General features: G+C 34.2%; 10 protein-coding genes and 3 long non-coding RNA genes across 14 annotated transcripts; 7 read left to right on the top strand and 6 right to left on the bottom strand.

The window, feature by feature from the left end:
• Positions 1 to 6,762: 6,762 nt before the first annotated feature.
• On the bottom strand, positions 6,763 to 7,261 carry LOC130511601 (uncharacterized). Its single transcript, XR_008945097.1, has 3 exons — positions 7,125 to 7,261; positions 6,995 to 7,037; positions 6,763 to 6,893 (listed from the first exon to the last, which is right to left on the bottom strand). It is a non-coding gene; the product is annotated as an uncharacterized LOC130511601 (long non-coding RNA).
• An 8,239-nt stretch (positions 7,262 to 15,500) lies between these two features.
• On the bottom strand, positions 15,501 to 17,915 carry LOC108829812 (protein gamma response 1). Its single transcript, XM_018603400.2, has 3 exons — positions 17,730 to 17,915; positions 16,478 to 17,560; positions 15,501 to 16,377 (listed from the first exon to the last, which is right to left on the bottom strand). Exons 2-3 carry the CDS (start codon positions 17,550 to 17,552, stop codon positions 15,713 to 15,715), a joined length of 1,740 nt encoding a protein of 579 aa, XP_018458902.2. The 5' UTR covers positions 17,553 to 17,560; positions 17,730 to 17,915; the 3' UTR covers positions 15,501 to 15,712.
• A 13,177-nt stretch (positions 17,916 to 31,092) lies between these two features.
• On the top strand, positions 31,093 to 32,973 carry LOC108832720 (uncharacterized). Its single transcript, XM_018606172.2, has 7 exons — positions 31,093 to 31,425; positions 31,513 to 31,568; positions 31,646 to 31,677; positions 31,749 to 32,183; positions 32,255 to 32,332; positions 32,409 to 32,586; positions 32,686 to 32,973. Exons 1-7 carry the CDS (start codon positions 31,263 to 31,265, stop codon positions 32,800 to 32,802), a joined length of 1,059 nt encoding a protein of 352 aa, XP_018461674.1. The 5' UTR covers positions 31,093 to 31,262; the 3' UTR covers positions 32,803 to 32,973.
• Positions 32,974 to 33,007: 34 nt separating this feature from the next.
• On the bottom strand, positions 33,008 to 33,611 carry LOC108832719 (uncharacterized). Its single transcript, XM_018606171.2, has one exon. It carries the CDS (start codon positions 33,389 to 33,391, stop codon positions 33,176 to 33,178), a length of 216 nt encoding a protein of 71 aa, XP_018461673.1. The 5' UTR covers positions 33,392 to 33,611; the 3' UTR covers positions 33,008 to 33,175.
• Positions 33,612 to 35,120: 1,509 nt separating this feature from the next.
• Positions 35,121 to 36,436, top strand: LOC108854160 (DNA-directed RNA polymerases II, IV and V subunit 11). The gene is made up of 5 exons (XM_018627672.2): positions 35,121 to 35,270; positions 35,355 to 35,444; positions 35,530 to 35,608; positions 35,861 to 35,956; positions 36,143 to 36,436. Exons 1-5 carry the CDS (start codon positions 35,218 to 35,220, stop codon positions 36,173 to 36,175), a joined length of 351 nt encoding a protein of 116 aa, XP_018483174.1. The 5' UTR covers positions 35,121 to 35,217; the 3' UTR covers positions 36,176 to 36,436.
• On the bottom strand, positions 36,423 to 39,256 carry LOC130511709 (cation/H(+) antiporter 28). Its single transcript, XM_057009132.1, is given in 4 exon segments — positions 36,423 to 37,110; positions 37,202 to 37,810; positions 37,892 to 38,905; positions 38,907 to 39,256. Coding segments are annotated over 4 exon segments (2,490 nt in total). The 5' UTR covers positions 39,150 to 39,256; the 3' UTR covers positions 36,423 to 36,486.
• A 9-nt stretch (positions 39,257 to 39,265) lies between these two features.
• Positions 39,266 to 40,376, top strand: LOC130511710 (uncharacterized). Its single transcript, XR_008945219.1, has 2 exons — positions 39,266 to 39,398; positions 40,076 to 40,376. It is a non-coding gene; the product is annotated as an uncharacterized LOC130511710 (long non-coding RNA).
• Positions 40,377 to 40,534: 158 nt separating this feature from the next.
• On the bottom strand, positions 40,535 to 41,136 carry LOC108854158 (uncharacterized). The gene has a single exon (XM_018627671.2). The coding sequence runs from the start codon at positions 40,959 to 40,961 to the stop codon at positions 40,632 to 40,634; it is 330 nt and encodes a 109-aa protein (XP_018483173.2). The 5' UTR covers positions 40,962 to 41,136; the 3' UTR covers positions 40,535 to 40,631.
• Positions 41,137 to 41,425: 289 nt separating this feature from the next.
• On the top strand, positions 41,426 to 42,958 carry LOC108854157 (glycosyltransferase BC10). Its single transcript, XM_018627670.2, has 2 exons — positions 41,426 to 42,533; positions 42,651 to 42,958. Exon 1 carries the CDS (start codon positions 41,477 to 41,479, stop codon positions 42,509 to 42,511), a length of 1,035 nt encoding a protein of 344 aa, XP_018483172.2. The 5' UTR covers positions 41,426 to 41,476; the 3' UTR covers positions 42,512 to 42,533; positions 42,651 to 42,958.
• Positions 42,959 to 43,060: 102 nt separating this feature from the next.
• On the bottom strand, positions 43,061 to 46,858 carry LOC108854164 (uncharacterized). Its single transcript, XR_001949842.2, has 4 exons — positions 46,507 to 46,858; positions 46,291 to 46,391; positions 45,534 to 46,051; positions 43,061 to 44,017 (listed from the first exon to the last, which is right to left on the bottom strand). It is a non-coding gene; the product is annotated as an uncharacterized LOC108854164 (long non-coding RNA).
• Positions 46,859 to 52,844: 5,986 nt separating this feature from the next.
• Positions 52,845 to 53,631, top strand: LOC130511034 (putative defensin-like protein 148). Its single transcript, XM_057007812.1, has 2 exons — positions 52,845 to 52,905; positions 53,200 to 53,631. The coding sequence occupies exons 1-2, from the start codon at positions 52,845 to 52,847 to the stop codon at positions 53,376 to 53,378; spliced, it is 240 nt and encodes a 79-aa protein (XP_056863792.1). The 3' UTR covers positions 53,379 to 53,631.
• Positions 53,632 to 56,242: 2,611 nt separating this feature from the next.
• On the top strand, positions 56,243 to 58,181 carry LOC108851400 (basic leucine zipper 24). 2 transcript variants are annotated; one of them, XM_018624827.2, is made up of 4 exons: positions 56,243 to 56,523; positions 56,704 to 56,868; positions 56,978 to 57,281; positions 57,766 to 58,181. In XM_018624827.2, exons 2-4 carry the CDS (start codon positions 56,731 to 56,733, stop codon positions 57,888 to 57,890), a joined length of 567 nt encoding a protein of 188 aa, XP_018480329.1. In that variant the 5' UTR covers positions 56,243 to 56,523; positions 56,704 to 56,730; the 3' UTR covers positions 57,891 to 58,181. The 2 variants fall into 2 exon arrangements, with proteins under 2 accessions (XP_018480329.1, XP_018480328.1); XM_018624826.2 differs by having other exon boundaries at positions 56,682 to 56,868.
• A 1,190-nt stretch (positions 58,182 to 59,371) lies between these two features.
• On the top strand, positions 59,372 to 62,748 carry LOC108855428 (zinc finger CCCH domain-containing protein 46). Its single transcript, XM_018629245.2, has 9 exons — positions 59,372 to 59,514; positions 60,055 to 60,935; positions 61,010 to 61,177; positions 61,270 to 61,455; positions 61,555 to 61,622; positions 61,701 to 61,989; positions 62,076 to 62,252; positions 62,331 to 62,395; positions 62,475 to 62,748. Exons 2-8 carry the CDS (start codon positions 60,268 to 60,270, stop codon positions 62,389 to 62,391), a joined length of 1,617 nt encoding a protein of 538 aa, XP_018484747.1. The 5' UTR covers positions 59,372 to 59,514; positions 60,055 to 60,267; the 3' UTR covers positions 62,392 to 62,395; positions 62,475 to 62,748.
• Positions 62,749 to 69,951: the final 7,203 nt, after the last annotated feature.

Below are 69,951 nucleotides of genomic sequence, written 5' to 3'. Positions count from 1 at the left end.
ATGTATCTGTTTAAAAAAATATTAATGTAAATTTTGAACTTTATAGTCAACTTTAAATACCAATATTTATAGTTTAATTTCATAAAACCTACAACTATACTTAAAACTTTTATATTTTACATTTTAATATCTACTTTACCAAGTAAATAAATAAAATTACAATAAAATAAAAACTCAATCTCATAATTTATAAATAAACAAGACACAAATATGTCAAAACTCAAAAAATTATGTTAATATAAATCAATTAAAGTTAAATAATTATGTAGAACAAATCCCGTGTGGATGCGCGGATCAAGGGCTAGTATCCTTTAAAACCTATGTTCTAATCGGGTGATGTTCAGTGCTCACAAATTTTTTTTTGAAAAAATTCTTTATTTATTTTGGTCTTTGAGATAGTAGTTGAACAACATAAGCTAACATGTTTTGCTCAAACTATATGATAATAAACCTAATCATTTTCTTGTAATAGAGGCACGTGTCATACCAATCTTAAATGATATTGAGAAGACATGTAACTGTTGTTCTTATATTCATATGATTTGTCGGGTAACATTCAAGCCTAGTTACTTTCACTCTATGGAGTAATTTATTGAAGTGCTTGCAGCAGTTGTCAGCTCTTGTTTTGTTTAGTTGCCATTCAAAGTTTATCAAACTTTTTTTTGTTCGACATTGGTGTCTCTCATGCATAACATCAATATTATGTATAGACAGATAGAATTTTCAAACTGAACTTTGGCTGCTATAGGGAAATGTATTATGCCAATTGCTTTTGTTGAAATACATGTCAATTTTTTGGATGTAATGAGAAATTGTCGCAAGCGAGATATTGTTTCAAAGTCGTTGAACATGTGTAAGATGGTCTGTGAGTGGGATTAGGTTAATGTTCTTGTAGACTATCAGCTATGGCATTTGCTAGAATGGTGCTTGATTTCATAAGGTTATACACTGGATTTAGAAAGAAAGCACAATGTCACCATGAATTTTATTGGGATGTCTTCCAGCTTTGATAAGAAGTGTCGTTGGACCATATTTTTCTTTTTTAAACTTATCGGTGGACCATTTTGATCCTTGTTTTTCTTTTGCCAAAGCTATAACAGTAGGTTGTAGTCGGTATTTATATATGGGTTTCCAGATGCTAAGACATGTCATGATTTAGAGAATGACTGTCATGTATTGTAAAGATTTTTTTCAAAATGCATTAAGGATGTGAACTGATTTGCATGTTTAAACAGCAACTGATGGCTTATATTTTAAGTATGTGATTATGAGTGTTCCATATTTCATATATTATGTATAGAATATCGTAAAATTTTCATAAATTTGATGTAAAAATAACGGATGAACGTTTAGTAATAACAAATGCTTGTAGAATCTATCTATATAAAGTTGCATTATCTGCCCTCTCAAGCTACCACATCAGCAAGGAGGGTGGGGCTTAAAAGCTTAAAGAGTGAAGATTCAGAAAGCGTTGTTTTATATTTCTTGATTCTTAAGTCCTACAATAGATGGGTTACATTGCTTATATAGATAGATGTGAAAGCCCTAGAACTAAACAGATGTCATCATCCTTCATCTTGAAGAGATCCAAGGGCTGAGAAGGAGTTGCTCAATGCAGGACCACAAGGTTTCGTACATGATGTCATGACCTGCTTTCCCTTCTCTTTTGCTCTGTCTTCACGCAAAGTGACCATTGAAGATGTTTTCTGAATCGCGATAGGCTTGGTTTGTTGGGCCTCGAGTGACTTGGGCTTATCTGAGCTGATCTCTCTTATACCCCCTCTCAAACTAGGCGTGGGAGGAACGTTAACTCCTAGTTTGAAACGCAGACTGCAAAATGAAGCGGCCGGAAGGGATTTTGTGAAAATATCGGCTAACTGAAGCTGCGCCGGAATGTGTTTAACCACCAGCGCCCATAGTGCCACTCTTTCTCTGACGTAGTGATAGTCGGTTTCAAAGTGCTTAGTTTTTTTGTGAAAAGCGGGGTTAGCTGTGAGGTAGATAGAAGACAGGTTGTCACCAAACAGCTGAGGTGTTACCGAAAGAGAGATTCCAAGTTCTCGTAGCAACATACTGAGCCAAGCTAACTCCGAAGCTGTTTCTGAAAGTGATCTGTACTCAGCCTCAGTAGAACTCTTTGAAACTGTCGGCTGCTTCTTAGATGACCAGGAGATGAGGTTTTGACCAAGGAAAGTGCAAAATCCACCTGTAGATCTTCGAGTATCTCGACACCCAGCCCAATCACTGTCGCTGTAGGCGCAGAGAGTACAATCTGTATCAGGAACCAGCATAAGCCCCATAGAAATCGTCCCTTTGATGTAACGCAGGATCCGTTTTAGATTGGTGAAATCAGAGACAGACGGGGCATGCATCTTTTGACACACATAGTTGACTGCAAATTGGATATCTGGTCTTGTTAGAGTCAGATATTGCAATTTGCCTGCTAGTTTCCTGAAGAACTGAGCGTTGTAGAACAGTTCATCCTGATGTGGAACATTGTTGAGTTGCAGAGGCAGCGGAGTAGCGATTGGAGAGCAATTTTCCATTCCTGCAACCCTGAGAAGATCCACTGCGTACTGTTCTTGAGAGAGAAACATTCCAGTATCATGTGAGGTGACTTGAATGCCCAGAAAGTAGTGGAGCTTCCCAAGATCTTTCATCCTGAACTTTGTGTTTAACGCAGCTAAGAACTTGGCCATAGTCTCAGTGCTGGTACCAGTAATTGCCATATCGTCCACGTAAAGCAGTAACATGATTATAGTGCCTTCTTTGTTGTAGATAAAGAGAGAAGGGTCCTTCACACTGCACACGAACCCAAACTCGATGAGGAAATCACTGAACTTATTGAACCAGGCGCGAGGGGATTGTTTCAAACCGTAGAGTGACTTGTGAAGAAGACAGACATGATCAGGCCTTTCTTTATCAACAAACCCTGCTGGTTGTTTCATATACACAGTCTCGAGTAGATCGCCATGTAAAAACGCGTTCTTGACATCCATTTGTTTCACATCCCAACGCATGATTGTAGCAAGGCGCAGTACTGTTCTTACTGTTGCAGTCCGGACCACTGGACTATATGTCTCGAGGTAATCCACACTTTCTTCTTGATTGTTTCCTTGCACAACTAAACGAGCTCTCGGATTCTTTACAGTTCCGTCTGCGTTGAGTTTGTTTCTGTAAATCCACTTGTTGCCAAGAACGTGCATCTCACGAGTTCGTGGAACGAGAGACCAAGTTTTTGTGATAGCACAGTTATCAATCTCTTCTCCCATGGCGTTGTTCCAACGTGGGTCTTTCAGAGCTTCAGCAACTGTAGTTGGAACTGAATCATATGATATGTTCGCCACCAAAGCATACTTAGGATTCGGTTTGCGTATGCCAGCTTTAGACCTTGTCACCATTGAGTGTTGAGAAGTTGAGATAGGAGCAATGTTGCTAACAGCCACATGTTGTTGTGTATTGTCATTTCCTCCACTCTGACTTTGAGCTGCACTGTTGCTTCCGGCTTCACTTACTGAGACACTAAACAGAGGTTGTGTGTTCTGTTGAGGCAGCGGAGGTGTCATGATGTGTAGTTTTGTAGTTAAAACCGGAGCTGATGAGGCAGTGGATGGCTTCATTACCACTGAGTCTTTAGACAAAAAACTTCTTTGCCAAGCATTCAGTGATGGTGTTATTGCTTGAACGTGAGCATCTTTGTATTTTGAAGCAAACGGAAAACTCTGTTCATCAAACAGAACGTGTCTTGATATATACACACGTCCGGTAGGTGGGTAAAGGCAACGATATCCTTTGTATTTGTCGTTGTATCCAAGGAATACACAGTGGAGGGAACGAGGATCGAACTTGTTCACTGCATATTCCCTGAGCATTGGATAACAAGAGCATCCAAAGGACCTTAATGCGCTGTATTCTGGAGCTTTTCTGTATAATAACTCATAAGGACTTCTCTGATCTTTCAGAGCTGATGAAGGCAACAGATTACTCAGAAAGCTCGCTGTGTAGAAGGCTTCTACCCAGTACTTCTGTGGCGTCTTGCTTTCAAACATCATAGTCAAACCCAACTCAGTGATGTGTCGATGTTTTCTTTCGGCCAAACCGTTCTGTTGAGGCGTGTGTGGGCATGAGATGAACTGTTGGATGCCGCAGTCCTTCAGGTGAGACAAGAACTTGTTGCTGATGAACTCACCACCTCCATCACACTGGAAAATTCCGATCTTCTCAGACAACTGATTCTCCACGAGCTTTTGACAGCCAATGAAGACATCAAAGAAATCTGATTTGGCTTTTAGACGATATAACCAACAGAAACGAGAGAAGTTGTCTATGAATATAACATAAAACCGGAATCCTTGATTAGATGTAACAGGAGATGGACCCCAGAGATCACAATGAACTCTCTCTAGAGGTCGAGATGCAACAAAAGAAGACTCAACAAATGGTAACCTACAACTCTTCCCTAGTTGACATGACTCGCACATCCGCAAGGTACTCTTATTGACTGAATGAACTTGTTATGAATAAGATACTTGAGGGTTTGATCTTGTGGATGTCCCAACCTCCGGTGCCACACTTCATCACTTGCTGCCTTCTGTCGAGTGGAGTAATGAACCTGAGGCCTCGAAGACTTGAGACTGTAGAGACCCTCACGGGTGTTTCCTTGTTTCAACAGACTTTGAGTTTGCTTGTCCTTAACACACACGCGATCAGAGTCAAATTCAAAGGAGCAAGGATAGTCTTTAGTAAGTTTTGAAACCGAAAGTAAAGACTTTGTAATCCCTGGACACACAAGCACATCTTTCAAAGGAAGTGAAGTACCTGAAGAAGAAGCAATGTCTGCTGAACCAACGTGAGTTATCGGTAAGAAATTTCCATCTCCAAGAAGAACTGCGTCGTTTCCTCTGTAGGGCTGCGTGTAAGCGAGGTTTTGAGGAGAGTTTGTGATATGGGATGTTGCTCCTGAATCAGCAAACCATTCAGCACCAGCACTGTCTGAGACGTCAGTAATACGCATAGCAGCTAGCGCAACATGCAGATCTTCTTCTTCTTGGTACGTGTTGTTAAACCTGTGCAAACAACACAGAGCAGAGTGTCCGTATCTCCCACAGATCTGACAAGAAGGTCTCTCTTCAGAAGATACTGATGATACAGAGGAACCGGAGCGAGACCCTATAGAAGACAGTTGTTGATGAAATCCTCTCCCTCTTGTAGAGAAAGACCCTCGGCCTCTGTTAGATCCAAACCTTCTGTTAGACTGACCTCTTCCTCTGTTGTTGTAGTAAGCAGCTTGGTTGGATCTCTCAGCGTTGAAGGCTAGATGAGGAGACACGTCTGAAGGAGTGTTGTATCTTTGAATATGTGCATCATAGCTTTGAATCCTTGGAACAAGGTCCTCCAAAGTGGGATCTTGCAGCATATCTATAGAACCCTCTACGCTTGTGATGAGGGGTTCATAGTCTTTGCCCAGACCTTGGAGAGCAGCAAAAATTTTCATCCTTTCTGAGACAGGACTCTCTATGGAAGTGAGCTGGTCACAAATATGCTTAATCTCCGTGAGATACTCCGTCATGGGCCTCTGTTGCTTTGTCACTGTCTGAAGCTTACGTTGGAGTTCAAAGAGTCTTGACGAGGTAGGACGGTTGTAGTGCTGACCCAACGTGTACCAGATCTCGTGAGAGGTGTTGCAAGAGACCACCAAACTCTGTATATCTTCAGAGAAGGAACCTAACAGCCAAGATTTGATGACTTGGTCTGTTTGGAACCAAGTGTAGTAGTTGGGGTTTGTGACTGGAGTGCTCGTGCCGTTGATGCCTGGAACATCTAGGGTAGGTGGTGGTCTTGGCTTTTGTCCGGTGACAAATCCTAGCAGCCTCTGTCCGTTGAGAAAGGCTTCAAATTGGTTCTTCCACAACAGGTAATTTCTTTCGGTGAGTTTGACTGTAACTGAGTTCACTATTTTAAGTGAAGGAGGAGTGTAAATCTCAAGAGCTTCCATAGCTCTGATACCATAAAAGCTTAAAGAGTGAAGATTCAGAAAGCGTTGTTTTATATTTCTTGATTCTTAAGTCTTACAATAAATGGGTTACATTACTTATATAGATAGATGTGAAAGCCCTAGAACTAAACAGATGTCATCATCCTTCATCTTGAAGAGATCCAAGGGCTGGAAAGGAGTTGCTCAATGCAGGACCACAAGGTTTCGTACATGATGTCATGACCTGTTTTCCCTTCTCTTTTGCTCTGTCTTCACGCAATGTGACCGTTGAAGATGTTTTCTGAATCGCGATGGGCTTGGTTTCACTACAGGAAATATGGGTAGTCTTAGCGGACGGAAAACGCTATGTAAAGAAAAGCATAGCGCTTCCTTCACCGCTCTGACATCGCCCGTTATAAAAAGTCTGGTACTTTTAATAGCGGTTTTCGTTTATGCTATAGTTAAGTAAACAAAGATAGCGATAATTTCTATGCTATTGTAAATATAATATATAATTCGCTTTTATATACGGGAATAACAATTAATTAATATTTAAAATTTAAAACCACCAAATATAATTAAACAAAAAAATAGTTAATGATTATATTTAAATAAGCCAATTAATTCATAACTAAAAATCAAAATTTATTTAGTAATTTAATTCTAGTTTACAAATAAATTCTGGTTTACAAAACCCAGTTTACAAAACCCGGTTTACAACGGTTTACAAAACCCGGTTTACAAATGTAAACCTAAAGCCTAACCTAAAAAAACAAAATCAACCTAACAGCCTCCTTCGGTTTCTTTATCTTTGAGGCCGACCACCACCCAACAGCCTCCTCCACCGCACTAACTACCATTGATGATGTCGAGACCACCATTGTTGACGCCGATGCTACCACCATCAAGCTTCTTCAGCCTTTTTAAACAAAGAATACAAAAACAAAACCGGAATTAGAACACAGAGATAGAGAGAGAAAGACGAAGCCAGAGATGAAAACAAAACAAAAATCAATTAACTATGTTAACACGACTTCTTCTCATTCCGTACTTCGTCTTAGATCTGTAAACAAAACAAAAATCAATTAGAAGTATATAGGAAGATGAAAAGAAAGAGAGAACAGATAAGAGAAAGGGGAAGTGAGTTTACCTGTCGTGATGGTTGCCAAGACTTCGTCTGTGCTTAACACTTTGAATCAGAAAACCCCCTTGGGACTGAGAGGAGAGGAGAGGAGAGGAGATCGAAACTTAACACTTCTAATCAGTAAAAACCCTTGGGACTCAGAGAGGAGAGGAGATAGAAACAGAGACATCTAGAAAGATGCAAGATTACTATTTTTTTGAGATCTGTAGAGAGAAGAGATCGACAGAGAGACACAGTAGAGAAGAAAAGAAGTTAGACCATTAGATCTCTTTTAGTCCATTCTAATCCGACGGTGGAGATTGTGATCCGTGTAAAATCATCTTATTGGTCAATGACAATTTTCCTTTTTCTTTTTCTTTTTCTTTTAACTTGTTTGTTTATAATTCTTAAGCTAAAACTAATTAGTAATGACCATATTTTTACTTTGTAAGAAAAAGATATTTAGTTTTAAATAATCTGTATGTATTTAGTTAATTTTATATTTATATTTTATGGTTTAAATTAAAATTGTAAGATCACATGTTTAAAATGAAAGGATTAGTGTTTATGATATACGGTTTGATGTTCAAAGTATGTGGTTTATGGCATTATATTTATAGTTTTGTATTTGAAAGTTATGATCTATATAGTTATCTTTTTTTGTTTTGACAATATATAATTTAAGTTTAAAATGTTCTATATATTTTAAGTATATATTACAAATTTGGGGTTAAGATGGAGGGTTTAGGGTTTGAAGGGTTTGTGAAATAGAATTGTGCTTAAGATACATATTATAAAATGAAATTGATAAAGTTATTGTTTATATAAGGAATAGGTTTAAGTTTAGTAATTATATTATTTGTAGTAATTTGATTTTTGACTTATATGTAGGGTTTGAATTAGGGGTTTAGGGTATTAGATTTAGGGTTTAGATTTAAAATTTAGTGTCTGAGGTTTTGATTTTAAATTTGAGATTAGATTTTAAAATGATTGAAATTTTGATTTTAGGTTTAAGATTAAAATTATACAAACAAAACAATTTTTTATAGATTGAAATGTAATAGGTACTTTATAAATATAAACACTAATTTAAGTTTATGGTTTAAATCCTAAATTTTAAACATAGCCTTTAAATTATTACAAAATGCAATTTGTCACATGAATCATAGTGCTCGAATTGTCAAGACTACAAGATACTGGTATGACCCCTTTGTTTACTTCACACATGTATATGTATCCATATTAACAGAGTCAAGGGCCAAGAATCAAGACTATAAGATACTGGCATGATCCCTTTGTTTCAAATAGTCACATGGGAAGATTTGAATCCAAGAATGCCACAGTATCCGGAAGGCAATCTTACACCGCCAACTGTATCCATGCATGCAAAGATGCATTCATCAGATCAGCCAGCTCCACCTCCACGGCAAGCACCACCAGAAATAAGAGCAGGAGTCGCAAGATTTGTGGGAGACTTGTAAAGCTTGTTTTCTCTTTAACTTTTGTTCCCTGCAAAAAGGGAAACACGAAGTAGAACAATCAAAGGCAAAGAAGCCATGTTGAACTAAATCTCACAAAAGCCACCATCCATTGTGAACAAAGCCAAACAATGTATAGATATGAAAAGTTTCTCAGCATAACACATCACACACACAACTAACTAAGAACATAACCAGTTTCAGATGCAATGAAGAGACACAATGGACCAAACCGCAAACTTTGTCTTCTCAACATAGCACAACACACACACTACTAACTAAGAACAGAAAAAATTTCCAACCAAGATTTCAGATGTAACAAAGAGACACAATATATCAAACTGCAAACTTTGTCTTCTCAACGTCACACAACACGCACACACTACTAAGAGCAGAACCAGTTTCCTACAACACTCCGACAACCACACTATGGATCTTTGTTATCATTGAAAAAAAAAGATAAGATAGGGGTAGAATCCTTCACATACAAGTTTGAACTGTCGTGGATATTGACACGCCACAAGAGAACCATAACTAACTTCCAAGATGATGGCACCTTCCTGCAAGTGAAGACAGGACAGAAGCATAGTTCCAAATTTAGTGACATATCACAGAGTAGCTAAAATAGATAGGTGCAAACAGAAATTTGAGCTCAGAAACGTCCTCTTACCATGTGTATAACGAAATGCTAATCCAAGCCATCACGTGGTAGACATCTCTGTAATTAAAACATGTATATTTGTTTTAAAAATCAGACACATCGGGGAAAGCAATAAGATAAAAGAAGGAAGCCAATTAAGAGAAGAATGTGAGTCTGTGACTTGAACAAATCTCAATGATTCTACAGATGCAACCACTAAACGGGTTGGAAGGAAGTCAATCCTATAAAAGTCATCTACTTTCAACAGATTCTACAAAATGGGTTCCAACAAAACAATTATATCTCTCTCTATTCCAAGTGAAACAGGAGACAAAAAAAATAAAAAGAAAATACGTTTACTTTGAAAGTATGTTTCGCTTGGTCAGAGAAACCATTCCTTGAGAACCTCAGCTTTGTTACAGTCTGCACCCAACAAAGATCAAAGTTAGTTTTGATTAGTGAGCTGAAAAAATTATCAGATAACTAAAGATAATTATAAAAGTGAATCTCTCAATAGGATTGGGGAAAAGAGAGAACCTTTCCGCCATGGCTCCAGGATTTGAGGCGAGCAGAGAAAGTGCCTGAGAGGAAGAAGAAAAGGAGACGACTTTAGAGGACGGGAGAGGTGATGAAGTAGGTTTCTGTTTAATACTATCTCTGAAGCAAATATGGATCATAAATCAAATCAAGAATTAGGGTTCTTGCTCGAATCAGAGAGGGATTTAGGGAGCGGACTACGGAAAGGAAACAGAGACAATGGCAAAGAGAGATAGAGAAATTACAACTGGGATACCCAGGAGATTTAACTCAGCTGGCCGTGAATGACTAAGATTGGAGTGTTGTCCGGTGGAAGCCATGATTTCGTGAGATATGGAGGAGAGATGGAGACGATGAGTTCGTGAGAGAGAGAGAGAGAGAGAGAGAGAGAGAGAGAGAGAGAGAGAGAGAGAGAGAGAGAGAGAGAGAGAATACAAAAGAGTGAATCAGAGAAAATTTGTTAGAGCCTTTTTCTAAGTATTGGAGCCAATACTACCACATTAACGCGGCTAAAACAAATTATTTTCCCGCGACATCAAACATAGCGTTTTTAATATATAAATGCTATTAAAAAAATCAGTGTTGGTATATAATAGCAGAAACATCAAAAACGCTATAGTCTGATGCTATTAATACTCACATTTCCTGTAGTGTTTGTTGGGCCTCGAGTGACTTGGGCTTATCTGAGCTGATCTCTCTTATAGGGCTTCTTCTGTCACGTGGCAATCTCTGAAACTGCAATTTTTTGTTTCGTTAATCAAATCTGTATGGGCCATCTCCTATCCAAACGTGTATGTTGCTTTTGTTTTATTTGATCGGGCTATTTTATTACATAAACTCGGCCCAACATTTGTCTTAGGGTTTTCTAAGCTTCTTCATCTTTGATGCTCAGCGCCAATGGCCATGATTTCAGATAGTTTTTTTTTAAATTATAATCTTTAAAAGGATAAAAATCTATCTTATAATTTTTTCAATGATAACATTATCTTATTCACTATATTATTTGATTTAAAAGGATAAATTTTTTGAATCAAAGTTCTCATATGTTCGTTCAATATAATTCGTCCAATCTTCAAAATCTAATTATTTATAATTTTTCAATGATAACATTATCTTATTCACTATATTATTTGATTTAAAATGATAAAAAAATTTGAATCAAAGTTTTCACATGTTCGTTCAATATTTAATTCGTCCACTTCCTTGGGTAAAGGTTTGGACATGTTCTCTAGCGATTATTGCGTCCCGGAATAGACCGCTAAGGAAAACGGTTCAAATTTCAAACTTAACATCTTCTTTTTGGTTGGTGGTTTTCATCACCAACACCATTGAAGAATTGAACGTTCCTGCATAGAATATGATTTCCTTCAGTTGTGCAGTAGTGATGTCGAAGGAAGGGTTTCTTCGACACAGGCTCAAGAAAACCACCAAAGAGACCATTCCAAAAATGACAATCACAATAGCAAACGCTAACGCGTACGGCTTATAGTGATTCTTCGTTGGGATTGGAAGCCTAACGGCAGCCATTGGGGAAAGAAAAAGTCTGAGGGAAAATTAAAGGAGAGGAGGACGTGGAGGATGAGGAGGAAGAGGAAGAATAAAAAGAAGAAAATAAGAGGAGTGAAGACAAAAGTATTAAAAGAAACAAAACAATATATATGTGAATTCTGTTGATTTAATAATTAAGTTAAGAATATAAAATATTTCATAAATTTAGGAATATACTTTATTCATAATATTCTTTGGATTTTTTATGATTGATGTAATTTTCTGGTTATTTTCTTTTAGATAAAATAAAAACAATTTTTTTTTGAAGATTTTGAAAAAAGTTTTTGAAAATGCTGAACTTGTAAGAAAATAATATTTTGTGATTGATTCTGATTTGATAACATTTAAAACCTATTAGAAAGGAAATTATACAATTATAAATAATACATAAAATATTTACAAATTTAAATTTTATGAATTATTTCTCAGAAGTTTTAGAATCCTTATAAATAGTTTCATAAATATTTATAAATAGTTTCATAAATCCTAATACACGTTTTATAACTCAAGAAAATAATTTTTATTAATGATCAATAATTTTAAATCTTAACTTTAAATAATTTTATAAATATTTTATAAATATTTTGTAAACTCCTATAAATAATTTTATAAAGATCTTTAAAACTTCTGTGATGATTTAAAACCTATTAACCATCATAAACATTTTGTAAACTCCTATAAATAGCGAGAAATTCTTCTTTATAAATGGTTTTATAAGTTTTATAAGAAAATTTATAGATCTTTATATATTGATTTGTAATATTTATATAATTATATACTAATATATATCTGGTATAAATCATTACTAACGAATCAATATAAATGACTTTAAGTTTTTTAAAAATATATATCTCAATCATCACAGATGATTTTAAACTATTTTAAATAATTAATATACTATTATATGATGCATCAATAGTTATTATAATATTTTATTTAAAGTGTATGTTATATATATATATATATATATATATATATTATGACTTGTATAGAAAAATAAAGTTTTTACGATTGTTTATAATATAAAAATAAAGTTAGTATATTAGTTTTACTAACAACTGTTTAACAACATACTTCATATAATTTATAAATAGACTATTAATTAAAAATAGAATGATGAAGTATTATATAAATTTTCATATTTGATATCATTTGATACTATAAATGATTATGGATAAAACTATGTAAATAGTTTGTCCACTAACATTAATTGATTCTATCATTTCCTTTTTTAGATTTGATTAAAATAAATAAAAATTAAATTTCATCGACCAATGAAATTATAAAGATTTTTCTTAGACTACATGTATGAGTGACACGTCAGCAGAACTCAATAAAGTGATTTCTCATTTAATATATAGGATGATTTATTTATTTCACAAAAAAATGTAAGTCTACAAATTGAACATTTTTACGTATATGTTTAATTTCATTGTTTAACTTTTAATTATCTCAAATCTAAGGAAACTTACATGAAAGAACTTTTTTATAAAAAAATGTGGATCATATTCATATATATCTTGGAACATTTTAATGCTTCTTTATACTTTTTCATAATAAGTGTCATTCTAACATTTTCTTTTTGTTACACAAAATTGTCACTTTACAATTCCAATGCAAATTAAACATATTTTTAGCTGAAATTAATTGCCATTTATAAATAATTTTATTTATCTAAAATATTATTGGTCAGAAATATGTAATTAATAACAATTTACGTATATTTTCGTCATTTTTTAATCTGTTTGAAAAATGTCAAAATGACAATTATAAAGAAACGAAGAAAGTATTTATTATCCTCTTTTCAAAGTGTTTGTACATACCTCAACATTCTATGAAATTGCTTCCATATATGTATTATCTTCTTTTCAAGATCATTAGTCTCTTTGTTCCTGGGTATGCAAACCCTAGAGAGTATAAAGAGATAATACAAGAGTACATGGCTAAGAGCTAAGATTATAACAACATATCATCTCTAGCTTACTCTATCTCTCTAAGAGACGCCATGGAAGCTCCCTCTGGATGCTTGAGGCTCGTGCCTCCCAGAAGCTTAGCTTAGAGATCCCTGTCGTGATCTCTTCTTCTTTGTATTGTCAGCACTTAACCTAATGGGCTTTATCGATTAGGCCCATAGGTTGTCCACGCGTAACTTGTGCAACTCGGCCCAGCCGTTGAACAAGTCCGATGGGCTTGACCAAACCTCACCGAGAGGAGGACGTGGAGGATGAGGAGGAAGAGGAAGAATAAAAAAAAGAAAAAAAGTATTAAAAAGAAACAAAACAATATATATATGAATTCTGTTGATTTAATAAAAAAGTTAAGAATATAAAGTATTTCATAAATTTAGGAATATACTTTTATTCATAATATTCTTTGGATTTTTTATGATTGATGTAATTTTCTGGTTATTTTCTTTTAGATAAAATAAAAACAATTTTTTTGAAGATTTTGAAAAAGTTTTTGAAAATGATGAACTTGTAAGAAAATAATATTTTGTGATTGATTCTGATTTGATAACATTTAAAACCTATTAGAAAGGAAATTATACAATTATAAATAATACATAAAATATTTACAAATTTAAATTTTATGAATTATTTCTAAGAAGTTTTAGAATCCTTATAAATAGTTTCACAAATATTTATAAATAGTTTCATAAATCATAATAAATGGTTTTACAACTCAAGAAAATAATTTTTATTAATGATCAATAATTTTAAATCTTAACTTTAAATAATTTTATAAATATTTTGTAAACTCCTATAAATAATTTTATAAAGATCTTTAAAACTTCTGTGATGATTTAAAACCTATTAACCATCATAAACATTTTGTAAACTCCTATAAATAGCGAGAAATTCTTCTATATAAATGGTTTTATAAGTTTTATAAAAAAATTTATAGATCTTTATATATTGATTTGTAAGCTCTTATTAATGATATAATAATCATTATTGATGAATTAAAACCTTAAAATGATTACAAATATTTATATAATTATATACTAATATATATCTGGTATAAATCATTACTAACGAATCAATATAAATGACTTTAAGTTTTTAAAAAATATATATCTCAATCATCACAGATGATTTTAAACTATTTTAAATAATTAATATAATATTATATGATGCATCAATAGTTATTACAATATTTTATTTAAAGTGTATGTTTTTATATATATATATATATATATATATATATATATATATATATATATATTATGACTTGTATAGAAAAATAAAGTTTTTACGATTGTTTATAATATAAAAATAAAGTTAGCATATTAGTTTTACTAACAACTGTTTAACAACATACTTCATATAATTTATAAATAGACTATTAATTAAAAATGGAATGATGAAGTATTATATAAAATTTTCATATTTGATATCATTTGATAATATAAATGATTATGGATAAAACTATGTAAATAGTTTGTCCACTAACATTAATTGATTCTATCATTTCCTTTTTTAGATTTGATTAAAATAAATAAAAATTAAATTTCATCGACCAATAAAATTATAAAGATTTTTCTTAGACTGCATGTATGAGTGACACGTCAGCAGAACTCAATAAAATGATTTCTCATTTAATATATAGGATGATTTATTTATTTCACAAAAAAATGTAAGTCTACAAATTGAACATTTTTACTTATATGTTTAATTTCATTGTTTAACTTTTAATTATCTCAAATCTAAGGAAACTTACTTGAAAAAACTTATTTATAAAAAATGTGGATCATATTCATATATATCTTGGAACATTTTAATGCTTCTTTATACTTTTTCATAATAAATGTCATTCTAACATTTTCTTTTTGTTACACAAAAGTGTCACTTTACAATTACAATGCAAATTAAACTTATCTTTAGCTGAAATTAATTGCCATTTAGAAATAATTTTATTTATCTAAAATATTATTGGTCAGAAATATGTAATTAATAACAATTTACGTATATTTTCGTCATTTTTTAATCTGTTTGAAAAATGTCAAAATGACAATTATAAAGAAACGAAGAAAGTATTTATTATCCTCTTTTCAAAGTGTTTGTACATACCTCAACATTCTATGAAATTGCTTCCATATATGTATTATCTTCTTTTCAAAAAATCATAATAATTGTTTTAATGCTTCAATTTTTTCTATGCTTGGCTGCATCCATTTCTAATTTGAGATTCTAGGTGTTATCCAGCTCCAAAATTGACAACTTTTACTTCGATAAAACAAAAGTAAAAAAAAATTACAATTTTATGAGAGAATAGTTTAGCGAAGCCAACAAAATAGAATACTAGTGTATGTGTATATATCTGACTTTATTAGATAGATAGGTCCAAGGCCATCTAAACAATGGGCTTAAATCTTGTTTGACTACAAGACCAAAGAACTAAAGATAATCATATCACATTTCGGATTCAAACCCGATGTTCCAAAACCCTTCAGGAGTCATTGGAGGAGCGTATTTGTAACGATGCCTCGACACACCTTCATGATGCTCACATCTCAAGTTTTTACCATTCCCTTCATTCTCCTCAGGATGAACAGCGTCATAGAACTTCTTGCACTGCTTACACTCTATCCCTTTCAGATTCTCCCTCTCGGCTTTCTTCCTCACAGATTCCACATGCTTGAAACCTTTTTTACTCGTTTCCGCCTCTTGAATTCTCTGCCTTGAGGGACTCGGTTTGGGGTTCATGTCCTGCGTCTCATCGTCTGAATCAGCATTTTTTTCAGCAGCAGCAGCAACGGGGACATGTTTTTCTTCCACAGCGACCCTTTTGATGTTCTCGATGGGAGTGTCTAGAAAATCATCATGAGGGTCATTGCCTCCAGGTGATTGGCGTGACCTTGTGTCTCTCCAAATGGAAGCTGGACGCTTTGATCCACTTAGCTGTACAGATTTTGCACCCGATGAAGGGTCACTTCTTACACTAGGTGGCCGCGTAATGGGTGAAATGGAAGTAGTAGGTGTCCGCAACGTATTGGTTATACTTTCTTTCTCATTGTTGATCCTTGAGCCAGTACCAATTCTCACTTTGTCTGCTTCTGGGTGTTTCCTTTCAAGAGCTGCAAAACAAAACAAAACAAAAGTTGGATGAGTTTACTAACGCCAACAAGAAACCTTCAGCTGAAGCATTGTGTCGAGCCAGAGACTGCTAATGCTTACACTTAGAGATGGCTGGTCTCTCATGTTGTCCCAGTTGGTTACTCTCATTCTCAAGTTGGCTTTGTTGTAGATCACTGTCAGTAGTAAGCCCGAACCTTTTGCGGAGATAGTTATATTGAGACTTGAGTTTTTTAAAAGCACTGATCGCTTCGTTTTTCTTCTTTATCTCCGTAGCTAACTCTACTGATTTCTCCTCACTCTGGCAGCGTAAAGCTTCTAACTCAGCCAAGTAGCTTTTATCTTTAACCTGCATATTCATACCACCATGTTCTTCTCCTAAGGCCTTTGCTTTCCCATGATCTGCAATCCTCTGTTTACACTTGAACATTTCTTTCTCTGTCATGTTGAGTTTACCCTGCGAAACCTCGAGCTCGTCAGTCTTCTTCCTTAACATCTCTTCTAGTCTACCAACATTCTCCTCAAACACCTGCAACCTATTTGTCAATCTCTGTCTCTGTTCTTCGCAGCTGCTTAACTTCCTTTCGCTCTCTGCAGCTTCCGTAGACAGATGCTCCACCTTTTTCAACAGATTCTCCGTCACCAACGTTCTCTTACAAAGTTCCTCCTTAAGTCTCTTCACTTCCGAAAGCAGCATCTTTACCTCATCTTGGCCTAACACATCCGAACCCTTAACCTGCAACACCTCAACCAACCCAGTATACAGCTCTATACCGTTCCCAACTTCCTCAGATCTACTCTTCCACTTCCTTTCTAAGTGAGCAATGTAGTCTTCAAGACTCTTCACCCTCAAAGGCATAGAAACAAGCTTATCGTTTTCTTCAGATAGCTTCTCCTTGTCCTTTACCAAGCCAAGATTCTCTACCTTGAGCTCCTCGATCTGGGACAACAGATCTTTCTCCCTCTCTTTCCACGCGTCGCAAGCAGCGAGACGAGCGTCTGAGTAGACTTTTTCAAAGGCTTTGGATTTGGATTGGAAGTTAGGGAACAGCTGGCTACAGAAAATGTACTCGATCTGAGAGATTCTGTCCTTGGCTTCTTGAATAGTCGCGACCATGACGGTGCTGAGTCCCGAGATGTACTTGGCTTCGATCACATCCACCGTTTCGTCTCCCATCTTTGTAACTAGAAAAAGCGAAAAATGGATCAACGGAGAAAATTAGGGTTTCCGATACTCAAAACCAACGGCTCCGATCCAGTTTTGAGATCCACTACTTTTATTCTACAAATCAAGTCCGATCTAATTTTGAGATTTACCGATTATTTTGTTGAAGATGAATGAATGTGAGCTTACCGATTTGGAGATGGAAGCAGAGGAGGATGATCGAAGAAGGTTGAGATGATTGAAGGAGAAGAGATATATGATTGAATTGGGATCTAGCTTTTGGATTTTCGCAGTTCTTCTTCTTCTTCCTTCCTTCCTTTCCCTCTATAATTTCGGGATTTTCGCGCGCTGGGGTTAAATAATTCAATTTTCACTGGAGGCTTCCCCAAGAAGCTTGCTGGATGACCCGACCCGGTCAATATTTGGGCCATTATTTTGCTTGAGAGGACCGATCCGACTGGGTTATATGGACCCAAAAAACTTGTGCCGTTAAATCCAATTCCTCCATGTATTTTTTTATTTTATTATTTTCAGATGTTTCATTGACCATTTTGTTAGAGTATAGTATACCATTAACGGTTGATTTTTATTATTCGAAACAGCAGATAAATATTTTAAATAAAATATTTTAATAATTAAATATTGAAATATCTTAATTGAAAATTTTAAATTTTTTATATAGTTATGTAAATTTTGATTTTTGGCAGTCTATTTTATTAAGTAAAATAATTTAATTTTTCTTCTTTTCCATAAGTATATAAATATAGAGAAATAGAAAATAGGAAACTACAAGACGAAAAGAAAATAACAATAGTGTGGAAAGAATAGAAGAATAAGGTTATTTTCATCTTTTGAAAACTTAGTTCAAATACTTCAAATTTTGGAAGTTTTGTAAAAATAGGATAAAAAACAACATCAGCGTCTCTATGCCATAAAGTGAACATCAACGTTTTGCTATATGTTTTTGTTTTGAATGTGATAAATTGTGACTATTCACTGAATGTGATTACTTGTTGTCGTGTTTAAAATTGTAATGTTATTTAAAAATGTTCTGATTTAGAAATCATATAACTAAAAGTAAAAATATTATAAATGTAATGTTTTAAAAAAATTAAATAAATTTTAACAAGCTAAACTAAAGTCAGATAATCACCCCTTTTACTATTTACTAGATCGTTTTCCGTGCTACGCGCGGATGATTTACTTTGAATTATTAAAATAGTTTTTAAGTTATTTGTATTTTGTCCAATTTTAATTTTATATCGTTTGTTGTTTAACTTTATATCATTTGTTGTTTCTATAAGCACAAAGTAATAAAAAAATTTTGTCAAACAGTAATAATTATTTGAAAATATTTTTATATTTATAAACCAAACATTTATCATAGTAACACTACTAAAGTAATAAAGATAACAAAAGTAGATTGGACTTGTTATTCTTTTATATTTTAGTTGAATTTTTGCTTGCTTCTGGGATGATGTAGCACTGATTTTTTGTATACTTATTTTCCCTTTACTTTTATAACAATTTCTATAGGTTTAGTTCTAATTATTATATAAGAAATATAATATGATATTTTTGAATTTTATAGATAAAATTTCAATTATTTTACTTAAGAAAATTACTATTTTAAACTATTGCTATTTTGTTCATACTTATTTTCAGCTCAATATTAATTATAAAATACATTAATTTTATAAATAATTTTATTTTTCTCAAATCTTATTGGTAAAAGAGTTGTAATTGTAAAAACATAATTCTCAAATGGCTCTTCTTTAATAAACTGAGAGAGCAATACTATTGATTTGAAGTTTATAAAGAAAGTTTATTGTATTATGATATATAAATTTCAAATGATATCCTCATATATATGTGAATATGTGTGATTGTATGTTTTGTTTAAAAGTATGCACATCTGCGTATATAATTAAATTAGAGTATATCTTATAACATACAATAAGTTTACATAAAACATAAATAAAGTTAAATACAACTCATCTTTAAGATGTGTAAGTTTAACTACAACACATATATTTGTAGATCGATAATAATAGGTTTTCAGAATATTTACAAAATCTTTGTTACAACAACTTAGTTGATAAGCATGAATACAGACAACCATAAACACAAAAAAAAAGCCAAACTGCTCAGAGATCTTTTAATCCCATTCGATCATTGAAGGAGGCTTTTTGATGGAAGTCTTGATCCACATAGTGCCAGGTGGTGTTATGATATATTAGCATTTGGGAGAACGTAGATCTTTGCAAAATATGGAACACCAAGCAAAGGAAAGGTTCCTTAAATCAAAAATTTCCAGAGAAGGTCAAGAAGCATACATAAAACCGATACTTTCCTGAGAGAGTCTCAAAGTGTGGAGTGTTGTATTGTTGACAAAGTGCATCACCATTTTTCATCACTTGAACACCAGGCGTTGCATGAATCATACACGGATACACTTCCAAGACGCAAGATAAACCGAGATAGATCTCATCACAAAATCTGAATGAGTCTCTGCGATTTTCACTACTGCTGCAGTGTAGTCTCCTGTAGCAAGTGTACCAAACGACCGGTGTAAGTCTGCCTGCTCCTTCCTCCTGCCGAAGAAAATCAAAACCAAGAGAAGGCGTTCAAGTTCAGTAAACTATCCCGAAGATACTCAAGATTATCTGCACCAAACAAATAAGATTAGCACTCTGCAAATGTTTATTAAGACAGTTGGTGATCAAACTCGCGAGTCATTCCACTAAAAGACCTCTACTGTCTACACAAAATAAAAGAAAAAAAAATCTTTCAAATTAAGCTAACATGTGGGAAACACATTGGGTGTTTAGTGACCATGTCAAAGAAAGAATTGGAAAGTATCAACATAATATTTGAAACATAAAAAATTCCAAGATACACAGATCTAGTTGTCCACCACCAGGATATGATATAATTATATGCTCCAAAGACAATAGAGTCTGAGATATCTTCTTTGAAAGTAAAAGAAAAAAACATCCAGTAAGCAATCAGTTACACTTACTGTACTCAGTGCTGGGAGGAAAGCCTGAAACATCGAATATATAAGCCACTCTTGATTTTTCTTCAGAAAGAAAATCAAAACAGACATAGTCATTGTGTTCAAAAAAAAAAACAGACATACAGTAGTTGTCTTCTTTGCGCATCAACTACGGCATCACTAAAGATGGATACACCACATAGATGCAGTAGGGAGACATGAAAGAGGCTTTGATTACCTTGCTGGAAGTGGCCTGAATGATTAATTTGCAGCTATCAATAGCTTCTCATAATCTTCTTTGATTACTCTCCAACCCAGTGTTCTACTCGCCTAGCTTGTTGGCCTTTTTGAAGTTTCACTTGAACCCAGTACAGAAACTTCACACACAGCAAGGCTGTTTTCAGAAAAGCATGAGTCTAAAATGTCAGACTGAATTTTCCAAAGGCCATAAAGATGTCATTATTACCTATCCATAGCATATTGGCTTACGAAAATTGGAGTAACATCTATATCATTGGTAGGACTGAACGCTTGCACGGAACGTATATCATTGGTAGCGACTTACGCAACTCCCCAACCTACACCTCCCTCCTAATCCCACACCAACAATCCTCTGCATATTCAAAAATATGTAGCTACCCAGCTCAACTATGTTCGCAACATTACTAACATGGCTTCAACTTACACAAATTCTGCAACGTCTAACAAAACTTATACAAACACTACCAAACACACCAACAACGTATAAGTCCGTCCGAACCCGGCCCCGCGCAAGCGCGGGGATTCTGCCCCTAGTAGAAGTAGAGAAGATGATTTTGGTTAACTAAGCATGTATTAATCCCAAGTTAGAAATATTATAAGGTATATACTTGTTATCTCAGTTACGAATTCTACAACATAATAGAAGTAGAGAAATGATTTTAAATCCAAATGTACAGTATTTTTATATTGATTTTTTTCAGTTTATATAAAAATTTTAAATATATTTATTTCAACTGAACCAACTAATATTTTGTTAAATTGGCCCTTGAAATATATTTTTCTACATCAATATTTATTTTTCATAATTAGTGTTATATATTTTAGATGTATCATAATATAACTAACGATATTCAAAAGATCTGGACCGAATCAGATTATATGGCTATTTTTGTTACAAAAATCTGAACCCGTTTTAGATACCCGAAAAGAACAACATGTACCTAAATGAACATATAATGTTCATGTCTAACTGATTTTATAAATTAATAAAAGAAAACTCTTTCTATGTGTTTGGCTAAATTAAGTGAAATAGAAAGAGTTTTTTTATCAAGTAAAATAATTATATGGAGTGAAAAATTAAGTGGAAATAAATGTAGCACATTTTAATTATTTTGTTTTAAGTTATTATTTTATTCACAAAAAACATATCTTTGAACTATGTTTTTGGGTACGTAATTTTCCACCGATTGAAACTAAGATAAAAATATTTTATTAAAATAAAATAAACCAAACGTTTAATCATATATGAAACCTAATTATTTAACATTTTTGATTTTATAATTGACGCACGAAGTTAATATTGATTAACTAATAAATAAAACTATACATTATTATTATTATGGTGATATAATTAATGATGTAAATTATTATTAAGGTAATATAATTAATTAAATTACTAAACTAAGTGAAATATGGAAACACAATTAATTGATACTACTATTCATGTACCCAAACAAATATCGTAAATACCACTGTTTAAGTTTCCAAACACTTCAAATTTTTTTAATCTTCCTATTCAATTCTCCAAACACTCCAATTTTGTACTTTAACTTTAATAATATAGACTATATTTTGATCCGCGCTTTCAAAACGAGGATTTATTTTCCTTTATTTAATTTAAGTTGACAAATATTTAGTAAATGTCATATTTTCATATATTTGTTTTTTTTATAAAAGACTTAAGCTTTTTATCTTTCTTTATCGTGTTTCATTTTAAAAGAGTATAGGCATGAGCACAATATCCGGACCCAAAGAACCAACCCGAAACCGACCCAAAAATCAGGATCCCAAACCCGATCAGACTCAGGGTAAATATCTGAATGAGTTCTAAATTGCTAATCTGAAAAACCGGTCCCGAGTCCGACCCGACCCGAACTGAGAACCGAATGAGTACCCGAAGATATCTGAAATGTGACTATATATCTAAAAATATATGTTATAATTATATTTATAATTATTTAATATTTTAAATTAATATTATAAGTTAACTATAGTAGTTATTTTGGTATTTTTTGAGTATTTTGGATAAAATATGATAGTTTGGATAAAAGTTTACCCAAAAAACTGTATAGAATGGATATTTTTGGTTACTTTTGGTTACTTTTGAGTAATTTGGATACAAAAATTTGAACCGAATCGGATACTTTGGTTACTTTGAGTACAAATAAGTGACCGATCCCATTTTAGATACTTTGGTTATTTGGTTATTTTTCAGGTTCTTATGCATGAGAACCGAACCCACCTGGACCCGGAAAGACCCGACTCGAAACCGACTCAAAATTTTATAATACCTGAATGGGGTTTAATTTCAAAACCCAAAAAACCCGATATCCGAAAGAACCGATCCACCCGAACGTCCAGGTCTAATGAGTATTTATGTTCAGAAAATTAAACTTTATTTTTAATGAATTAAGTTGGTATAACTCTGATAAATTAATTTTATTATGTGGTTAATTTTTTAATAAAAAGTTATATACTTTTAATAAAGATTTATACTTTTCAATGAAAAAATCAAATTTTTTTATGAATGCTTAAATTATATTAAAACAAGAAAAAACATAATAATTAAATGATTAATTTTTGTTCACTACACAAAATATTAAGAATGGTTGAAAATAAATTATTTGAACTTTGAGAAAAAAAATAAGAATTGGATCTGATTTCTTAATCGGTCCAAAAGGCCCAAGAGATGATGTGGGCAGTGTGATGGATCCAAAAAAAAAGACCTAACATAGATGTGTTATTAATATTATTTGATTGCCCTTAATGAAATATGCAATGTTAGTAAAGGAAAGGGTATTTTTTAGTAAAAAAACCAATAGGATCCTGCTTTAATAGTATATACTAGATTTTGACCCGCCCTTTAAAAGGGCGGGTATGTTTCTTTGGAAAATTTATGTTTGTAACAAATGTGTTTCAACATAAATGTATATCAAGTATCTTAATGATTTTTGTTAAGAGTTGTTTTTTAGGTTTATGTTCGTTTTCATATATACAAAATGGTTGTATTTGCAATGTTTGTTTGTTGTATTTGTAATGTTTGTTTGTTTATTTCGTCGTCCAAATCAAATATGTGTAACCGAGTTATATGTTTGTTGTTCAAGTTTATCAATAGTAATGTGAAGCTTATGTTTTTTTTTATAATTTCTATTTGGAGTAAACTAATATTTATTTTTGATTTGTTATTTGAATAATAAGTATTTCAATATAATAGGAAAATCCAGTTAAAAATCGTTTTGTTTTGTTACCTTATTTTAGATTTAGTTGCACAAAATATTTATAATTGTTTGATAAGTTATTGATGACTAAAAGATTACACTTGTTAATTTTCAGAAAATAATGATGAGTAATACATTAAACTTGTTATTTAATAAAATTTTCTAAACATAAATTATTTTAAAAATTTAAAATTCTTTTAAAATTTAAAATTTAAAATAAAAATATTATATATTTTAAATAAATATTTATACTTTTCAATAAAAATTTCAGTTTTTTATAAATGCTTCAATTATATAAAAAAGGAAAAAACATGATAATTAAGTAAAAGATTTATACTAATACATTACACTATGGTATTTAATAATACATAGTTATTTAAATTTTTTTGTTGTCATAAAAAAAATTAAAGGACAGAAGTAAACATAAAAAAAGAAAGAAAAAAGCTAAATCTGAGTTAAAGCCCAAAACTATGACAACAAACACTTGAATCTAGAGCTGGGTTCAAGGGTCAACCCGCACCGATCCGCCCCGCGACCCGCGGATCTAGTCATTTTTTCGACTCAAAAATTCCAACCCGCATGACCCGCAAACCAATAATCTCATACCCGCACCGCCCCGCTAAAACCCGCGGGTAAACCGCCCGACCTGCGGGTAATAATAATTATATTAAAAATAATTATTTTAATTATATATTATTATTTTTTAAATAATATTAAAATAAGGTGTTTCTAATTAAAATTATATAAATGTTTTATATATTTTACGAAAATGGGTTTTTTTAAAAAATAAAAAATCATTTCTTTAAATTTGCAGGTTGGCGGGTACCCGCGACTCATATTCGGCTGACCCGCACCCGCCCCGCTTAAATTAATTACGACCCGCACCCGCACATCAAAATTTTGAAATCGTTCGACCCGCACCCGCCCCGCAGCGGGTCAAATGGGGTAGGACCCGCGGGTTATGATTAGAATTCCCAGCCCTACTTGAACCGAACTGGGCTCAAATATTAACTCATGTTTTCTAAGCCTTTGGCCTACCAAGGTCGATTACTTGGTCTTAGAGACTGTTTATGTGTTGAGAAAAAAGAACATAAAAGAAAGAAAAGAAAATTAAAAACAAAAAGACAGATCTTGATCATTCTATTCACCGACGAAAGGCGATATGAAGACAAAACGTTTCCGATGGTGAGAATCAAAGGTCGTCAACTACTGCCAGAGTCGAGTCTCTAAGATGTAGATCCGCCATCACAGCGCCGCTTATCTTCTCCGCTTTCGCGACTTCACCTTTAGAGTTGTAAATTGGCATTCAAAGTTATAGATCTTCTTCTCCTTTGAAACTGCATGACGAATTCGAGTTCTAGTTCCACCTTCAAACCAGTTATCTTCTCCGATTTATACCAGGTAATCTTTTTTACCGGTTGTAAGATCCACCATTAAACCGCTAATGATCTCTCACTTCTCATTTCATTCATGTTTGCATGTCTAATCAGATTCGGCCTGAGTCTTGTAAACTTTAGTCGGAGAAGAACATAGAATATTTAAAAAATCACATGTAACTTACTTGATGTCGCTTAGAGTTAAATCTAGCTTTTTGCGTTGCTTTTCTCTGGTACACTGGATGGTTCAACATCACCACAATCCAGAACTTGACCCAGAACATCTAGCAGTCAGATTAAAAAGAAACTATTGGCGTTAGTTTTTAATCAACATCACCAATTAACAGATTGTCATCAAGTGTTCGAGACAAAACTGTTTCAAAGTCAACCAACTCTAGATACAACTCTTCATTAAAGTGATTAGATCGCGTAATGGCCGTATTCTGATTGAAAACAATCTTCCAGGCATGATTTGTGGTTCGATAAGCTCCACCAGCAGGAGTAATCCGGAAATTCCGGATGTAGCGCCAACAACCAACCATAAGAAGGCTCCCTTTGCTCTCAATGTAAGTTCTCTTGCATGGATTTTTTGTCCCTTAAAAGTGTTACAGATACAAATTTAACATCAGTATCTAGTTATAAATAGACAGTTAACTAAGGATAAGTAACAAATAGTGTAAGGAACGATTACCGTCTCATCAGCCAAGACAAATTTCATGGTCTCAACGGATTGAATTTGTTTCCAAGCGTGCAGAACCTTGACATGAACAAACCAGGTGTTTTTCCATGTTTCAAGTCATCGAAGACGGCCACTTTATCATTTGAACCTGTAGATGCTTGGATTTGCATTTTAGCAGCCATCTTTTTAGATTTTTGATTTGTTTGAATGTGTGAGTTGAATATGAATAGGGTGCTAGTTATTTATAATATAGAGCATATTTAAGTTGCGTGGTTAGGTTATAGGAGAAACTTGGGAGAACGTTGGGGGATATTATCTTGTCTATGGAATATATTTTAGGATTAGTATATGGAAAGCATAATTAAGTTGTTACCATGGATAATATGGCGTCGGTGATGATGAAAGTAAGGGGGGGGGGGGTGGGGGTTAGTGGGAAATTGATTTATAATGATTTGAAGAATTTTAAGATTCTATTGTTATTGGTAGTAGGATTCTTAAAATATGTGGATTTCTGTTTCTATTTATTTACTTTTCAATCAATGCAATTAAACCGACAGATCTTATTTCTGTTTCTATATTATGTTATTTTCATAATTTATTGTTGGTAACAATTAAAGAGAATATTCAATTGCAGAGAATATTATGTGATATGTTACTCATAAATATCCCGAAATTTTGGTATCTGTTTTGAACGATATTTGATCTTGATTACTTTGGTTTATGCGTAGAAATTCAAAATTTTTGGTTTGAATATTTTGGATTCTTTTCTGAATGGTCTAGATCTTGACCCGCCATTTTAAAGGGCGGGTATGTTTCATTTGACAAATTTATTTTTGTAACAAATGTGTTTCAACATAAAATGTATATCAAGTGTCTTAATGATTTTATTTAGGAGTTGATTTTAGGTTTATGTTCGTTTTCATCTATACAAAATGTTAGTATTGTGAAATAATATTTTTTTTATTGGAACTGCATTAAGAAATTAAACTTAAAATTATTTTCAGTAAAATTAATTTGTACATTTACTTGTAAAATTATACAAAGGTCTAAATGAATTGTAATATTATTTAGATTAATAATGGCTATTGACATGATCCACTATATTCATAATCAGGTTTTTAAATGGACACTCTAAAATATAATATATTCAAAATGTCTAATATCCATTGTGAGAACTCCTGCAAATCTAGATTTTGACATGCGCTTAAAATGGCGGGTATATTTTTTGTTGGAAAATTTATTTACGTAATAAAATTATGATTTTTGATATATTATATATTTTAACTTTTTACGAACTTTATCTTAAGTTTACTTATATGACTTATTTTTTATTTTAAATATGATTAAATTTTTTAAGACTATAAATAATTCTAACCCGTAATATGATTTTATTCATTTAACCCAAAGCTAAACTTATTTTACACTGATTTTTTTTCTAATTTAAATAAAATATTTTATATCTTCAACATTCTCTGTATCGAAAATTCATTTGTGCATTTCAAAAAAATTCTATAATTTTATTAAATTCAGTTTGTGATTTAGTTTTTATTTTAAATGGAACTGTTTTTTAAAGAGGTGGGATAATTTTGACATGTATTATGATTTTGTTGATTTAATTATTTGTTATTTCAATTTTTTGAGGTTTCATTTAATAAATATTTTCAAATAATTAATAATGTGAAAGATTTTTTGGAAAGATATGGTGCAAATATTTAGGAAAACCGGATCTTATTTCTGTTTCTATATTATGTTGGTAACAATTAGAGAGAATATTCAATTACAGAGAATATTCAGTGATCTGTTTTGAGTAAATATCCCGATAATATATGAGTTGAAAAACGATTTTGGTTATTGATATTTTTTGGTTCATGCGTATTTAAAAATTAAAGGATTTTGGTTATTGAATATTGAAGGTCACTGATTCAAAATATTAAAGCTCATTTCATTGATTCAAAAATTTAAAGCCCATTTCGTTTTATTGATAGAGAGAACAAAAAATTGGGCTGTCAATTTATATGAAGATTTTGTTGGGTTTTAAATTAGAGGATTTGATTTTTTTAAAAATAAATGGGATGTTTTGTAATTATTTAGAAAAGTTAGGGGCAGGTTCATAAACTGCCTTCTGCTTTAATAGTATAGATATCCAAGTTTCAAGCCTTTGGATACCGTTAACTATGAAACTCAACGACTCATCGGAGCTCTTAACGCAGTTGTCGAACCTCAGAATGGAGGTTCTGATGAAAAGAAGAAAAGAAGCAAAAGAAGGTTGACTGATGTTGATGATGAAGATGATTATGATGTAAAAAATCACTCCCCAACCAACCCAGCCTCCCAGACCAGTCAGTTTAGGAACATGGAGAGCCCAAACTTAAAAAAAAAACAGTGTTCCAGTCTACTATAATGGTTAGCTTGGATCATCTTCACAAGCGAGTAAGAAGAAAATGCAACCTATTAAGGTTATAACACAGACAAGGAGAAAAACATGGTTAACTCAACAGAAGGGTAAGAATGTGTAACAGGCCTAGTTAAGCTAGCCAAAAAGAATTCAAGAGGAGCAGAGTGAACTTGAAAATGACTGATGAGGACGAACCTGGAATCAGAAGGAGATCACTAAGCAACGGTCGGATGTGTTGGGCAATTTTGTTTTGGTTCAAAACCTAAACGATGAGGAGAGAACTAAATGCAATCATTGCAAGAATGAGTATGCATGGAACTCACACGCGCATGGAACAACCGGTTTGAGAAGACATTGTAATAGATGCTCTTAGTATCCAATGAATATCTGAAAAATGAATCTCAGTGTTGGCCAAATTCACTCTCGCAAGTATGATCATGTTGTGTTTAACCAACTGGTAGTTAAGACAATAACCCAATATGACCTACCATACTCTTATGAAGAGTGAAAAAAGTGAATGACACTTAGAAGTACTAGAAGTTGATGTCAAGTTCATTTTCCAGAACACATAAAAGCAGATGTCTAATGGTTTTACGAAAACGAGAAAGAATGATTGAAGAGGGAATTGGCTAGTCTTTCATGGAAGAGTGAGCTTCATGTCTTACTTGTGGTCATCCAATATGACCTACCATACTCTTACCTTGTCTGAAGTTGATTTTTCCTGTCACGCACCCAATCGATCGGGTCTTACATTTTTCCTCTCAGATGTTCAGTTCACATATTCAACTTCATTGTGCAAAATGGTTTGAAAATTCGATTATAAATTTATTAGTATTAATTTATAGAGGTTCTACTGTATACAAAAGTTGTAGTTTTCAAATAAATAAATACAGTAATAACATAGTTTTAAAAGCAGAATCTCTATAAATTAATAATGTTGGGACTTTTAAATTTTATTAATTTATAGAGGTATTAACTTACAAAAGTTTCCTTATTTAAATTTCTTATTTTAAGATATATTTATTCTAAAAATGTTTGATTTTAGTATATAGACATTAATTGTTATTTTCTGAAATTTAACATTTATATTAAATTATTATATTATTTTGTGTATATAATATATATCGTATACAATTAAATGTGGTTTTAGATGTAATATTACTAAATTTCATTAAAAATATGTTAAGTGTTAAGAAAATATAAAGATAATTTCATTTTGAATTAAAAACAATATAATAATAGGTTGTTTACTTATATAAAATATGTATACATATAAATTATTAATGTATAATTATAATGGAGCCATATATTTACATAAAATTTTATTTAAAATTATTATTTTAATTATTTTATCGATTTGTGTCAAATTTTGAACCGATCAAAGTTGTAAACGACGAAATCTATTAATTTATTAATATTAATTATAGAATTTTTACTGTATACAAAAGTTGTTCTTTTCAAATAAATAAATACAGTAGTAACATAGTTTTAAAATTAAAATCTCATATATAAGTGTATTTTTCTAGTAATCAAACTCACGAGTAAAAAATCTCTCTCATCTCCTCTGTCTTCTCTCTACCTCCTGAAAGTTCTTCTTATGGTTTAAGTCTCTCGGCTCCGGTGGCTTCCTGAACACCTGAGCCATCCTTTCTCTTCTGTTAGTTGTTGTCTGGAAGTGTAATCAGTCGGTTTTTTTCGAAAACCCTAGCCGTCAAGAGAGAAAAGAGAGATTTTTCATAGTTTCAAGCCGATGATCGGAGGCTTCTCCAGCTCCAACATCGGCTTGTTTAATTCGCTTTGCATCTCTTTCTTGGATCTGTTTTGTTTCCAGTCGCTGTTTTATTGCCAATTTATTTTGAATCTGGCAAAGTTTTTTATTGTTCTTTTGTATGTTTCTTCCAATTGGTTTGAAAAGATAAAACTTTCGGTTCAGTTGAACTATTTAGAAAAGTTAATTGACAGATATACTGCGGATGGTGGCGACGGGTCTTACCGGCTTCAATCGTTGATGGTTCTTCATTCGATGGTGATGGAGTTCTTGCTGCAAACTATGGTTACTTCGAAAGACAGCATGAAGTTCTATGGAACGGTAATCTCTTTGACTCTAATAATAGAGTAAAACAGAGAGTTGTCTTATCTTGGTGGCTCCTACTGGAGTAATAAAACGAGAGTGACAATCGTTTTCAACTCACTATGAAACGTGGTTCTTTTGGATTAATATGAAGGTTATATCCTTTGAGGTTCATCTATTCCAGAAGCTAATATGAAGCTTTTATATGAAAAATCTTTAGTCATCCATACGCAAAATAGATGTGTTAGTTTATTTTGGATCCCTACTGGTGTATCCATTTTCTATGTTGTTTTGATGGTTCTCATTGTTTAGAACTCTTTGTGTGGCTTAATAATACAATTTAGCGACAAAAAAAAAAGAAGTGTAATCGGTCATGCATGTTTGTTTTCACTGACGGAGATGCTAAATGGTTGATGCTAAACGATTGATCTGATCGGGATTTCTCCGTCAGATAAATGGTTGCGTGTAAAAAAAGTGTATTTTTCTAGTTTTTTCATGTTTTATTTTCTTTTAGAAGAGAGAAATAAAAACGAGGAGAGTTTAGAGAGAGAGAGAGATGTAAAATAAATAAAGCTGCAACGGTAACAAGAGAAAGCCACGTGCAGAGGAGCCGCTAATCTGGCGATGTAACGTTCAATCCAACGGTTACATTCTTTCTTCTCCTTCCCCTTTTTCTCTCCAACCAACAAACACAACACAGTCTCGTGTATTCTCTCTCTCTCAAATGGAGCCTGCTCAGATCGACTGGAAGCGAATCGATTCACGTTTTGTGGAAGACATCTTCTACGAACACCTCCGAGCTCCCAAATGGTTCGACTTCTTGTCCCCTAACAACCATTTACAAGACTCCTCCATCGAAGACGACGACGCTTGGTTCTGCAAACCTGGTAACATAACATACATCCTTTTATCTCCTCTCTTCATCTCTTTGATGTTCTTCACTGATCTTGTCTTCTGCTTTCTTGGACTCGAAGACTGTAATCATCCCAAGAGACCTGAGGACTTCCTCCTAACCCCTAACTCCTCCAAGGTTTGCTTCTTCTTCTTCTTCCTTCTTGTTTCCTTACAATGATTCCAACCAGAACTGAACTTCTGTTCTTGAAACAGACTCCAGGAGGAGTAACAGAGCAGAATCAGAGGTATCTTGAAGTCTTTCTTGAAAATATTGTCATGTTTCCTTTTTTGTTCATACTCTCTTGTTATCTTGTAGGATAAGAGGACATGTTTTATCAGAAGACAGTGAAAATCATAATCCAAACTTAGCCACGCCTCCTCCTCCTCCTCCAAGCCAACAACAAGCAAATAAATCATGGAGAGCAGCACTTAAATCAACTTCAGTCAAGAAGATGAATAAAGAGACACCTAAACTAAAGAGCACACAATCAGCTAGGAATCTGTTTTCAGGGAGGGACATACTAGGACATATCTCAGAGTTCTGCTATGAGTTGAAGAGACTGGCCACAAGGGGGGTTACTGAGAGAGAAGATACTACTACTGTGAAGGAGACTCATCATCAAGTTCATGACTTGGATTTGAAAAAGGAAAGAAAGCCATTGCTGGAAGTAAGCAAAGACAAAGATAAGGTCCTTGAATCGACCGATGCTAAAGGAATCACCTTTAATAAAGAGATCCGTAGAAGAAAGAAGTAAGTTTTTTTTTGCTTCTTTGTGAATTTTGTTTGTTTTAATGTAAAGTTACTAACTTTGGACCTTGCAGGAGAGTGGATGATGCAGAGAATATTCCCCTCTCTCTTAATGTAGTAAAGTTGAAAGAAGAGCAGTGTAGAAGAAAGAAGTAAGTTTTCTTTCTGTGTGTTGCAGTACAGTTATGCTTGAGTTTAGTACTAAACTTAGGACTGATTCTGTTTCAGGCCAGTGGTTGATGCAGAGAACATCCCTCCTCCTACACCTCTAAAACTGGGGAATATAAAGAACAAAGGACACGAGCGGTTACTGCAGCAGATCAGAACAAACCCACCATCTCCTCAATGCTTCTCAGAGAACCGGACAGCTTCTTTGAATGCCTTGATGACCATCAAACCTACTGTGGTATGTAATCATATATTCTTCTGCCTTTTTCCTGCTAGAAAACTAGAGAGGCTTTTTAAAATTCCAATCCTGCATGGTTTTTGTTTGGTGAATACACAGGAAAATGAGAAAGAAACAGCAGAAGAAGAGAAGAGCAGAGACAGCATGAACAAGGAAGGAGGAGGGAGGGTCTTGGAAGTTCTCTGGTTCTTAAAGCCTTGCTCCATGGCCAACTAAAAAAACAATAATTTCTATAATGATTTGGTTCATTCTTTTGTTTAATTTTTCATTATATATTCAACTGTAACTATAACAAGATAATGATGATCTTTCTCAGATTCAACATGTAATAACTCTGAGAAAATAAATCTCACTTTACATACAATAAATAAAACTTGTTTAGACAAAGAGATTAATTGATAGAAAGAAAAAGAAAAAAGAGGATTCATAAACCATCTCTAATTTATTAAGATATCAAGAACAACGAAACCTAAACCTCATCTTGAATGATCTCAAATCGAAAACATATACGTGATTATAAGTCATAACACAAGGAAACTGAGAGAGGATATAGATTATCTACAAAGAGAAGAAGAAGGAACAATTAAAATCAAGGACGGCGAGGCGGAGGAGAAGAGGAGAAGAAGCAATCAAGAAGCCTAGACCAAGCAATTCTTGCACGAGGAAAGACTCTCCGGCTATAAACCCTACCTTCCATTCCCATCTCCTCCATCGTCTCAACGAACACCGTCAAACATCTTATCGGCGGTATGTACAGCGTTAACGGCGCCGCCGAAAACGCTATCGTGAAAAACAGCTGTAACATTTTATTTCTCTTCTTTGGTTTGATTCTGATTCAAGAAAACGCAGATCGCTGTTTTTTATTTTTGTTTTCTGGGTAATGACGACTAGTTGTTGTATTTTACCTAACAAATAACGTAAGATGATAAGAAGGTTGCTTTCATCATCACGTGTTTACCCACTTTTCACAACTCTCTCTTTAATTTTTACTTCTTTTTATGTTTTATCCATCATCATCCATATGATTCCTGCCACTTCTAGCAGCTACCCCCTTTATACTGCAGTCATGTCGGACCGACAATTTAAAATTTGAGTTTATTACTATTGTAAAGTTGTGTCTCTTCTTATCCACAGCCAGGGTCCTAGTTCTAGGACAGCATGTCTGTATGATACTCTTACGCGTGTCAAACCCCAGACACACATCTTTGTCTTTGGTCTGAAACTGGAAGAATCATCATAAACATTTATTTGGTGTTCGTGTTCCACTACTAGCAAATAAGAAGCTAACCACGTTACCGCAATTATTAGAAAAAAAAGGAAGAAGCTTTTCAAAATAGTAACTTTTTTTTTACATACAAATCATCATAGAAAAGATGGCGGCTTCTCTTCTTCACCGCTGACCATAACTTGTTCAGCAACTTTTCTTTCGACAGAATCACAGAACCAGGCTGATTGAAAAGAGGAGCACCACCAGTTTTCCCAAGGACTCGTGCACTAGCTCTCAGGCTAGCAATTAGCTCTTTCTCGTCAACATTTTTTCGCTTCCAAATTTCCTGTACAGCATTTGGCCTAGCATCATAACAGAGACGAAATGGGATCACTGAATTGTCATTCACAACAATCCACAAATATAAAAGAGTTAACGACACATGCAACACACATGGTAGCTTTCTCCGCGGCAAGTAGTACATTTGTATTGAAGATTCCCATCCACTTGAAACTGCAAATATTTTTCATCGCCGCAACATTTGTTTACAAAGTTAGTGTTAGTTGGATACAGAGATATTAGAAATAAAATAGATTTACAATATGGACCTGATTCCATCACACATGCAATGAACCCAGCGCTAGCAAAAGTCACAACACACCATTGGTGTCGCTTCCGAGTCCCTGTAAACCTGCGTGAAGAAAGCAGAACAAGTTGGTCAATTTGTGTGTTAAATTGCTATCTGAGTTAGTTTTTTGAAGACAACAAACCTTCTTATCTTCCAAAATATCATAACGATTCCAAATAAATCCTGGTACATCATATGACACTTCCAGAACTTAACAAAGGCAGGAAAATACTAGTAATACACAAGAAACAGAGCATCAACATTACTCAATACACGATATCTCACAAAGATAGACATCCACCATAAAACCAAGGCAACTATCAAGTCTAACCTATGAACTAAATCATTTTCAAGTTACCAATAAAGTCATGAACATGAAATGGTATAATGGATTGTAGAACCACAAATACACACACACAAGAAACAGATCATCAACATTACTCAATAAACACGGCGTCTTCTAAAAACACATACCTTTTCACTGCATTATATATGTAAATAGTATAAAACCCTCAGGACCATAGTCAGGTTCAATTTTAAGGGATCTGATCAAATGGTTCTTTTTTGTCTCACACAAGATTTTAGTTTTTTGTAAATAGCATAAACCCTAAGGACCGAAAACGAAATATCCGAGCCAAAAGCTTACGAACCAATAAAATTGTTAGTTTTCAACACGTGGATATTCTAAGACAAAACGACGCCGTGGCCTTCTTCTTTGCTTAATTCGTTGTTCGTCAGAAGCTGAAGAACCTGCTGCGACGGCGAAAGAGACCGAAGCAAAAACCTCCGATCAGCCATGAATGCACCGGACCGATACGAGCGATTCGTTGTTCCTGAAGGCACCAAAAAGTCTTGCACTCGAAAGCTTGCTCTTAATCTTCATCCTTTTGTTGTAATTTAAATGTGCTATAAAACCCTGTTCGATTTTGGTAGGGTTTCTTATGAGAGGGACACGAAGATCATCAACGCTGCTTCCTTCACGATTGAGAGAGAAGATCATACCATTGGAAACATCGTCCGCATGTACTCTCTTTTACAATTCTTTTGTTGTTTTTTTTTCAGAAGAAAAAACCCTAATTTTTGCAGCTATATATATTCTTCCGAATAGGCAACTTCACAGCGACGAGAATGTTTTGTTTGCTGGGTACCAACTTCCTCATCCTCTCAAGTACAAAATCATAGTCAGGGTAAGCTCTCTACACATGCCTCTGGATGCCTACTCTCACTTCATTGACTGCCCTTAGGATCTAATTATCGATTTAGTGTCAATTTTTTTAATGGAAAATGTAAAGATTAGTTGGTTTAGGCTCTTCATTTCTACAATTTGATTTGGAGTTTTGTTAGGATTCAGATTAATGGTTGATTGAGAAATACATAAATATATTTCTTTGAATCTGTTGTTTTAAGTGTGGAATTGGCTTCTTTTTTTTTTTATGCAGATTCACACCACAAGCCAGTCATCCCCGATGCAAGCGTACAATCAGGCTATCAATGACCTTGACAAGGAGCTTGACTTTCTCAAGAGCCAATTTGAGGTACCAATTACTCTGTCTCTCCACTCTTCTGCTTGGATTTCACTGTGTGAAACCCACTTGAAGTCTCTTTCCTTAGGGATTATCTGTATATTATCGAGGTTTTAGTTTGCTAGCGGAATATCAAATGCTCTTGAATTCCAATTTACACACTTGGCCTTACACCTCTGTACTTCTGTGTTATATCAGGCAGAGGTGGCGAGGTTTTCGAGTCCCTACTAAGGAGCTCAGAGTTCTCCATCGGCACTTTGGAATCACATTTTCCTTACTCTCGGCACCAACCAGAAGACTTATAATGAGCTTGTTGCTACTTGCTTTTCTAAATTAGAAACAAATTTTCATGTTATTTATTTTAACTCTATGTTTTGTACACCATTCCGGCTGCTAAGAAGTACTTTTTGGAATACCTTGTCTTTTTTTTTTTTTGAACACCTGGAATACCTTGTCTTATATCCATCTTATCTACGAAAACGTTTTATTGTACAGAGTATTTTTTAATATCTATGGCCTGCTCTGCATTTGAACAGATATATTCACAGGATGGTGAAATCATCATGAAGCCCTTCTAGCTGACCTCTTGTACGCTGCTGCTGGATAATCAACATCGATGTGTTGTGGGAGAAATCTGAGCCTGAAAGAACATCACCTATGGGACCAAGCTCTGGACATTGCTGCCAGTCGTTGAGACCAGTGGTTAATGCGCTACTAGCCCTTCCTCCTCCCCTTCCAACAATCACCAGCCCATACTCCCCATCCAGTGATTTAAGTGCCGTGAAAGTCTCTGAAGAGTTTGTGAGATGCTTCTCCATGTAAGACACTCCTCCTCCACCAGCTATATACCTTTCGTAGAACTCGGCAAAACACTCGTCATCAAGCTTCATTTCCTCCTCTTGCTCTACCACACTCGCTCTGTTCAAGATGCTGCTGCGTTTTTGTGCGTTCTGAGAGCTCTTGTCTTCCAAGAAACGTATCACGCTTAGCTTCACAGCAGGGTGTCGAGCCACTTGTGCAGCAAAGGCTAGTGCCTCTCGGTCGTCTCCGCCACCTATGAATATAATAGCAATGTCCATGGATGCTCCTGGTCGCCATGCCTCTTCTGTTTGCCCGAACGACCTATCCACGAGAATTCCTATTGAACACGGTGCGTTCTTCAGAATCTGCACTCACAAGATTGGAATCACATCTCTTTACTCTTCAGTTACTAGAAAGGAAAGCAACGGAACAGTACTTGGACGAATATGTTTTTACCTTTCGGTTCACATGACGGAACCCGGCATGGCCAGAGTCAAGAGTGCTGCCATCAGGATTTCTTCTTTTATGGAATGGTAGAATAATAATGGAAACCATAAGTTCATCAGCCAAACCGCAGATGTCATGTGCCATGGTCATAAACGTTGACAACGCTAGCATCCGCCGCACTGTCACACCTTGCCCACTGCGGAGCTCCCCATACCCATTCACAGCCGCGGTTATACTCTCCCGCATCTCTGTCACCGACCTGTCTGTTATCGTCACTGACTCATTACTCTGACCCCCTCCTCCGCCCTTTTTCAGTGTGGCGGCAATCTCATCAGTCAGCTCCACCATGTCAGTTGCGTAGAATACGGACCCTGGCTCACGTCCTCCATGGCAGATCTCCATGAGGTTGAGACTGGAACCAATGTTGTGAGGACCATGAAGACCGATCAAAACTCTAAGTTCAGTTGTTGGATCGAGCCACTGAAGCGCCATGATGTGCACAGGCACTCGCTTTCTAGCGCGTTTAATAATGTCCATGACCACGAATGGAGAGTAGACCACTGTGAGGACTATGACGAAGATCATCATTGCACCGGTCGTATTTTTAACTCTGTTTGTCTGCATTTTTCATGGAATCCAAAAAGGTAAAAGATCTCGTCTTCAAAGAAAATTTGAAAAAGAACAAAGAAGGCTTGGTACCCGAATGGCTAAGGCGGCCAAGTAGACATGAAAATGGCCTTTAGTGGTTAAAAGCAGTCCAAGAGATGCGGTCTCCGGGACATGATATCCGAGTATTAGACCACACAAGACTGTCCCAATGACTTTTCCGATTATGACAGTGGCAAGAAGGGCAAAGAATCTTGCATACGCCATTTTATCTCCTATGTCAAAGTTTCTCATGTGGATAATGAATCCGACCCAGAAGAAAAAGATAGGGTAGAATACCGTGCTGAGCAAGTAGTTGATTTTGTTAATGATCCATCTCGACATTCTTCCTTGGTTTGGAAGGAAGAGACCAGCCGTGAAGGCGCTGAGGATTGGATTGTACATAGATTCAGGTGGCCAAGTTGGGAAACTGCAGATGAAGACTACAAATGCTAGGGACATAACGAGGTGAGAGCCTTTAAGTGGTTTGCCTTCAGGGTTCTCGTTGTTGACCCAGTTGAGAAAGATGGGGGATACAATGGAAGTGAAAGTGACTTGAGCAAGGAAGAGGCAAAACATGAGGAGGGCTCTGAAGAATCTTTGGAGAGGACGAGGGAGAGGTTTCTCTGTAGGGAAGAAAATGAATCCGATGCAATAAAACAAGGTTGAGATCATATCGGTGTGGACACCTGCGGCTGATGCGAGCTTTCCGAGATCGGATTTTCTGATTTTGAGATTGGAGATGACACGGGTGAGGATAGGCGAGCCGGTGCTTGAGGCCATGAGGGCAAGAGCGAGGGAGAAAACGAAAGGAGCGGTTTTGGTGTAATGGAGGAAAGGTGTTGTGAAAAAGGCAAGGACAAAGGTTGTGAGGATGCTTGTGTATGCTATGAAGGCGTCTTTTGTTGGTGGTCTGAGAAGGACGCTTGGATTCATCTCTAGACCCATCACGAACATATGGCAGATCATTCCGAACTCGATAATGTTGTTGAGAGTCGTCGAGTAAGGCCCCGCGAATGCCTCTCGAAACTTGGGAAGATTACCTAGAATCAGCCCTATCTGGTACCAGCACACAACAAGTTGGATTAGTTTTGGAAATCATCAGAAGAAGAAAGAAAGAGAGAAGAAGAGGTAGACATACAGCAAAATCGGTGGTGAGGTAAGGTTGGCCTAAAGGCTTCATGGCATGATGGAGGAGAGTTCGGATGACGAATATAGCGATGAATCCAAGAACCTTCAACGCTTCTTCAGGCTTGTCTAGGTTAAGGTACCATTTGTCCCCGCATACATTTTTTGTTGTAGTTGTATTCATCCTCTATATCTCTCTATCTGTCTATGGCTATCTCGGTCGTTGGTATAGTATTGTTGGATTAATTGTTTCTTGGGGAGGAAGAAAGCTTTCAATTTGTTGCTTTTTTTTGTCTTTTGATTTATGGCATTGATAATGGGAGGAAGTGATTGTTTTTACTCAGAAATTGGCGGAGACGCTTGTGGATTCCTTCTTTCACGTTCCTTCTCTCTTCCACTAATCATTGTCAACATCCTAGTCCATGAAACAAAGGTCGGGCAAACGCATATACTATGTTATTTAGTTAAATTATGCTAACGATATAGTAATATTTATACAAAATCACACGTGGAATGTGTTGTGACGACGTAACTAATCAATATTTGATTGGGGAAAATCAATATTTGTTCCAAGCCTATCACGCACCCAATTTAAGATTCCAAATATAGTAAAATTTATTATATGAAAATATTTGTTTAATTACAAACAATACAGCTCAAATTCAGAAGTTTCTTTCTAGAAGGTTTGTTTTGACTTTAGCACTTCTCCCTTCTGATTCAGGTACTACTGGATCGAAACTTGGATTAGAAAACAATGGATGAATCTCTGGAGCATCAAAGGTCTTGGTAAATAATTTGTCTCTCCTTTTTTGCTGGTTTTCATTCATTCATTCTATATATATATATATATACACATATAACTTTGTTTGATTTCAGAATCTGTTAGCTAGAAATATATGTCCAGCGGGCAGCTTCATCTTTCTGTTTCTTCAAACTCTAGATTTTTTTCTCTTTCTCCATGCCTTGTTAAGAGTGGTGGATGATATTTATGTTTGTGTAGTTCAAACTGCATATACTGTGATCTGCTGTAGAAAACAACTTCCTTTTGTTTTGTTTAAGTATTGATAATGACTATTTTATGTTCCTACTTCATGATTTGTCTTCAGACAGAGGACGAAATAGCTACCGAAGGTAGCACAGCCGTCGTTCAGCGTGAGCCCTCTCAAGACGGCAGTGTTGCCCCTAAAGCTGATAGTGAAAAGAAGTTGTGGATGAGAAAGTCAGTAAGGAGATCTTAAAGGAAGGTAACAGTTCGAAACCTCCATTATGTTCTACATCATCATTGTTAGATTGCTGAATCAGCTTGACTTTCCTGGGTACCTAATACAAAGCATATTTGGGAGAAAACAAATCGTGTTGTCTTTATTTTTGCTTTAGAGCCATGATAATGTTTAGTATCCAGTTTCTTAAACGAGATTGTGCACTAAAGAGTGAGATGTTATCTGAGAGACAGAAAAAAGAAGAAGAAATGGCCCGGTTTGGCCATCGGTGTTTCTAGCTTTAACAAATTCAACTATTAAGATACCAAATTAAAAGGGCAACTCTCAGTCCTTCAATGTTTGCAATCACTTTGAGAGAGCTTGGTAATCTTATAAATGATGTGCAAAATATATACATAACACAATTGTGACTTGAGGGGCAGAAGAAATGATCTATCTTAGCTAAACTACCATGAGGGATTGGGGAGAGCGACATGGGTCCAGGAGAAGTAAGCACATACCATTAGTTGAGATATATAGACATAAACTGCAAAAGAAAGACTCATAAGCATCAGATCCTTCATGTCTCCTCCTTTCTTCTCTGGCTTCAGATTCTTCCCAATCTTCTCAGCCTCTGAAATCATCCTTACCACTGTTCTCTTGATCACTCCTCCACTCTCTTCCGGTGATTTCTGCTTCCGACAAGACATCACAGTCAGAGATCTGACGCTGTGTCTTGTTGTACGGTGGTTGTGGTGTGCACAGAGTGGGTGGTAGATGGTGGAGAGAGCCGCCATGAGAAAGATTATGAATAAACAATCGAAGAAAGTTTTTGTTTTGGGATCAAAATGTGAGCAAAAAAATATCTGAATATCTTGGTAGGATGAGGACAAGAATGAGTGGATAGACCAAACGCAACACACAAACACATGGAGAGTCACACACACATAATCAACACATCATAGTGACTTGTGTGATCAATGATGGCTCAACTGGATAAGAAAAAACAATAAACAAGAAAAGAAAAGTCAAATCTTCTTCTTATTACATGTGTTCCTGTCTTTATCCCTATCATTAGAATTAATTAATCAAGATATGTTTTAAACATGGTTGCTGAAAAAGAAAACGAATCAACTCTCTCTAAACATAGACACAGGAGCCCCCACGTAACAGCAGATAGCAATAACTGTGTCGATTAGTCCACGTGTCCCAATTAGCTGACGTCATATTTTCCTTTTTTCTCTTTTTATCGTCTTCTCTTCATCATCGTCTTCCTCAGAAAAAATTCTAATTGTGTTGTCTTGTTTCAGAGATGTTCTCTTCCTCCACTCTCCTCTACCCTCTTTCTCTCTTCCTCTCCCTATCACTCCTCTTCCTCCTCTCTCCTCACATCCTCCTCTCTTCCTCCCGCAACAACCTCCTCTCCACCGCCGATGAACTCGACGACCTCTCCCTCTTCCACCGCGCCGCCCTCTCCTCCTCCAACACCCGCCGTCTCATCTCCCTCTCCCACACCCCTCCTCCTCCTCCCAAAATCGCGTTCCTCTTCCTCACAAACTCCGATCTAACCTTCTTACCTCTCTGGGAAACCTTCTTCCAAGGCCACGAGCATCTCTACAACGCTTACATCCACGCGGATCCATCCTCCACAATCTCCCCCCTCCTCTCCTCCTCCTCCTCAATCAACGCCAAACTCATCCCTTCCAAGAAAACCGCACGCGCCTCCCCGTCCCTAATCTCAGCCGAACGGCGATTGATAGCACGCGCCATCCTCGACGATCCCAACAACCTCTACTTCGCTCTCGTCTCGCAGCACTGCGTCCCTCTCCACTCCTTCCCTTACATCCACAACCACCTCTCCAATTCCCACCGCAGCTTCGTCGAGATCCTCTCCGACGAGCCTTTCCTCCCGAACCGGTACAACGCGCGTGGTTTCGACGCCCTGATGCCTGAGATCCCGTACCAAGACTTCCGCGTGGGGTCTCAGTTCTTCGTCCTGGCGAAACGCCACGCGCTGATTGTGATCCAAGAGAGGAAGCTGTGGAGGAAGTTCAGGTTGCCCTGCGTTGATGCTGAGTCTTGCTACCCTGAAGAACATTATTTTCCGACCTTGTTGTCTCTTGAGGATCCTCAAGGATGTAGCCCGTTTACACTCACACGTGTTAACTGGACCGGTAGTGTTGATGGCCATCCTCACACGTACGGTGCCTCCGAGGTTTCACCTCAACTGATTCGTATGTTGAGGAGATCCAACTCGAGTTTGGATTATTTCTTTGCGAGGAAGTTCTCGCCGGAGTCGTTGCAGCCTTTGATGGAAATAGCAGATGATGTGATCTTCAGGGATTGAATCAGTCTTAAAGTAAAATTAGGTAAACACTGAATCCACCACCACATTTTAGAACTTTCGCTTAATCTGATTGGAATATTGGTCAAAATTTAGAAGAATGATTTGCGTATTAAGTCTTATGATCTTGTGTGTGTTTCAGGTTTTAGGAAGAAGTTTGTTGTTAGTGGGCAAATAAAGGTGAAACTCTTGCCTGTGTGATGATGTTTCAAACCACCCTATACAAGTGAGAAGGGTGTGTATGTGTGTTTTACAATGTCTTAGGGAAATTTAGATGGAAATTGGGTGTAGAATGAAAAATGTAAATAGCCCCCAATGGAAGTAAAAGCTATTATGAAGTGGTTTGTTTTTATTTTCAGCTCCTTCACACGGGAGAAAGTGTGAATGGCAAAAAGGCATTCCCTCTCTTTTGTTTCAGAATTGTGTGAATGCAAAAATAATCTTTTGTTATATGAACATGAAGATGATGTATGTAGCCTTGCATTCCTTCCCCTCCAAAGTTCATAAACAGGAGTCTCTTACCATGAGTCTCTCAACAAATGTTGAGATATTTTTAGGCTTTGACTTCACTTGCACTGTTTTGCAAGTCATAGATCATTCATCCTTCTACTAACTACTGCATATGTGTATATCAAACATGCTTGCTTTAATTGTTTTGTGAATGTACAATCAAAAAGATAAACGTATTATATGGACATAGATAACCAAACAAATTGATGTTAAAAAAAAATTAAGTTCGATAATTATTTAATTATATATCAGAAATGGAGATGCCACACTTGCAATAATACATCGAGAAGACGACTGTTTTGAACCGACATATTGGTAAAACACACTGACTAAACTATTCTTTTTTTTGTGTTCAAACTTGGGCTTTCATCCATTTAAATAGGCCTTACAGTCGAAAGAGCTTGTTTTGCCATCATGTCGGCCTTTACATTTTCTGATCTAGGAATGAAGACTAAACTATTCTGTCCACTGATAAAAAAAAATTACTCTGTCCCAAAAAAATAAGACTTTTTTTGCAAGTATCATTGAGTCTTTAGGGCATCTTTATCGATGAGACTCGGGAAAGTCTCTAAGTTAAGAGACTTACTTTGTTTTTTTTTCTTCTTTTTTGGTCGGGATAAGGTAAAGGATGTCCCTTATATAAGAAATGTTCGTTATATAAGGAATTTTCCCTTCTCTTTCTTCCTCGATCTCTACTTTTCGTGGTCCCCTTCCTCCTAAGGGACTCCTCAAATCCCACCAATACTTATATTCTTAGAAGATCAGACGGGAGTCTATGAGCTTTAAACTTTGTGTCCTCTTTAAAGATAAGATTTTTTTTTTCAGAATCAGTTTAACTCAATTCTTGAATTTTGAGGATAGCTCGTTCTTGATTTTGGAGAAGAACTAACAACAAAACACCAGGAAACTGGTTTATATGTTTAAATGGAATCGATGGTGAATAAGCTGGAGCAGAAACTGAGATCTGGATGGTCGGTGAAGAAGAAGAAGGACAAAGACCTGCAGGAAGAAAGGTGGTTCGCAGAGAACGGAAACATTTTGTTAGAAAAACTTATCGCTGATCGTTTAGAAATATAGATTACAGTTTAAAAATGAGATTTGTTTGAAAACATTAATAACATTATAAAAAAAAAAAATATATTGTTTTTTGAAAATATAGATATCAGTATATTAAAAAAAAATTATATTATTAAAAAATTGAAAATCTATTCTATTATGAGAAATTATCTATTTGGGTAAGCTTTAAAATATAAGAAAATGAGCTGATCTAATTATCTAAAAACATATTTTGTCTAAAATAATCATAAAAAAATAAATTTTATATACATATTTAAAATCAAAATAATAATTTAAAGTTGATTTATATCAAAAAATTGATTCAAAAATATACATATATTCAAAATTTATTTTTGCTAAAATATTTTCCAATAACCATTATTAAAAAAGTATTTTTAATATATATCAAAAAATACAATATAAAGTCTAATTCTGTATACCAACATAAATTATGGTTTTATATTTCATAATAAGTTTTAAAAATATAATATGTGATTATTTATATGATGGTACATATAAAATACTATTAATTATATGATTACTTATATGATGGTACATAAAAATACGATTAATTATATGATGACACATATAAGATATATAATAGTGACTAGGGATTGACGTTTGAATACTCATTCGGGTTCGATTCATGTCTGTTTGGGTTTCGATTTTCTGGTGTCAAAAATTCCAGTCTCATTCTAGAGTCAAAGATTTCAGTCCAAAATAGCAACATATTTTAGAAAAAATACACATGCAGTCTAGTATATTCTTATATATTAATATTTTCAACCAGTTGATGGTCCGCATCTTATGCGAACTAATATATATAGTCTTGTGCATTCAGATATTTGGTTCGGTTCCAGGTAGAAAACACTTGATTTACTTTTCTACCAAGACCAGTGTTTTCACACGGACACCTATATGTGGCTGTTTCCAGAGTGACTTCTAAGAAAGGCTTGAAGATTCTAATAGTTGACAGCGAAGGCAAGCCTCAACGCAAAACAAAGAACGTGGTCTTTAAAGAGGTTTTCGATAATCTATGATTGTATTTTTTAAGTCTTTTATAACTTTAAAATAATAATGTTTGGTTATTTATTTTGATTCGAGCTTTGGTTCTGTATTAATACATTTATCTTATATTGTTACTGGAACTTTTGGAAAAGTTCGATACTTAAAGGGATTCTAAAAGTTTGCTTCACGATAAGGACAACATTTTTTTGATGAGGCTGGAAAGCCTCAATACCAAACATACACTCTTTCTAACAAAACATAACATCAATTGCCAGAAAAGTCAGATGCCAGCTTCATCTCTAATTTTTTTTTACATGCACTGCAATAAATGGTAAGAAAGAGGAATATTGCAATCAACATTCATCAACCAATCTTCCGGTTTATTTTCCTAACTACCAGATTCCATTCCAAGCCCAATTTCTAATGTTTCAAGCTTTTAAAGTGTACTTACTTAGGTTCGCATTGCTTTGCAGTCATGATTCTGTCCCATGTCCTTCATATTGAAATAAGCTTATGTCTCTAAACCTTTTAATGCTCTACATGCACATTAATGTGGAATGGTGTCTATTAAGTCAACTTACCATCTATATAACATATACCGTTTATCATGTATAACCAAAAATAAAGCTATAATCGAAGACTTATCTATGTACTGTAAGGCTTATGCTTGTCTCCATTGGACTTTGCCTCATGTCCTTCATCATTATTCAACTGCTAGCTTTGTTCTGTAAAATTAGGAACCAACATTAATTCTACAGTCAATATTTTCGAAATATTGTTTGTGATTTGTGTTGGATGAATATAAAATATATCTAATGTAAACAATATTTCATAAAGGTATAATCCAATGGCCGATACATTATATCTAATGTAAAAGATGGTAAGTTTATGAAAATAACTTATCTTTTATATTAAAGTCATTGTTTGGTTCAACTGAAACTGTTGTTGTGTCATCCTAAATTGAAGGTCCTGAAGACATATATAAAAAAAAATCGTTAAACAACATGCTAATAATATCTTTCAGACTGTAGTTTCTAAAAAGGATACTGAAACATAGTTTTTTTTTCCAGATTTTTAATGCTTCAGTTCATATTCGAACACTTCAAAATTTTATAATCTAATATATTAGTATGGCAAGTACTAAAAAAAATTCAGAGAAAATATCATTTAACTATTAATAAATAAAGAATACATGAGATTAAATTTACCATTTTTTTCTCTTCAGAAAATTCGTGTGACTTCATTCTATAGATCGGAAAAGTGAAGTCAATAACTTTCTCCGACTAAACTTTTTTGACTCAAGCCGAATCTGATTCGAGATGCAAACATGAAGGAAATGATTTTTTTAATTACTGTATAGAACTTAGAGAAGTGAGAGAACATTAGCGGTTTAATGGTGGATCTTAGATGTAAGAGAAGATTACCTGGTATACATCGGAGAAGATAACCGCTTTGAAGGCGGATTTAGAACTTTAAATCGTCATGCAGTTTCAAAGGCGAAGAAGATCTATAACTTTGAATGCCGATCTATAACTCTAATATCCATTGCAGTTGCGAAAGCGGAGAAGATAAGCGCTTTGATGGCGGATCTACTTATTTGAACTACTCAGGCAGTAGTTGACGACCTTTGATTCTCACCATTGGAGACGATTTTTCTTCATATCTCCTTTCCTCAGTGAAGAGAATGTTCAAGATCTGTCTTTTTGTTTTTAATTTTCATTTCTTTCTTTTTCTGTTCTTTTTTTCTCAACATGTAAACGGTCTCTAAGACCAAGTAGTCGACCTTGGTGGGCCAAAGTACACGAAAACATAAGTTAATATTTGAGCCCAATACGGTTTACGTGTTCGTTGTCATAGTTGTGGGCTTTAAGTCAGATTTAATTTTTTCTTCTTTTTTTAAGTTTACTTGTGTGCTTTAAAACTTTTTTATGACAACAAAAAATTTAAATTTTTCAAAAGAATTTATCTTTTTCTCCTCATTCATAAAAAAATTATTAAATAACAAGTGTAATATATTAGTCATCATTATTTTCTCAAAATTAACAAGTGTAATGTATTAGTCATCCAAAACATATCAAACAATTATTAAATATTTTGTGCAACCAAATATAAAATAATGTTAGAAAACAAAACGATTTCTAACTGCGTTTGCTTATTATATTGAAATAATTATTATTGAAATATTTGAAAAAATATTAGTTGGATCGAATTAGAAATAAAAAAAAGAACAGAGGCTTCACATTACCATTGATAAACTTGAACAACAAACATACAACTCGGTTACACATACTTGATTTGGACGACGAAATAAATAAACAAACATTGCAAATACAACTTTTCCTTCATACGGCATAGATAATTTTATTATACAGACCACCAACCCTTTTTGTTACACTTTATTAGTTGCAAAGTGGAAAATTGGTTAAGCCTTTTGTAGTAGTAACAATGCTCGCATACTTCAGCCATGTTATCGGGATCGCATTCCGTTCGTGACTTAAGGTTGACCATATTTACATAGTAACGATTCTTCATAAGGCGCGTGATGTCTATTAGTGCGTTCTTGATATTTTCTCAACAATGATCAGAGGTTGATATATCTAATTTTCATTGGAGTTTATCCAAATACTTTTTACCGGTCTGATAGTGACCTCGTGAAAGCATTAACAAACCGTAAAGATACATACCGTTTAGATAGTTCCCAGAGGCGAATTGGAGTAGATGTCGGAGACCTGTGTGTTTTTCTTTGTGGACGAAGTATTTAAGGAAGCCCTCGATATTGTGAGCCTCAGGTTTGCCATTATCTAAACACAGTTCCTTGAACTTGGCGTGTTGAGTCAACATCCGGAGTGGCTTCGCAGCAAAATATTGGAGGCTCACATTTCTGAAATAGACCGCGGGATCAGAGTTCGAGTGGTCTTCGTCGATAGAGTTTTGATCATTGCTTTCGTTCGGAACCGTAATTGTTTACCGATTTCTCCGATGACATCGTATCTGAAAAATAACTTTGTTCGTCACTCTGTTTTGTTTTGCTGATTTTTTCACTCAAACTCTCTCTCTTATTTGCAATGGAAAGTGGAGGAAGAAGGAATATAAAGGAAAGGAAAATGTTTACATTGCTATATTGGAGAAATCGATGTCAAACAGATTATAGTTTGTCCATAAGTGTTGACATTTCCGGTCAAAGAAAACAGATTACATTGCTATATTAACCAGTAAGATGATGAAGTGAAGCAGCTTTAATAAGGCTGTGTCCATAAGTGTTGTCATTTCCTGTTTTCAGTTTTCGAAAATATATTGCATGCTTCATCTTATTTTTTAAAATACTATTCGGTTCACTTCAAACTCATAAATCCACCTTAGTGTATGTATATAAAAACATACCATTCCTATTAGATGTGGATATCGGCCAACTAACATTACTATATAGTTCTTATATTCGGATATGTACATGAGGATGAAGTTAGTTTCAGTAAGAAACAAACCTTAGCCAGTAACCATTCCTCCCATTATTTTTTTCTAAATCATGGTATCAAGTCAGTTTCTGTTGTTTAAGGTGGAGAGCATTGTTAATTGGTTATGTAAAATATGGAGAAGGTTTATAAAAGAGCATAGAACTATACATGATAACAATTTCCGTCAAAAACTATAGAATACCTTTAGAATTATATACTAACACTCTTACCGTTTGTGCATTAGTCTTATTTCATTCACCAAAAGTTCTTATTATGTTTCAACACTGCTTTTGGTTTTCTTAGGTAGTTTTGATATTTTCATTAGAGTAACCTTCTCTTTTGATAATATCATAATAACATTGTTTGTTGTGTATAAAATAAATTTTTCAAAAAAAAAATTCACATCAATAATAAAGTTTCCTATTACCATTGTTTCATTTTCTTCAAATGACATAATACAAATCTCATTAAAATCTAAATAGTTACTTTTTCAATTTTATATAATATTAATAAGTATGAATTATTTAATAAACATTTTAATTTTTTTTTTGTTTTCAGCGGATCAACTCATATCGGATTTTAGATTAATAGCGGATTTTTTAGATTTTTACCAGGTTTTCTAAGATTATAATGATTATTTTTATTAAATTGAATTGAATTATAGACATATCACTGGATTTATCGGTTCGATCATAGGTCTAGGTTGGATATGAAAACACCGCTTGAAAATCAATTATTATAATGGAACAAATTGTTTGAAACACAAATTAAAAACTTTAAAATTATTTATTCTCTAATCAAAATTACAAATTCAATTAAATTTTATTAAAATCAAAAGTCATTACTTTGCAATTATATTAAAGAGTATTTAATATCATTCAACTCTTAGCCTTTTTGAAAAGTTGGTTTCCTAAATGTTTGAATTATCTCAACTCTTTAAAAAATAGTTTCATTTAAAATAAAAACTAAATCACATAAAATAAATTTAATAAATTATAGAAAATGTTTCGAAACACACAAATGATTTTTTTAATACAAGAGTGTTGAAGATATAAATATTTTATTTAAATTTTAAAAAATAAGTGTAAAATAAGTTTAACTTTGGTTTAAATAAATAAAATCATATTTCGGGTTGGAATTATTTATAGTCTTCTAAAATTTAGTCATATTGAAAATAACAAAAATAAGTCATATAAGTAAATTTTAGATAAATTTCATAAAAAGTTAAAATAAATAATTTATCAAAAATCATAATTTATATTACGTAAACTAATTTTCTAACAAAAAACATACCCGCCCTTTTTAAGAGCGGATCAAAATCTAGTCTTTATTAAAGGACCGAGTTCGATGTCTTTGACAGGCCCTTGTCCAAGGATATATCCATCTCCAACAAATAAGTTATTAAAAAAGTTTGAAACAAATTGCGACTTTTGTGATCTGATGTAAGAATTTGTATATATCTATCTATATTATTAATACTGAATTACAAATTCGATTTGTTTGGAAACATAAGTATCAGTTAAAGAAGGTTTGTTCAGAAATATAGATAACAGTTTAAAAATGAGATTTGTTTGAAAACATTAAAAACATTATAAAAATAATATATTGTTATTTGAAAATATGGATATAGTATATTAGAAAAGGATTTATCTTATTTAAAAAGGATTTATATTATTAAAATTTGAAATTATATTCTATTATGAGAAATTATATGCTTGGGTCAGCTTTAAAATATAGGAAAATGAGCTAATCTATTTATCTAAAAACATCTTTTGTCTAAAACAATCATAAAAATTAAACTTTATATACATATTTAAAATTCAAATAATAACTTAACGTTGATTTATATCAAAAAATTGATTCAAAAATATAAATATATTCAAATTTTATTTTTGCTAAAATATTTTCCAATAACCATTATTTAAAAAATATTTTCAATATATATCAAAAAAATACAATATAAAGTCTAATTTCGTATACCAACATAAATTATGGTTTTATATTTCATAATAAGTTTTAAAAATATAATATGTGATTATTTATATGATGGTACATATAAAATACTATTAATTATATGATTACTTATATGATGGTACATAAAAATACGATTAGTTATATAATGACACATATAAGATATATAATAGTGACTAGGGATTGACGTTCGGATACAGATTCGGGTTCGATTCGGGTCTGTTTGGGTTTCAATTTTCTGGGGTCAAAGATTTCAGTCTCATTCTGGGGTCAAAGATTTCAGTCCCGAATAGCAACATAATTAAAAAAACATCTGAGCGGACTCCCGGATTAAAGTCTAGTGTATTCTTATATATTAATATTTTCAACCAGTTGATGGTCCGCAAAATGAGCTAATCTATTTATTAGAGCTGTTAATATCATTTATATCCTTAATGAATAAATATATAAATTATTTACAAAATTAAAACAAATTTAATTTTTGATTACATGAGTAATTAAAATTAATAATAATAATAAGAAGAAGAAGAAGAAGAAGAGACATACGAGCATATACTTCTTGTGGTACGCGAGGTCTCCGGTTACAAGATCCTGCCGCGAACCACATATGTGGGATCCAAGTGCGCGAATGGCTTCAGTCGGATAAGATCTGGTCTGGTGGACTCCGCATCGTATCGTGCAATATGTACTTCGTTCTAAGGTACTGCATTCTAAGAATCGACGATGGGTGAGGGAAGTATGCATTTATCGGGTTTAGGGTTCAGGGAGAGGAACAAAGCGTTTGATTTCAATGTGGCCTTGTTGGATCATGAGAAAGTACATGAGGAGGGAGAAAGAGAGGAAGACTAGGGAGAGAAGTAAGAGTGACAATCACATTGATATACAATCACAGATTGAAGGTAAGATCAATGTGTAATACCTGATCACTTGGAGAAACCGAAGCGAGACAATGCTTGAAACTTCATTCAAATGCGTGTTATAGCATTGTTGGAATTTCATGAGCTCTCTCTCTCTCTCTCTCTCTCTCTCTCTCTCTCTCTCTCTCTCTCTCTCTCTCTCTCTCTCTCTCTCTCTCTCTCTCTCTCTCTCTCTCTCTCTCTCTCTCTCTCTCTCTCTCTCTCTCTCTCTCTCTCTCTCTCTCTCACTTGTTTCTAGGCTTAATCTTGTTCCTAGGATTAAGATGTAGTAGTCTTTATGGTTTGTGATTATGATATTACAATGAGTAGACGTCACCACTTTCAGTTACACATCTTTGGTATCTTATCAATACACTGTTTCACAAACGAAAGAATGTCCCTGTTATTTTTCTTTCTTCAGCCTTACGGCTCAACGGCTCCAGCCTTGCGTCCCTAGACTTTATGGCCGAACAGCACACTATTGCGTTGTTTGAACCAAAAGATTTGAAGCTAAGGCTCTTAGGCTCCTTTTCTTCGTCAATAACTAAAAAAGTCAAAACGAAAAATTATTTTGGGATGATTTTCATGACTAAAATAAATTTATACCAAAAAAATATTTGTATAACTAAAGGAAATATTATATTAAAAAATTGTTGTGTTATTGAAATGTAGTAGAAATGATTTTTTACTTTTTTTTCTAAGCCAAAAAAATACAAAATCATTTTCTACTACATTGGAAATGGAAAATTATAACACCAACCTTGGTGCTGCCTACCCATTCACAATTGGCTAAATATAGAAGGCCTAACCACTTATTGGCTTATTTTTTGACCTTTAGTTAATTACGCTTTCTATAGCTCGAACAAAAATTGGCACATTCTTAAGAACAATTCAAAAATAGCATAATCTTAATGCTAATATGGCATTGTCTAACAGTCAGATCCAAAATATCCAAAATGCCTCAAATCATAAGGCTAAACACAATCTTCATATATCTATTAAATTTGCTTATTTGTGATTTATCTTATGTGTCATTCGTATACGAAGTACTGTCAAAAATGTATATATAAATAACTGACTGTTTTATATTTAACTTCAAAATTATATTTCTACTGACCAAATTGTCATTTATTTGTTTATCTTCCAGTTTTTTTTTCTAAATATATATTATATAAATTCTGAACCTGTAAATTAATCAAATTTGATTGTTTATATATATATATATATATATATATATATATATATATATATAATAATGAAATAAACTTTTTATTTATTAAATAAATAAAACAAAATTGTGTTTTTTTGTCAAACTAGATCCTTTTATATCGGGTTTTGAACAGATACATAGCTTAAATTAGATAGGTTTGAATATGTGATTCATCTATAAATGAACTTCTCTGTCTTTCTAATTTCTAAAACACTATCATTTCATTAGAAAATATGAAAAACGCGTTTAAACTTTCGCTTATTGGTTTTGTTATGCTCACAATTCTTCTGTTCGGTTAGTGTTTACATTTACAATTTTATTGATATATTATAATTAATCTTATTCATAAATAAATTTTATTTGATGCTGTATATATATTTATATACCTATATTAATTGAATGTCTAATTATATAATAGTGAGTTTAATGATTTTTCAAGAATAATCAGTGATTTAGAAAGAAGATCTTTAAACATTTAATTTTTTCTTCGATGAGTATGCAAAATTTCTATAAACATATATTTTTCAAGAAATCATTTTTTATTTTAAATTTGAAAACTAAAGTTATGTTTTAATTATTTAATAACAGGAGAAATGGTGATTGCTCAGAAAGGAAAACCATGTTATTCAAAGAAAATGGGAACATGTGAAACCAAGAGCTGCAAAGCTTACTGTGTCAAAAAGCATAAAAAAGATCTTTTTAGTACATGCATTACAGAAAAAGACGGGACAACGTATTGCCGATGTCAATATCCTTGCCCTCCCTAATTTTTTATCTACACTAAAACTCAAATAATAATTTTAATAATACAACGGCTTTGTCAAATAAATGAATAAAACTTTTAATAAATTTGTGTTGGTGTTTTTGGCGTAGTAAGGTGTATTATGTTACTGACAAAGAATTAATATGTGTGTCTTCCCTTTTTATTTTTTGTACTGTTGCTTAAATTCACATAAAATTAATTAGAATCAATGTTAATTTCATCCAAAATTGAAATAAAAATGGTAAAAACTTAATTTATTTGTTTTTAATTAAGTTTGAAAGTAAAACATCAGTTAAATAAAATGAGGGAGTATAATAACATTACAAAAGGTTATGGTCTCGATCCGCCACGAACGTCAAATCTCCTTTCAACAAAGGGATCAGAACCACCGACCAAATCAACAGGAGTGCATCAGGTTGGGCAGCTTTCAGATCACAGGATCTAAGGTTTTGGATCTGTCCGACTTCATCTTCTTGTGACTTTGAGAGCAAGAGATATTAGAGGCAGCTACACCGGATATCAATTGCAATATGTTATATATATATATGCATTTCTAATTATTAAAATGCCATTATTTCATTATTGAAGATGAAAGTTGCTTTCAAACTTTGGTTTATTAGTTTTTTATGCTCACAATTTTTCTGCTCTGTGTGTATTTACATTTATAACTTTATTAATAAATTATATAATCATTTTAAAATAAATTTTATTTGATGCCATTTATTTTATATACATACATAAATTTTATGTCTAATTCGATAATATTGAATTCAATGGGTTTCCATGAATAATCAATGATTAAAAACCAATATGTTTAGATTTTCAGTTTTTTCTCTTTAAATATCTAGAAAATTCCCTAAACATATGTTTTACAAAAATTGATATTCTATTTTAAATATGAAACTAAGATTATGTTTTAATTATTATAATAATAGAAGAAACGACGATTACTCAGAAAGGAAAACCCAAGACATGTAGTAAAAATCTACAAAACAAAAGTGGAACATGTGAAAAGTAAAGCTGTAGAGCCGAATGTGTCAAAAGGCATAAACCTGGGACTGGTACTTGCGGACAGGGAGAAGGAAAAATACCAATATGCATATGTTATTATAAATGCTCTAGCTGATTTTTTTGTCTACACTAAAACTCAAATAATATTTATAATAATACTATGCCTTTTTGAAAGAAAATAATATATTTTTAATAAATTGTTGCTCGCAAACCATGTAAAAATATACATGAAGTGATTTTTCGCAACAAAGCTCTCACGTTGAAAATTAGAACGGTTAATGTCGTTTATACCCTTAATGAATAAAAAATAAAATTAGACATAAAATAAAAACGAATTTTAATTTATTTTATTAGATAAAATATTAAAATTATTAATAATAATTATCATAAACCTAAAAATCTATATTAAAACAAAAGATAATTCTTATATATGATTGTGTTGTTATCTGTAAAAAAAATTAATAAAAGAGTTAAAAAATAAAAAACACAAAAGACATAACTAAATATTAATCAAGGAATTTTTTAAAATTTTAAATAATTAAAATAATATATTTAAAATAAAAGGATAATTTCAAAACATATACTGTGTTGTACAAATAAATTTTTAAGAAAATTATAAGACATAAAATATTTTAGATGGAGACATAAATAATAATTTAAATATATAAATTAATTCCAAAATAAAATCAAATTTAAATTATTTTTATTAGATAAGTGATTAAATTAATAATAATATGAATTATCCAAAACCTAAATATATATATTATAAAATAAGAAGATAAAGCTCTCATGTTAAAAGTTATAGAGGTTAATATGTTTATACTCTTAATAAATAAAATATATAAATTACCAAATAAAACGAATTTAAATTATTTTGATTAGATAAGTGAGTATATTATTACTAATTACCAAATAAAACAAATTTAAATTATTTTGATTAGATAAGTGAGTATATTACTAATAATAAGAATTATCCTAAATCTAAAAAGATATATTAAAAAACTATAAATATATATTGTTATCTGAAAAAAATATCTTTTAATAAAATAATTTTAAAAATAAAAACCAGAAAACGTATAACTAAATATTAATAAATTGAAATTCTTGATTTTATATAATAGAAAAGAGAATATTGAATATAGTGCACAAAAAAACTTCAAAAAAGTTTATGTAAGAAAATAAGTAATAGCTCTCTTTTAGTTAGTGAATAATTTTCTAATAATAATTGCAAAATGTTTATGCACGCATGTGCGGACAAAACACCTATATATCAAAATAAGAAGATAATTCCTATATATATTTTATTTTTATCTGAAAAAATATTTTAAATAAAAAATTAAAATCAAAAGAAAACATATAATTAAATTTCATCAAGTAAAATTCTTAATTTTATATAATTAACAAGATAATATATTTTTTCTTAAAGATAATTCTTAAATATATTGTAATATACAAAGAAATTTACAAACAAGAACTTTTGGATGAAAACATAAATAATAATTTATATTATAGTTTTTATTTAGTAATGACTCTATTAATCAGTAGTTATAAAATATTTATGTCCGTATCCGCGAACTAAACACCTAGTTAATAAGTATTTATAAAAGAATTATGTTTGTATGTACAGACAAAACAAAACACCTAGTTATTGAATAATAAGTTTTTATTTTAATAGAATGGAGAACTGAGTTGAATCGCTTTTGGTTGCAGAAGGGAACCCTTACGCTTAATTTCTGTTTTTTCTGCTTTTGAAATTAAGTATGGACGTATGGTGAAGGAGAAGGAGATGATGATCATAGACAAAACTGACACGAAATTATACAAAACGTGTCATGACATTCTATCGGTGAAAACTGAAAACCATGAGAAAAGTCTTTGTTATGTTTTCATACGCTAACAAGTTGACAATTAACATTAAAGAACCAATTCTCTCTTTTTCGTTAGAATATTTAATTGCGATAAGATATGGTAAATGGTTTATGCCTCTTCCAGTAAGGTTTATTCCATCATAATTTCAGGTCATCAAGACCAGGTAAACCATCGTCGGCTTTGTTCTCCTCAAAATCAAAATCATATCTACCTTCCGTTGTTGCAAGGAACTCATGAGGAGACCAACAAGTTTCTAGCTTTGATTCTCTGTAAGCGTTTCTTCCTTAGGCCATACTAAAAGAAATATCTTAAAGAGTTGACTACTGTTGTATCCATCCACTATGTTGATCAAGATCATATCCTTTTCAGCACCGTCACCACTTTAATAAACTAAAACCCTTAATATCTTCATATCATAATTTTGAAGAGAACTGGTGTTTCCTTTGAAGATCTGGAGTTTAGAATCAAAGATATATATGGATGAGGAAGAAGTAGAGGCTTGGGCTCGAGCATCAGGAGGATGTAGTCACACTCACAGTTGCAACCCTCCAGGACCAGAGAATGCTTCTCACTCACACACATGCTTCCATACTCACACTCATCTCATCATCCCTGTATAATATATAACTTGCTTTCTATTTTATTTGTATACAAGTATGTATGGTCTGATGAAATTTGAAAGGATTGTTTACAGATTATATAGGACTATTCATTTTGTAACAGGATTCGCAAGAGAATGGTTATTCTGATGGCAGCAACAAGAGGCGGTCATGTGGGAACAGAGAGGCAGTGAGGAAGTACCGGGAGAAGAAGAAGGCTCGCACAGCATACCTTGAAGACGAAGTCAAGAGACTGAAATCTATGAATGAGTTCTTGCTTAGAAAGCTTCAGAGTCAAGCAATTGTGGAAGCTGAAATCATCAGACTCCGGACTCTTCTGGCAGAGATGCAGGGAACAATTGATGATGAACTCGGAGGTTTCTCCTTTCAGAAGCAATGCAACGGTTCTGATTTTGTGTTCAAAGAAGGTGATGTCTCTTTCTGCTTGGTTTACTAGATAAAAATGATAAGAAGATGAATATATGTGGAAAGTGGAAAGCATATATGTATATATATATGACATTGGTAATAGCTGAATAGAGGAATATGGGGAAAATAAAATAAAATATATGTTGAATAATCTTGAAATGTGGAAAAACTAGTTTTTGTAGGTTGGTGAATTATCATTTATATTCTCATTTATCATTTATATTTTATATATGCATCATATATACTTTTTTTGTTCAGAGCATCATCATATATACAGAACTCATCTTTTCAGAAACAAAAACAAATGTTGAAATTTAATGAAAGTTGTGGATGGTAAAAGTAACAATATTGAAAAAGAAGACGAGTGGTAAAACCATTCATGACCATTCTTTTTTTTTTCTTAAACTGTCTTTAGATATTGAGTTGTATTTGACCTAGGCCAGATGGATCATAACACAATCTCAATCTTGTGTAATAACACAGATGGATGCAACGTAACAACAAGGAATATGATGTGTGAAGTGGCAAGAGTAGAATGCGAGGAGGGCAAAACACTTCATGAACCTGTTCACTCTTTTGTTCCCCATTCACCACCATTCTCACGTTAAGGCTTTCACAGGTTGTGGTATTGTGTATATATACATACGGGTTCAGTTAGGGGGATAGGTTGGGTTCCAACACAGTTAACATATACACAGATTGCAGCTTATGCCACATGTCTATTTTGGAGGGTACCAAAAACATATTTGATTAGATGTAATTTGAGTTGGAATGAGAAGGACGAGGAGGATTGTAGTTGTATATGATGATGATTGTGGGCTTGAAAGATCTTTTGGGGTCCGTATTTAGATTCTCTATGTGTGGGCATGGTGAGAACCCAAACATACAAGGATAAGGTACCCATACATGTGAGTCTATGATAATCCACTGGTGTGGACTTCCCCCAATCATTGTATTTTTATTCAATTTGCTTCATAAAAATTTCACATAATAATCCCCCATGTGAAAATTTTACATGGGAATCAAATATATGTGGATGGGACAATGATAAGTGCTGCAATGTTAGATTTTTGAAGGTAATTATTTATGACATAACATAATCATAGAATGAGGTGTTAGGTGCCTCGGGTCTTGTGACTGACTAGACCACTGCTTTTGACACCCAAGAATAACTATTATAATTATTGATTTTCCCTTGTGGGTCATTCTTCTTTACAAAAAGATCCTTTTGAATTTTAAAACTTTGAAAAATACTAATTCTTTTGACCCTACATTAGTTTAGAACAATGATGTCTTTTCAATCCTACCCTCAGGTATACAAATACAAAAATACTAGTTTGAATATTTCATTTTAAAAAGGTTGAGTAGTGAAAGTACATGCTAATCATATAGTAGTTCTTATCATATAACAATATTATTAAATACATTAGTTTTCATTGCTTCAAATGAGAGACCTTTGGAATTGGTCAATTCATCTTACATCTTACAGCTTACGATGTATGTATGCCAGATTGATCATCATGATGTTTCTTCTTTCTTAATTCAATCTGATATGATGAAGGATGCAATGGTGATTGAATAAACTAATCATAAGGCAGTATTGCAACAGTACTATTAAAAAACTAAAGCTTCACAAATAAATCAATTAAACAAAAAATCAGTAGCAGAGATTAAGCTGGGTAAGATGACAATTTAGATGGCATGTTTTGTGTTTCCTAATTACACATTCTATCTTAAATGTAAATTTAATTACAAGTAGAATAAAACAATTTAGAAAGAAATCTTGAGGGGCTTTATTTCCTTTAATTAACAAAAGAGATTAAGCTAACTTAAATGTGTCCCTACATAAGATAATAATGAATAGAAAGGGACTGTAGGATAGAGTGGAGACCCCAGCGTTACAGCTGGTCTGCATATCAATCAACGGTGCGTGAATATCACGTCCCAAGTTCCAACGTAGGGCGCGTGAATATTACGCCCAATATACGGCGTGTGTATATTACGCCCCAACATTTGGCGCGTGAATGAAAAAATTGGGTTGTGTCAGACAACGTGCAATGCAATGCAACCATCTTTTGTTTTTGTTGGCTTTAAAACAGTTTACAATCTCTTTCTCTACTTCTCTGCTTCTAGGAGGACTCGTGAAAGACCATAGAGTTTTCTCCTGATCTCAATTCAGAAGAACCCTTACTCATAACTCAGATCTATTCTCACCATGCATACACAGTTAAAGTACGTACACCTTCTCTCTCTCTCTCTCTTTCTCTAAAGATTTAAACCATTTTGATGATAAAATCGTTACATGATGACACATCTTACTTCATCTATTCCCAAAGAAGCAGTAACCGTCAGTCATCTGCACAAGTTTCACTCTTCTAGTTCTAGTAATAATTATCCTCCACGTAGAATTAACTGTTGATCATTTTGACTTTTTCAGGTAATTATATTTTGACCGCCCTTTTCAAGTAATTAAATTTACTTTTTCTTCCTTCACTCAATCTAGTAAGTTAGTAACGTTTACTACTTTATTAAGAAAACAGCATAAAAAACCATGTATTCCCAGCATGCAAAGAAAACTTCCTTATTCTTATTTTTCTATAAAAGTTTTCACTTTTCCCTTATTTTCTCCAACTCTTTTTCTTAAAGTGATGATTTTTTCTTGTTTCTTCTATTCTTCTAGCTGTAACTTGTAAGCACGCGAGAAGAAAATAAAGAACCCTTTCTACATTTTAAAATTTGATTTTTTGTTCTTTTACTGGTTTTGTCTCGCAGGAAACAAAGGTGAAAAATTATAGTGAAGGTAGTATAGTATTATTATATAGATAGGTTAACTTGTAAAGAAAAAAAACCCATTGGAACTAAACTCCAACACACAAGAAACCAGAGAGACCTCTTAACGACAACAACCTTCACTCTCTCTACAAAAGCATCACTCTTCCTTCTTCTTCTTCTTCTCTCTACTCTTATTCAAGACAGAGAAAAGCCATGGATGGGTACGAAGCAACTAGGATTGTGCTCTCTCGCATCCAAACTTTAGACCCAGAAAACGCATCAAAGATAATGGGTCTCCTCCTTCTCCAAGACCACGGTGAGAAAGAGATGATAAGGCTAGCTTTTGGTCCAGAGACTCTTGTTCACTCGGTAATAGCGAAAGCCAAGAAAGAGTTAGGTCTCATGAGCTGTTCAAGACCTTCTTGGAGTCAAGAGGAGTTGATTAGCCCTAGGAATAACAACAACCGTGGCTCTTCTCTCAACCCAGCTTCTTTGCCCTTCTACGCTAATGGAGCAAGATCTTCCAAGGAGATGACCAACAACGAGTTCATGGATGATGTTAACCCAAGAGGTGACTTTTTGGGGTCTGTGCATGCAAGAAGTGGTAGCTGCGTTCTGGACGGTTTGGGGTATGGTGATTCTGACTTAGGGTTTGGAGGTGTACCCTGTTCTTACTACGCTAGAGGCTTCTGTAAAAACGGAAGTAACTGCAGATTCGTTCACAGTGAGGGAGGAGCTGAGTTAGTTGGCTCTCCAAACAGAATCGAGCTTCTTAGGTCTAACTCGGTACCTCCAAGACTTGCTCATCACTTCATGACTCGCTCTTCTTTGCCTTCCTTCTCTCCAAAAGGAGTTAACTTGCAGAGCAGCGACGCTCAAAGGTTTGACACTTTTTTTCTTTTTGAGATTTTTTGTCTCAGTGATTTTATTTTAACTTATGTAAATTTCTGTGCAGAGCTGCTGCTGCTGCTTTGATGATGGGAGATGAACTGCAGAAGCTTGGGAGATGGAGGCCTGAGAGGATTGATCTCTCTGCTATGTCTTGTCCAGCTTCGAGACAGATCTATCTTACATTTCCTGCCGACAGTAGGTTCAGGGAGGAAGATGTGTCCAACTACTTCAGGTAGTGATTGAAAACACAATCAGACAGACTTTCTCTTTAGTCTGAATATTAGTTCTTGTATGACTTAAGTTGTTGTTATGGTGGGTAAATAGTACATTTGGACCAGTTCAAGATGTGAGGATACCATATCAGCAAAAGAGGATGTTTGGGTTTGTGACATTTTTGTACCCTGAGACTGTCAAGAGCATTCTTGCCAAAGGGAACCCTCACTTTGTGTGTGATTCAAGGGTTCTTGTTAAGCCCTACAAGGAGAAAGGCAAAGTCCCTGATAAATACAGGTATTTAACTAGTTGTTATAGTAGAAATAACTCTCATACATGAACCTGGTCGTTCCTTAAATTTATGTGTTTACTTCACTTTTATTCTTTTCCTTGTAGAACTAACCAGCCAACAGAGCTAGAACTGTCCCCAACAGGCCTTGCTTCCAGCCCCAGGGATGCTATAGGTAAACAGACACTTAAGCTCTCTCTGTCTTCTGGAGAACCTTTAGTTTTGTCGCCATAGTGATTTGCTTGTGGCGCAGGAGGGAGAGGGTTTTATAACAACCCACAAGATGTTTTATGGGAGAGTAAGTTTGAAGAAGAGATTCTTGAGCTTCAGAGCAGAAGGCTTATGAACATGCAGCTTCTTGACGTCAAGAAGCATTTCCAAGTCAACTCCCCTACACACATTCATTCCCCAAACCCTTTTAGCCAAGCACTTGTGTCTCCACGCCCATTGCCGGTTAAAGCAGGAGAATATGTAGGAAGAGATATAGGGAAAGGAAGTTCCAAAGAAGGATCTGATGATGACACAATGAATCTACCAGAGAGGTAAGTTTGGTAATGAACAAGCTATTTATTGCTTATGTATTTTGAAGCTGTGATGTTGAATATCAAGTTTTTTTGGGTTGTTACAGGTTGGAGGATAGCTTGCCTGATAGTCCATTTGCGTCATCCGCACATCAGTTGGTTATGTTTGGTGAATCTATAGATAATAACGGATCGGATTTGTGGTCGCCTTCTTCGGACAATGATGATAATTCTACTCCGTCTACACTCTCTGACTCCAACTCTTTCAACTGCCAAATGCCAAGGTTTGGAGATTCAACCCTGGTTAATGCTTCTGCTATCGAGTATATGGTATCTAACATTGCTTTCATGAATCTAAATAGGTTACTGCCTATTGGGATGTTACCCGGTGGGGGTGGACCGGCCTGTCGTGTGGGAATATAAGCAGGTGGAACGAGTATATATTAATGGATGGTGAACACATAACAACAATCTTGCTAAGTTGATTGTCTTTGTTGTTGTTGCAGGAAGAGAGGTAACAAAGAAAGAAAAAAACTGATAATATAGAGACCTTAAGTAACCAAAGATGCAGAGGTGTAAAATATAAAGCAGGAAAGTTGATGTAAGAGATAGAGAAGAGAAAGAAGGAAGATTGTTTTACCATTTCTCTAGTATTAATGTGTAATGTGATGGACCACAGAAGATGATGTAATATGATATGATATAAATATATATAGGACAAGAAGTATAATCTCTCTAAAGATTTACAAAAGAAAGAGATTACAATTTGCGTTTGACAAATGTGAGTAACTTTGTTCTTGTCCTTACCAGTGGCTACTCTCTCGCTCTAACCACTTCCCAACATGAAAAATCCAGAGATGTTTTGGTTATATTTTCTTCGACTATAAATCTTAAGTTCTGATTTTGTGAAGGTAGGTTATGTGTCCTCGTTATTAAGTGTGACTCTGTGAGGTGGAAAGCGTAAAGGAGTAGTTGATACATCCATTGCTATTACCGTGATTTAAGAGAAATGAAGAATGTTAATGACATATTGCATGTAATATGTCATTATTTCAGCTTTTCTAATCGTGTAAAGTTAGATATACATTAATTTATAATAATAGCATCATGATTATATTTATGAGATACTGTATCTTACCGATAATGATGTTCACTAAAGTTATGATAGATACTCAAATTAAATGAAATGTGTGATATTATGTGTATCATTAATGGTTTTAGCAAAGACACGGACAGTGGCGTGTGGTGGGGCATGCGAGAGAGAGTGAGTGCCAAAAGTTTATATCACAGCGTACAAATATAGTACGTGACTTGCGGTCTACTTACAACTATGTCGCTTCTATTATGTGAAATTAGTAAAGAAGGCTTCTTCAATTCATCATACCCGCCTATGATCAAACGAATGTGAAGGCCATATATATATATATATATATATATTCTTTTTTGGGGTTAATAATGCACACATGTGTGATGTGATATGTGTGTATACAACGTCTTGCCATGGATATATATCGGCTATTCTTAGAGCAGGAGCAAACAAGACATGCATTTACCCCCAAAAATAGAGTAAAGAAAGCATGTAACAATTGTATGATACTTTTAAGAGTTTTCTGATGTGTAAGCCAGAACTAAAATCATATGATTTCTCGAAAAATGAAAGTTCAAATAGGTCACTGAGAATTGAACATTTTAAGTCTTACTAAAAAATTCACAACACCATTCCATTTTAATGAGAAGAATAAATGCTTTAAAGAAATGGTTGGGAACTTAAGCATGCAAAGGCCATGTGACACACTTTATATACATAAATAAATTCCTAGTTATTTCATTGCAAAAAGTCACAAACTCTTCGCCATTTGTTTGTTAGTAAACAAAGAGAATAAAAACAACTTCGAAATAGGAAAAACAGTAGGAAGAAAATAAGGGGATCCCGCGAGTCTACACACAGGCCATGTGGTGTGGGGGATATATATGCCAGAAGTTGTGTTCTTTGGAGACATCTCCACAAATATACTCTTTATATTGGGGTTTTAATATCACATATGTATAAATGGAATCATATACGAAATGTCAATTACATGTCCTTTCCCATTTAATTAACCAGTATATACGGATACATGTTTTTATTATAAAACTCATAATGTTATGGCTCTTAGTCAGACATTGTTGAACCGAGCAATACCAATGTTCCAGAAATTGAGTAGTTAGGATTAGGCAGCCAAATGGCATGAGAACATCATAAAACCGATTATTTAGAAATATATGGTTAAGATACGCATGAAACAATATTTACCAGTTACCGTTCTAAGAATATCAATAATTAGCGCAGTAGCTAGTTCCATAACATGTTTGGGACCGACCATATATGATTTCTAAAGAAGACCATAAATGTTTACCAGTTACCATTTCACAAGGACAAAAAGAAGACACTTGTACTATCATTGACATCCGTAAAAATTAGTTAGTGGCAACCAATGTCCAAATATAGTTAAGTTAACAAGTCTAAGTTTCATATATTATTTCTGTAGAAGAATCTGATCTCATTGTCTCGCTTTTGATTTAGTTCACTTTACTCTCTTGCTCTCGTTTTCGTTTGAACTAACTCTATTTCTCTTGTGTTTTGGTTCGCGAATCCGTAACATGTTTGATCGAAACTAACTCTAGAAACGATAAGCGAACTCTAAAAAAAACATAATTTTTTTACAGTTTCCATTTAATATCCGAGTACATCTCCTTCAAGATCGGAACCTAGTAATCCATTAAATCGTTTAGTGAGTTTTTTTTTATCAAACCAACTTGTATTGAACTTAGAAGAGTTTAAGCTTCATGAAAGGAGGGTACAACAAAACTACAAGAGCTACAGATCACAACAAGTAAACATTAGAAATCGCATCACAACGGTTTCATAATTTTCTTAAAAGATTGCATCTCGGGTAACTCTAAGAGTCACAACCACTGCACTAAAGGCAGGGAAGACCGTTAGCCAGGAGGAGAATCCTTGCAATACCAGCCACACATGTTCATCCCATCCACTCCATACATGAAGAAATATTGGGAAAATAGACTGCTCCAAACAGGAGCCAAACGGGCAATCAATACCCGCCATAACCATATCCACCAAGCCACAAATCACACTGATTTTCTCTTTCAACTGCCACCAAGAAGAGAAATACACAGACAATGCACCACAAACCAGGTTGAATACAATAATAGGACTGCATACTGCAGTGAGGAGTTGCATCACCGCAACATAAAAACCACTAAGAGACACAAAGATATAGTCTAAAGACATTGAGTCCATTAGTACATTACCAACTGAAGCCAGAGTCACCCACACATCTAGCATTGCATCCCATTCAAAAGAATAAGGATAACCAGAGAGTAAGGAGCTAAGGTGAACCTAGACGTCTATAAGCGGATGGATAAATGGAAATCTTGAATAAGAGCCGTGAAAAGACCATTCCCGAGCTGACAAAGATGCGACCTGTATACCACAGGAAAAGAACACTGGATATGACATGTATATCACAGGAAAATAACTCCAATAAACAAAGATAATGTCACTAGTGAAACCAGGAGCAGCACCACCATCACTGAGTTTACTTGAAACCCTTGAAAGATTAAACATCAGATCTAGGATTTGAGCAACTTGTGGAGAAGAGGTGGAGGAAGTAACAGAGATTCGAAGAAGAACGAGGCTGACAGAGGCATCTGGTGGGTCTGGAGGTTCTGGTGGCTTGACGGGAGAAAGAATTTCAACCGGAAAGTACTTGTACGGCGGCGGATCTGGAGGAGGCCTAGGATGTGAAGGAGGAGGAAGAGCTGTCACCATCATCTTCAGGGAGGAGGAGAAAGGCTGCATCAAGCAAAGGAACGACGGCGGCGGCGGCGGCAGAGGGAACCGGAGACACGACGGAGAAGTAATCACCATCATGGCCATGGAGAAGAACAGAGCTGATTCAGAGAGAAGAGGGAAAAACGGCGTGGTTGGGGCTGGGGAGATCCATTGGAATGGCGCCTTGGGATGCGGGCTCATATTTATTTATTTATTTGTTTTGTGTATAATCGTTTAGTGAGTTTACAGAAGCTTTTCTCAAGACACAGCAATGATAATTCTCTCGACTCTCTCTTTTCTACAGCTCAAAGACGAAGATGACGGCTGTCAAGAGTTTGTTACACGGGTTATGGTCTGCTACAACGCAATCACTTATAACTCTGTGCAATGTGGGCTTTCACTTAATCACCAAGACCCATAGCTGACGCTTCTGTTTCGGTTTCAACTTGGGTTGAAGCCCACACGGAATTTTCAGCTCGTGTGGACATATTTGACCACCACACTTCTCACAATATCCACCTTGGTGTATAACTCCTTCCACTGTCTGAAACCAAGCTCCGAGAAAAGCTGCCTCCATTCCCTGCTGGAAACCCTTCTGTTTGTTCTTCGATGCTTCCGATCCTGGTCCTCTGGTTCTTTTGTACTCACTTTGAACCTCTTCTTATTTCAATCCAACTTTGGATCTCAACTCATCCATCTGATACTCTTCCCTACTCTAAGCTGCCTTTTCAGTTCCAAAGATGACTCACTCTGAGCTTCCTTCGGTTTGATGATTCTTAGCTTCGCTAAGCAACCTTCAAACTTCTCTTCAGGTAATGTCTTTATCAACATATCAGCTGGATTAAATGATGTGTGAATCATAATTACCTCGACCACTTCATCTGCTACTATGTATCTGATGAAGTTGTACTTCGTCGCATTGTGTTTGGTCTTCTCTCTGTATACGAAGTTTCTTGCTTGATAAATTACGCTTTAAGAGTCGAAATGTACCTACACTGCTTCACCGTTTAGCTCTTCACAAATACCTTTTAACCAGCTTCTTTCTCTAACTGCATCCAATAAACACCATATATTATGCTTCTGTTGTTGACAAAACAACCATCTTTTACAACGACGATCTCTAGCTTATGGTGTTACCATCCACTGTGTAGACATAACATGTGATGGACCTGCTTATGTCTCCATATGTGCCGTACTCAGAGTCACAGCATCCTCTGATCTTGTAGTTCTTGCCTTTTGTGAAAGTTGAGTTCAATCCCAAAGCTCATTTCACACACCTCATTATCCACTTAACCACTAACCAATTATCCCTTCTAGGTTTACTCATGTATTTGCATACCATCCCCATTGCATATGAGAGATATGGTCTGGACCCAACCATGGCGTACGTCAAACTTCCAACCGCACCAGAATAAGGTATGTTTTCCGTTTCTTTAGCTTCTTCTAGCTTTTTTCCCTTAGGTATTGCTTGTAGCTTGAATTGTGAACCCAAAGGCGTACTGACTGCTCTATAATCTCACATGCCAAAAGTCTTTAAGATTTTGGCAAGATACTTGTTATGTGATAGAAGCAGCGTCTCTTTAGACATGTTTTTAATGATGTCCATACCTAGAATTCTCCGGGCTGCTCCTAGGTCCTTCATCTGAAACTCCGAGTTCAACTAATCCTTTAGCTCTTAGATAGTTGTCTTTTCTTTGATGAATTTTGCATATTGTCTACACAAAGTAGAGGATACACCATATCTTACACACTTGAACCCTTTAGATACACACACGAATCATATTCACTTCTCAATTATCCTTGCTTGACCATTAATTTATGAAACATGTAGTTCCATTTTCTTGGAGACTGTTTCAATCCGTAGAGTGATTTCTTTAGTAGATATACCATCGATTATTTTCCTTTCTTTACATAACCCTCTGGTTGCTCCATGTAAACTCTCTCCTTCAAAACTCCATGAAGAAATACCGTCTTCACGTTTCAGCTCTAAATTGTACTAAAAATGTGGATAACAAGAGCTTTATTGCGAAGTGTTTAACCACTGGAGCAAATACTTCGTTGTAGTCTATACTCTCGGTTTGAGCATAGTCTTTTGTGACTAATATTCCCTCATACCTTGGTTCATTTACACCTGGAATGTCGGGTTTTAATTTGTAAATCCACTTGCAACCTATGACCTTGTACTCCTTTGGTCTTTCTGTATAATCCAAAGTGTGATTCTTTTCTAGAAATTCCATTTCTTCATCTGATGCTCCTCACCAAAGCTTCCAATCTTTAGTCTATACAGCTTCATTGTAGCATTTAGGTTCTTCAATTTCTAGATCCTTCGCACTAGCCAGCGCATAAGCTAAGAAGTATGCATCCTCAAACTTTGATGGTGAGCGAATGGTTCTTATTTCTTTATCTATTGCCAAGTAGTGCATGCCTATTTCAGTATCTTGATCTATTCCAGTCTCTGTTTCTGAATCTGAAGTTTCTTCTGAATCACTAGCTACTGTCTCTGACTGACCTTGAGTTTGACTTCCTGTTGTGTCCTCTGAGACAGTTCCACCTCCATTTGAACTCTCACCAACTTATAATTCTTCTAGATTGCTACTGAAGGTTATCTTCTTTTTGATCCTTGGACTAATATCTTTGTCAAGATCGTTTTTCTTCATGTCTTGATCCTTAAACAATTTTCTCATTTAATGCCACATCCTTTCTCACCACAACCTTATGGTCTTCCAGAAGCCACACGCAATATCCTGTAGTTCCTTGAGTATAGTCCATTAATATCTTCCTCGCTGCTCTTAGACTTGTCTTTTATTTCACTCGGTGTAGATAGGCAATACACTGAAAACATCTCAAGTGATCATAACTAGGCTTTGCACATATCCATCTTTTCTCTGGAATCTCAAACTTGATAGGTGCATTTGGTGATTTGTTGATGATGTAGACTGCAATTGATGCAACTTCTGCCTAGTAGCTTCCATCTAAATTTGTTTCCACAAACATAGACCTGGCCTTATCCATGATGCTTATGTTCATTCTTTTGAAGACTCCGTTTTGCTGCGGAATGTACGGGCAAGTCTTATGCCTCTTAACTTTAGAATCTCTACACATCTTATCTATTTGCTGACTGAAGAATTCTAAGCCATTGTCTGTCTGAAGTTCGAAGACATTTAACCTTCTTTCCAGTCTAATTTTCACTAGTATTTTATAATCTGCAAAACAATGAAACATTTCATCTTTAGTTTTTAGAAAGTTAATCCACACTTTTTAAGAAAAATCATCTGTAAGGGTTAAGAAGTAGTGAGCCTCTAATAAGCTCGGGATTGTGTTAGGTAACACCCAAAAGTCTGAGTGTATGTACTCTAACACTCTTTGAAAAATATTAAGATTTCAGAAAGATTTTTCTATGGGTCTTCCCATATCACATCCTTCGCAAAACCTCAACTTTCATATATGCATCTTTGTCAAGTAGCCCTTCCTTTCTAGCAGCTCCATAAATCGAATGTTCATATTAGCTTAATTTTAAGTGACACATCTTGGTGTGATCCACATCTTCATTTGTTGTGGTCGCTTCTGCCTTTCTCTTTATTCATTGTAGGTAGTAAAGGCCACTAACATATCTTCCTGTTATACGCTTTCGATCTCTTTTGAAGAATTCAATCATGTAATCCTTTCCTCCATAGTTTCACCCTGATTTTTCTAGTTGAACATAGGAAATTAGGTTTCTTTCCATATCTGACATGTACTGAACATCATTCAGTGTGACCACTAAGCCATCATTGTTGTCTATAGTGATTTTTCCGATTCCTTTAACAATGTAGTATGTATTGTTTTCCATCATTACTTTATTGCCTTCAGTAACTGCTTCCTTGGTGTGATATGGAATGTGTATCCATAGTCAAGAACCCACTCATCTTCTGAAACAAACAAGCTCGCCGTTAGAACCATATGGCATTGTAGGTTTAGTGCCACATTTGTTGCACCGTTGAACTTGAATTGTTGAGATTTATTTCTTCTCTCTGGACAGTCTAGCTTCTAATGTGACTCACTGCCACATATATAACATGTCTTATCATGTTTCCCGGTGTGTTTCCCTCTTGACTTGGATCTGAACATGTATTTACTCTTAAAAACTCTACCATTTTCTATTGTTTGCC

The sequence above is a fragment of the Raphanus sativus genome, chromosome 4 (assembly GCF_000801105.2).
Source record: "Raphanus sativus cultivar WK10039 chromosome 4, ASM80110v3, whole genome shotgun sequence".
Lineage (NCBI taxonomy): Eukaryota > Viridiplantae > Streptophyta > Magnoliopsida > Brassicales > Brassicaceae > Raphanus > Raphanus sativus.
The sequence above is the reverse complement of the archived record's forward strand: the minus strand, read 5'-3'. Positions and strand labels throughout refer to the sequence as shown.

Coding starts and splice junctions, on each gene's coding strand:
- LOC108851400 (XM_018624827.2), top strand. CDS start 56,731: ATGGATGAGGAAGAAGTAGAGGCTTGGGCTCGAGCATCAGGAGGATGT. Junction 56,869..56,977: donor ACACTCATCTCATCATCCCT/GTATAATATATA, acceptor ATTTTGTAACAG/GATTCGCAAGAGAATGGTTA. Junction 57,282..57,765: donor TGATTTTGTGTTCAAAGAAG/GTGATGTCTCTT, acceptor GTAATAACACAG/ATGGATGCAACGTAACAACA.
- LOC108832720 (XM_018606172.2), top strand. CDS start 31,263: ATGGAGCCTGCTCAGATCGACTGGAAGCGAATCGATTCACGTTTTGTG. Junction 31,678..31,748: donor GTAACAGAGCAGAATCAGAG/GTATCTTGAAGT, acceptor GTTATCTTGTAG/GATAAGAGGACATGTTTTAT. Junction 32,184..32,254: donor GAGATCCGTAGAAGAAAGAA/GTAAGTTTTTTT, acceptor TGGACCTTGCAG/GAGAGTGGATGATGCAGAGA.
- LOC108854157 (XM_018627670.2), top strand. CDS start 41,477: ATGTTCTCTTCCTCCACTCTCCTCTACCCTCTTTCTCTCTTCCTCTCC.
- LOC108829812 (XM_018603400.2), bottom strand. CDS start 17,552: ATGGGAGACGAAACGGTGGATGTGATCGAAGCCAAGTACATCTCGGGA. Junction 16,378..16,477: donor GAGACCAGCCATCTCTAAGT/GTAAGCATTAGC, acceptor TTTGTTTTGCAG/CTCTTGAAAGGAAACACCCA.
- LOC108855428 (XM_018629245.2), top strand. CDS start 60,268: ATGGATGGGTACGAAGCAACTAGGATTGTGCTCTCTCGCATCCAAACT. Junction 61,178..61,269: donor GATGTGTCCAACTACTTCAG/GTAGTGATTGAA, acceptor GTGGGTAAATAG/TACATTTGGACCAGTTCAAG. Junction 62,253..62,330: donor TTCAACTGCCAAATGCCAAG/GTTTGGAGATTC, acceptor GAATCTAAATAG/GTTACTGCCTATTGGGATGT.
- LOC108854160 (XM_018627672.2), top strand. CDS start 35,218: ATGAATGCACCGGACCGATACGAGCGATTCGTTGTTCCTGAAGGCACC. Junction 35,445..35,529: donor ATTGGAAACATCGTCCGCAT/GTACTCTCTTTT, acceptor TCTTCCGAATAG/GCAACTTCACAGCGACGAGA. Junction 35,609..35,860: donor AGTACAAAATCATAGTCAGG/GTAAGCTCTCTA, acceptor TTTTTTATGCAG/ATTCACACCACAAGCCAGTC.
- LOC108854158 (XM_018627671.2), bottom strand. CDS start 40,961: ATGGCGGCTCTCTCCACCATCTACCACCCACTCTGTGCACACCACAAC.
- LOC108832719 (XM_018606171.2), bottom strand. CDS start 33,391: ATGTTACAGCTGTTTTTCACGATAGCGTTTTCGGCGGCGCCGTTAACG.
- LOC130511034 (XM_057007812.1), top strand. CDS start 52,845: ATGAAAAACGCGTTTAAACTTTCGCTTATTGGTTTTGTTATGCTCACA. Junction 52,906..53,199: donor GCTCACAATTCTTCTGTTCG/GTTAGTGTTTAC, acceptor ATTTAATAACAG/GAGAAATGGTGATTGCTCAG.